Source organism: Amblyomma mixtum, chromosome 2, assembly GCF_055824585.1.
Source record: "Amblyomma mixtum isolate Tamu chromosome 2, ASM5582458v1, whole genome shotgun sequence".
NCBI lineage: Eukaryota > Metazoa > Arthropoda > Arachnida > Ixodida > Ixodidae > Amblyomma > Amblyomma mixtum.
In genome coordinates, this window is record NC_143013.1 from 242112259 (window position 1) to 242172434 (window position 60176).

General features: G+C 46.1%; 2 protein-coding genes, 8 non-coding genes and 2 pseudogenes across 10 annotated transcripts; 3 read left to right on the forward strand and 9 right to left on the reverse strand.

The window, feature by feature from the left end:
• Positions 1–3787: 3787 nt before the first annotated feature.
• TRNAY-GUA (transfer RNA tyrosine (anticodon GUA)) lies at positions 3788–3878 on the reverse strand. Its single transcript is given in 2 exon segments — positions 3788–3823; positions 3842–3878. It is a non-coding gene; the product is annotated as a tRNA-Tyr (tRNA).
• Positions 3879–17316: 13438 nt separating this feature from the next.
• Positions 17317–17389, reverse strand: TRNAK-CUU (transfer RNA lysine (anticodon CUU)). Its single transcript has one exon. It is a non-coding gene; the product is annotated as a tRNA-Lys (tRNA).
• A 2443-nt stretch (positions 17390–19832) lies between these two features.
• LOC149363172 (uncharacterized) lies at positions 19833–21182 on the reverse strand. The gene has a single exon (XM_089569902.1). The coding sequence runs from the start codon at positions 21165–21167 to the stop codon at positions 19833–19835; it is 1335 nt and encodes a 444-aa protein (XP_089426028.1). The 5' UTR covers positions 21168–21182.
• Positions 21183–23430: 2248 nt separating this feature from the next.
• On the reverse strand, positions 23431–24627 carry LOC149363173 (uncharacterized). Its single transcript, XM_089568443.1, has one exon. It carries the CDS (start codon positions 24625–24627, stop codon positions 23431–23433), a length of 1197 nt encoding a protein of 398 aa, XP_089424569.1.
• Positions 24628–29760: 5133 nt separating this feature from the next.
• TRNAK-CUU (transfer RNA lysine (anticodon CUU)) lies at positions 29761–29833 on the reverse strand. Its single transcript has one exon. It is a non-coding gene; the product is annotated as a tRNA-Lys (tRNA).
• Positions 29834–31694: 1861 nt separating this feature from the next.
• Positions 31695–31785, reverse strand: TRNAY-GUA (transfer RNA tyrosine (anticodon GUA)). The gene is given in 2 exon segments: positions 31695–31730; positions 31749–31785. It is a non-coding gene; the product is annotated as a tRNA-Tyr (tRNA).
• Positions 31786–39694: 7909 nt separating this feature from the next.
• Positions 39695–40956, reverse strand: LOC149363176 (uncharacterized; annotated as a pseudogene).
• A 3944-nt stretch (positions 40957–44900) lies between these two features.
• LOC149363177 (uncharacterized) lies at positions 44901–46017 on the forward strand (annotated as a pseudogene).
• A 16-nt stretch (positions 46018–46033) lies between these two features.
• TRNAY-GUA (transfer RNA tyrosine (anticodon GUA)) lies at positions 46034–46124 on the forward strand. Its single transcript is given in 2 exon segments — positions 46034–46070; positions 46089–46124. It is a non-coding gene; the product is annotated as a tRNA-Tyr (tRNA).
• Positions 46125–52687: 6563 nt separating this feature from the next.
• On the reverse strand, positions 52688–52760 carry TRNAK-CUU (transfer RNA lysine (anticodon CUU)). The gene has a single exon. It is a non-coding gene; the product is annotated as a tRNA-Lys (tRNA).
• A 5187-nt stretch (positions 52761–57947) lies between these two features.
• Positions 57948–58038, reverse strand: TRNAY-GUA (transfer RNA tyrosine (anticodon GUA)). Its single transcript is given in 2 exon segments — positions 57948–57983; positions 58002–58038. It is a non-coding gene; the product is annotated as a tRNA-Tyr (tRNA).
• Positions 58039–59135: 1097 nt separating this feature from the next.
• Positions 59136–59226, forward strand: TRNAY-GUA (transfer RNA tyrosine (anticodon GUA)). The gene is given in 2 exon segments: positions 59136–59172; positions 59191–59226. It is a non-coding gene; the product is annotated as a tRNA-Tyr (tRNA).
• The last annotated feature ends 950 nt before the right edge of the window (positions 59227–60176 follow it).

The window sequence follows — 60176 nt, forward strand, 5'->3', positions numbered from 1 at the left end:
CAGACCTGTTGGGCTTAATGGGATCTTTTTCACCTTTGTCATTGTATATCAGGCTAATTCTACTCTGTCGCCAGCTTGCTGGGATTGCTTTAGTTTTTTATATGTCGCTTGAAGCAGCAAACAAAGTCTTTCTTGTATCTTTTCCCAGCATTAGAGTTATCCTGATTGGTACGTTGTCCCAACCAATTGCTCTATGCAAAGGCACCCTATTCTCTGCTTTTTATCGATTTAATTGGTCTATGTCGACGTCACAAAAAAAAACCTTGTGGTAGCAGCCAATGTAACTGAAAACATTTATTCCAGTGACTCTTTCAGTCACTGGAATTCATTCTAGAAACTGGCAAATTTATTCCAGTGACTCCAGTAGCAGCCTGTTACGCAGGGCCCACTGGTGTCTACGACGCCTCACACCGATCCTTACAATCGTGTCATGACGTCACTACTCTGTCATATATCCACCGCTCCCCATTGGTTCATGACCAGCATTCTACGCCCGCCTATGGAACACGTTCACGCCATTGGTTTAATGTAGGGGTGCGCGATTATTCGAAATTTTCGAATATAATTCGATTAACATTTTTTCAGTATTCGTATTCGATTCGAAAACCAAGTATTCGTGTTGTGTCGAATATTCGATCCGACGCGAATATTCCTTTTTATCCGAATATTCGACTGTGAGCACAGGCGTTCATTTCAGTCCGCAAGTCCTATCGACATAGACATAATAACATGGCGGCGCTAAGAGCGTTGCGTAACTATAGTGCCTAGAATATTGCAGTATTCTAGGCACTATAGCGTAACGTTAGGCCATGCCGTAGCTGACTGTGCTGGTGAGCTCCTTTGTGGCTATACCTGCCAATGCGCGTCCGACTCTGATTCGTGCCACGGCGAACCAAGGCTGTGGAAAGCCATCCGCAAAGCTGCTTCATCCCAGCAACGCGCTTTTGTCCTTATCGCATGCTAGCCTTAACCAATGCTGTGTACTAGTCATTTTCTGTGATATTTCCACTCCTCTAAGAATAATGTTCTAGACTTTGATACTTTTGTGCAGCCACAGACGCCTTTTGTGTAATTTTACTCATTGATAGTTGAAATGTGATGTTCTTGGATGCTCAAATAAATGTTATTCTAGTGGTTAAATGCGTCTGTCCTTCATTATTCGATATTCGATTCGATATTTGGAGCTAAGTATTCGTGTTCGATTCGTATTCGAAATATATGATATTCGCACACCCCCAGTTTAAAGGTATGTCTTCGTTACGATGTAGGGATCTGTGCGCATGCTCGTTGGTAGGCAGGGCATATGCTGTTCATATCTGCGGCGTAAAAATGTTGCTCCTGCAGCCCAGCTGCTTGGCATTCTTTCGGGCAAAGAAGTACGATAAATGTTTTTCACCAGCACCACCTCCCTGTGTCTTTATTAAGGATCAGCACACCGGCAATACTATCACAAGGGGCGGACGTATTTTTGTCCTGTGAACGAAATATAAATAAAAAAAACTTATGTACGATATGAAGGAATCATCCTATTTATTTATCTACAATATACTGCGGGCCCTAAGACGAGCCCTATAGCAGGAAGGGCAAGAATAACAACTATTATTATAACTTAAGAAAAGTAGTAAACAGAATACGATTATTCGGTCATTGGTAAGAATAATAGAATAAGTAAAAAAATACATTAATCGCAAGCAGCAATGAATAAGGAATGAAAAGAAAGAAAAATTTCTTGAATCAAATCCATAGAAATGTCACAGCAGCCAGATGACACAGGGTAGGCAAACTTCAGTTAACCCAATCAGGTCGATGCTGCTTGTTAGGCGAGTTCTGCGTTTTAATTGATGTTACGGCAGTATGATAAGAATTTCCGACGTGTAATATCAAAATAATAAAAGTAGTCTTGTCTTCGATAACAGAACTTGGACGTCGTTCAGTACAGGTGAAATTTCCTGTACGGAGGCAAAATTTCCACTTGTAAACAATAGCTGCCCTGGACACAGCTTTACACGAAGAGAAATACTCACAAGCCAAAAAAAAGCAACGCCCAACGTGGGGCTCGAACCCACGACCCTGAGATTAAGAGTCATGCTCTACCGACTGAGCTAGCCGGGCGATGGGCGCAACGGCAGAAAAGCATGTATTAACGCCTGCATTGCCTGGTCGATCAGGCTACAACCCTTTTGGAGTCTTGCCAAGGCGTGGCAGAGTTCATTGGCCGATGTTTTAGCGGCCGCCACAGAGCAGCGGTACTATGCTGCAGCCTCGCCGAGCAAATGTGTGCAGCACCTGGAGCTGTGCCAGCGGAAACCAGAAAGGGAGATACAGAACAGCAGAGAACGAAGGAAAATAACAAGTCTTCTTGGTGGCTCGATGAGGCAACTGACGTGGCGCTCGTGCGCAGACCGACATCTCGTCCACACTTCGCGCTGATTTCGATTAGGATTGCGTTAATACAGACGTCAGCGCCACGGAATATGACCTCAGGGATGACTGTACCGTCAATTTGCATATAGTCTTCTCTGACATGAAGGATACAATCTACAGCGTATCCGCGACCTTTGATTCAAACCTTTATCGCTAATCTTTCTGAATGGTTGTACGAAATTAATTATTCACGTTATTCAGGGTAAGGGAGCCCGGATGAAAGAACACCTCAGCGTATCGGTCTAGTTTTCAAGGCGTAGGACGAGGCTCGGGGGAATGATTCTTGCTGCGTTCGAAAGGCGCTGTTCAAACATGTCGTCCTCTGTGTAATGCCGCTGTTCAGTGAACAAATGCTTCATTCATTCATTCATTCATTCATTCATTCATTCATTCATTCATTCATTCATTCATTCATTCATTCATTCATTCATTCATTCATTCACTCATTCATTCATTCATTCAAAACAAACGCGCCATCTCGCAATCATGATGATGATATCGGCAAATTTTACCCGCGGTGCACGTCCCTTCTTCAGATGCTGCTGCTAAACGTTGTACTTAATTAGAAATTTCCTATAGTGTTGCCCATGATTTCGTCGCCCAGTTTCCGTCAAGCGCAGAAAGCTTTGCCTCAGGCAGTGCCTTTGCTTTGACAAACTGACTGATTTCCCATAACCCACTTCCCTTTAATCATGCATTTACGTCCCCGTTACCCATGCAGAAAGTATCTTCTTGGGAAAGAAAACCTGCGACTGCTGCTAGGAGGCGCAACACAACGCTCTTACTTTCATGGGGAAAGGGCTGCGGTAAGAGAGCCCCAACAGCAGTCGGTAATTTGAAAACGACCATTTCAGAAGACATAATTGATTTAGGGTACAATGTTACATTTAACATTTTTTTTTAGTTTACGAACATTTGCACGTGTGGTGAACGCGATGCTACAGATTAGCTTTTAGTGATTTCTACGTTCACAAACGCTTGAGGTTATAGCGTACCGCTGCCTTCTGGCGCTACCGTGGCTCATGTTCTGCGCGTAAGATTTGTGGAAATCTCTAGCTTGCGGCAACCTCAGCACTGCTCGGTTACCGCGCTGGGAACGACCTACGCATGCGCGTGGAACACGCGAGCAACAAGCTTCAGGCGGTAAAGCTCTAAAAGACAAAGCTCGGTATTGAAGCTCAATATCCAGCTTCGCCGTTTAGAATGACAACTTAGTCAATGTTTCTCAAGTTGAATTTCGTGATCTAACACTAACGTAAAACACTTTAATAAACGTTCTGATAGGACGACCGTAATAACTGCTGGAGGGAATCTGCGCTTGTTCACTGGGCGAGAATACTCTTAGAGTTAGGAAAAAAATTCCTCCGTCGAGCCGGATTCGAACCAGCGACCTATGGATGTCCATAGCACGAAACCTCTACAGTCCACCGCTCTACCAACTGAGCTATCGACGGGGACGGAGGCGAAGCCGGCTTCCTTTTCTCAAGTGCGCCGTGTGTAGCACTCGCAGGAAAAGCCATCGCGGCAGCGCATCGTTTTACTTTCGACGGGACAGTGGCCTCGAGCTGCTTGCGCCACTATTCACTTTCCTCGCTTTCTGCACCGAGTGTTTTTGTTTTGCCTCGTTTTGTTTTACCGCAAACTGGAATGTTTTCGAGAACAGTAAATGCACCGCAAGTTCTTCACTCTCACTAGAAACCTGAACCGGCCAATGAAGGAAGTGATAAAGGAGCGAGTGTAGAAGAAAATAGAGGCATCGTGTTTGTAATTCCCGATTAACTTCGAACGCTCGGTTTTCTTCAATAATCGCTTTTATTTCGCAGTTTGGCTCCGTCTTATATGCGGCCATTGCGACGAGCATTCCTTTCTCTGTGCCCATACACGATCGCTTTATCCGTCCAATTAGGCGATTTTCATGAAAAGGATATAGCAGCGCCTCCTCTAATTTGATACCAGTAATAGGAGGGGGCAAGTGAGCCCGCTTCCCATTGCAGTCTTCGACTCTGTCCAGCTCACTAGCCTTTGTGCCTGCCCCGTGTGTACAATTAGAAGGAGCTAGGGTACCCAGTAGCTATCGACATACCACAAGAAGTGGGTGAATAAATTCCTTCGTGCCTTATACTTCGCGAGGCAGCGCTCTGTAAACGATCATGACGTAGCCACCACTGGCTTAAGCTGACACCTTGCGGTGGTAAGGAGCTGAGCAGGAGCATCCTGAACGGTCACACACCGAAACAATTGATTCAACTTGCACTTAATGTCTATAGAAAGTGCGGTGAGGACACACGTTTTACATGTGATGAAAAGTGTAGAAAGAGTATCGGCATAGAAATGTGTTTTTTATGGATTTTTTTTACTCCAAAGCGACTCCTTTTGAAGTATCAAAGAGAGAGTACCAAGCAGACAAATAAAAATAAGTTCCGAAATAGTCACTGTAAACTTTATATGCCGTGTGGCGTAGCTCAAAGCATTTCATTTATTTCGCAGCAGGCAACATGGGACAACACTCGCTGTTTAGTGTTTTTATTTAAAGATGTGACATCATAACCTCTGGCATTGTTTTCTGCACTTTATGCGGCTGTTTCTGTAGCTTCTCTGCTGCTTTCTCTGCTCGTATCTTTCCTTAGCAGCCTTGGCCCACTCGTTCGTGAATTGTCATCAGGTTCTGCAGCAGTGTGCTATAAAGCGACTTTGTGCGCATATTGCTGCTGCTACTTGTTCATCTCCTCTCGGCACAACCCGAATGCGCTGTTGAACCTTGACGACTAAAATGGCGCAGTAACTGACCTCACCATAGTCTGATGGAACTCTAGAACGAAGCACGCACGTCACGGAATTCCGTGACGTGTGCGCACGCCACGGAATTGATTCCCAACTTTGGAATTAATCGAAAAACGGCAACTAAAACGATGTTCCAGTGTGCGTTTATTGTTTCAAAAGAAGCTAAAGTAGATGTGTGCTTTGTCTTTCACCTCAGATGTCCGAAAATAACCTTTTTTTTTTGTTTCATTTGACCCATTATATGAAAAACAAGAAAAAATAGAAGGCATAGTCTTTCTTCCAGCCTGATCTGCACAGGGGTGCAGTTTTATTTTTTTTTTTCAGCACAGCTTTACTCGATGAAAGGAAGAAAAAATACTGTTTCACGTAAAGAAAATCACAACACTGTGAACAGTCGCTGCAAAGCAATGATTCTATAACCACATACAACTCAGGAACAAAGCGGCAAATGCCCCTCCAATGAAGCTCTCCAGCGAATTGCTCCGACGTCAGCTGCCACACACCCGCTAGCGTGAATCGCGGAGGGCTGACAGTTGATAGGGGATTATGAACGGATTAAACGGATTGACTGCGGCGTCAATGAAGTCGGTAGACACCACTGGCTGAAGGGCCTCCGAATTTGACAATTCGCTCTTGGGTTTTTTCTCTCTACAATACAGTTCAAAGAGCGGAAATTGGAAGTGAAATAAACCAGAATGATCCGGGTTCAGTAGATGCTAAGAAAACGGGTCTTAAATATTCTTGAAACTTTGTCCTCTGCAATTAATCTTAGGCAGTGCACAGTTTGGTCGAGACGTCCGACTTCACGCGAACTCCCTTCTAGTTACCTCACGTAGCCTTCGAGAAAACTTCTTGTTATTTTCCGATGTTCCCTAATTCCTGCTTCGCGTTTTAACCCTGACTCTGCTCCAGGTGCGTCGGGCATTAGGCTCTACGAGGGTAGTGCCTAACGGCTACCCTCTGGTAGCCCGCAGAATTGGACAAATAAACTCTGCCACAACTTCGCAAGACTACGAAAGGGGTTGCCGCATAGCCTGCGGGCAATGGAAGGAGTTAATAGAGAATTTTAGTATAGCGTACGTAAACATACGCAAAGGCATAGCGAACGCTATAAAATAATGTCACTCAACTGTGACTTCTTTTTTTCTGGGGGGGGGTTTAAGGGGCTCTAATAAATTTTCGATACGCCTAGGATGTTAAAAGAGGCCACTTCACGAATATCCTACAGCAAGAATGTTTTCATGTGGTTGGTAGAAGCGGGTTATCAGTAGTAAAAATTTGAATTTCAGGGTCTTCGTGCTTTTCCCTCCCCTTTCTTCATTTCTGCACGCTGAGGGTGTTGTGAAAGGTCGGCGCTCCTCCGCCGGCCCCACCTCCGGGGGCGGAGCTTCCTGAACCGCCGGAGCTACGCGGCTTATTGGCCGCGGCCATGGCACCTGCCTGACGTCTGAAAGAACCTAACCAAGAGTACCAAGAGCCACCTCTCAACTTGCATACGCAGGTGCGAGCTACGGAGGAGGGTGCAAGCTTGACAATGTCGACGGAAAGGGCTGGCCAGAGATGGGTTCTCTGCTGTGTGTAGGGTAAAGTGTTCATGACAACGCAATGCAGTGGTTGAGAGTGCTTATGTACTGTCCTCATAATGTGTTTCAGATCCCCTTTAATTGTAGGGCCATGGGTTTGAGTTCAGTGCTGGGTGCATTGTTTTTTTTTTCACACTTCTCCCGCATTCTTGTTCTTTTTTTTTCCTTGTGTAAAGAGGCATTCAAAGAAGCAATGCGCCGTTGTTGACATTCGCTGCAAAGCCTTACCATCGTAGACCCTTAAATGAACCTGCATCTGTAACAGCACCGCGAGACATGCATGCTTTGTCAACAAACATCGGCTAACTACTTATAGCATTATATTTTTCTGTCTGTGTGTTTCTCACGTGTAAAAGTAAACTGAATGATATCCCAGAAACGGCATGACTGATTTTTCTGTGTGTGTAGGTGTGCGATGATTATCTGTTCTGCCTAAAACCAAAAACGTCCCGTTTGTCAAAAAGGCTGCCCGAATATCTAAGGCACTACTTCGCTCAGTGGCGGATAGGAGGCGAGCAGCACAAAGATTATTTCATCGATTCCAGGGACTGTTACGTTTACCGGATGTTTCAAGTAAGCTCGCCACTAATTTTTAAAAATACGCTTTTTTAGGCATACAGAAGACTTTCGCGTCTCAATAATAGTGCTGGTGGAGAACAGAAACCATATCAATCATGTTAACTAGCAAGCTGGTTAAATAAATTTGGTAGGTCGCTTTCTCAATTATTAAACTGCTGTGTTTAATTGCAAATACTGATTTGTAGCTGGCAGTTAGTAATAGTTGTGTCAGCTTTTAGAATCTAGAACGTGCGTATAACCCTGGCAGTGTCCCTTAACAAATTCTGTTCACCTCGCACGCACATATCCAAATTGCGCGTCTTTGTCGTGCACGCTGCACCGCCCTCTAGTATATGTCATCTGTCATGTGACCATTCATGTGACCAGCGCTCTCGTCTGCTTTGGAGCATTGAGTAGCAGCGGGCGCCGTATCGCGATAGGGTAGAAAGCGTACCGTGGGCGGGACAGACAAGACCACATGACATGAACGCCATGGAGTGTCGTGTACTGGTGGGCGCTGCAACGCGTGCGCGCTAAAGAGGTGCGACTACAGAGCCTGGGGTATTCGCGAATTTGAAACTATAGATACTGATACGGATATTACTAATGGCCAGCTACAAATCCTCATTTTATTTCCCATGCACTCGTGCAAAACGCATAATTGAGTAGAGACGATCGCGGATAGAAAATAAAATAACAAAATAGGAGAAACTAAAGCGAATAAAGAGCCTCACAAGTCAAAGATACACGAAAAAAGAAAGAAGCCTCCCCAGTGTAGAACGTAAGGAGTGTAAGCTGCAGCACAAGTTGCCGAGGCCATTGTCCTGTCAAGGCCAAGTGGTTAGTCGAGCACGGCTACTTCTGAACAAAGGACAGCACACAGCGCACTTGTGGAAAAGAAACCGGTTTCGCCACCATCCCCGTCGATAGCTCAGTCGGAACTCGCTCTCTCCAGTAATGGGCACTGGATTTGTAGGCATGAAGTGGAACGCCAACTGTTGAGCGTTATGCTCAGACGTTTGTACCGCATCGCCTCTCAATTTTTGGTCGAGCCCAGGCTTGCAACACCTTTCTGGCAACAAGAATTTATTACGTACTCCAGGTCCTTCACTGCGCCAGACATTACATACAGCGTTTCCATCGTATATTTGCGACGTTTATTTGGTCCTCCAAATTTGAGCCCATGCGGCGTGATAACCTTTTCAGGCCTGTTTGTGCAGGAGGCCTGGGCCTAGAGCACCTGTATGTGAGACAGTTGGTTGCCCGTTTCTTCTTTTTTCGTGCTTGTTCCCTTCCGATTATTAGAGCATTCTTGCAGGTTAACTTCATGACTCTACTTCCGAACTTAGTAGTTTCTTCCAATTTTACTGAACGACCCCGTTTACTAGGCTTTATGCAGGAAGTTTATGCCTCCGTGCGTTTTTTGACAGTTCGGTTTTCAAATGAGTACTTATATTCTGTTTCGCGCAAAAATCTGTACAGGGATTTGATATCCATGCTCTTCCCGCCCCCACTGTATCGTTCCGTCTACGTTGGGCTCATGGGTCATGATGTTTTAAAGCGAGTGCGTAAAATGCCAATTTCTCCTTGCACCAAAACATTTTTCTATAAATTACACACTGAAACTCTACCTGTCAAGACGTGGCTAGATAGGAAAAACATTTTTGTGTCTTCTGTAAACTGTCGCTTGTGCAATGTGCCTGAAACAATTGAACATTGTTTTATAGACTGCAAAGACGCGATTTTGTTTTGGGATGTGTTGCAAAGGACGCTACAGAAAGATTTCCTCCTAAATTCCTACAGTGTGCGCTACCTTGTTGTTTCCCAACCTGACTCGAATCCTTATGATATGATTCTTCTGATTGGCCTTCATAGTCTTTGCAAAACGCGCATGCAAGATCGCAACGTTGAACCTGTTGTTTCGCCCAGAATTCACTTTAGCCGAATGTTGCTGCAGGTAACGGACATTTACAAAAAATCGGACTTTGTACCGGATTGGTTTCCTCTCCTGATGCGCTGTATATCTTTACCGGCCTTTTAGTTATAATATGTTACTATTATGTTTCTGCCACGTAGCGCCTACCTAGGTGCTCTGTAAATAGTTGTTTTTGTGTGTGTATATACACACACACATATGTATATATATGCTTTGTATACAAAACCATGTAAATAAATACCATGAAAGAAAAAAAAAAGATAGCTCAGTTGGTAGAGCGGTGGACTGTAGAGGTCTCTTGCTACGGACATCCATAGGTCGCTGGTTCGAATCCGGCTCGACGGAGTGTTTGTTTTTTTTTACTTTTTAGTACGTGCATACTCGCCCAGTGTCGTCAATCTGCTAGATTATTACTGTAAGCAATCGGAAGCAAGCTCAACATATGTGTAGAGGGTAACAATACACTCAGGAGGTCGCGAAGTTCTTTGACGCAAAGTAATAGCCAGCGCCTCTGCTGGGGCTTCTTTTTAACAAGCTTTGAAATGGTTTTGCGTAAGAAAAGATGGTGGTTTCTTTTTCAATTTAGTATAAAAAGACACAACACAACATAACATATTTTTGCTAACGAACACAATTAGCTTGTTATTAGTTGTTCATCCAATCATAATCGCCCGCCAGCTGAAGTCATCCGCTGCAGAAGACCACCGCTGTGTGCCGACACCGTCAGTGCCATGATTTTGGTTCTCGAGCAAATTAAATATTAAATACAGAAATACGCGTGTTATGACCGGTGGTAATAGCGTCGACATAACTCAACAGTTATAACAAGGAAGCAAAATAATGCATCAGATTAAGTTGCAGGGCCCCTTTAAGCAGTTTCAACCCGGCAAGCGCCGGTACTGGAAGTGTCGTAAAAAGATATGAACATCCAGTATTTATTCGCTTAAGGTCCCTTCATTGTAGAAATGCCGAAAAGTACGAAATATATTAAGAAAACGGTGATTGCAATATAATGAACATTTTCTTTAACAAATTTTCTAAATTTCTGAATGTCTTAGGACGATAAGACTGGGCACAAATGCGCAGACCAACGAAGTAAATAAAAGCGAAACTAAAATATGTTCCATCATCTATTAATGCAGCTTATTACGATCAAATGCATATCTGAGAGCTTATACTTGGGCACTGTTTTGATAAATATGTTCGAAAAGGCCGCATCACCGAGTATATCAGCAATTCATGTTTTCCAGCGAGCAGAAATAAAAGTTTACATCAGGGTGTCGAACCGGAACCGAACCTGAACCCGAAACAGGAACCGAACCCGAATTTTCACCCGGAACAGGAGCCGAACCGAACCCATATTTTTTTCGCCATCTTGGAACTGAACCCGAACCGGAACGATTCAAAGGAACCGCTCCGAACCGGTTCGGGACTCGGTTCAGCCCCACTTTCTTCCAACTAGGCACACATTTTTTTTTTTTTCAGACAAAAAGAGATAGCCTAGCGCGTAGGTTTACCCATCCGAAGCTGTATGCGCTAGAAAGTGCGGAAATGGCACCCAGTATAGGCGACAACAGAATTGAATGAGTTGTGGTGTCTGTAAAGAAACTTAATTGACGCTTCTGCAATGTATTGGCACCAATTATAAAGTATTTATTTATTTATTTATTTATTTATTTATTTATTTATTTATTTATTTATTTATTTATTTATTTATTTATTCGCATGGCCGGAGCATTACAGAGAGGAGTAGGTAGTAATAAGAAATATACAAGACCGATATTGGTACAGCAGAATTAGATTTTATAATCGCCAACAACATTCTTAAGTAACTCGGGAGTTTGTAAGGCATGCAATGTAAGCGGGAGGGTGGTTCCATTCCTTAGCTGTATTGGGGATGAATGTGAAAAAATGAAAGTTGTTGCGACTGCTTAACCCTTCAACCTTGAACTGATGGTCGCTGAGGGCAAAACTATATGAAGGCGGCAGATGTAGCGAGTCTCTGAGATGAGGGTTATAAAAGTAGATTTTGTGAAACAGATGTAAACATAAACATAAATAGATATAGACATAAACAGACATTGTACGTCAGGTTTGTATGAAATCTTCGGTTATTACTTCTCCCCCTTTACATGTTTGTGTATGGTCGTAATCAAATTGTTAGCACTGATCTAACTCAATAAAGGTCTATAGACACCAATTTTTCGCTTGCGTGTTTCCTTCTTTAACGATGCTTTCGACATTGGTGCTCATGAAGCACTCCGTGGTATTCGCCTACTACCAACAAATAAATTATATTTGAATTTCTTCTTGACGCTGTTCTGGTTTTATCAACAGAGCAATGGGTCTGACGTGTAGTGGAATTCAGGTTACATTAGGCACGAGAAAAACGGCAATATAACTGCATTAGTAATATGTAGTTTGTTGTAATACTAGCCTATAAAGCACTCTGGTTTAAGTGCAGTAGTGACTCAAAACAACGTGTCAGCGCTTATATCACAGTTTTCCTGCGCCTCACGTGACCTAAAGTTCAACTACACGTTATAGCATTGTTCGGTTGATGAAACCGAGACCGAAACAGCATGAGAAAATAAATTCTTTTCTGAATTATTCAGCCGCCGTAGGCGAATACTACACGGTGATACACGTATTCTATTATCTAGTGCATCATTTGAAAGAATAAAACACGCACAATAAAATTCGTTGTGCATAGTACTTTAAACACCTATTGAGAATAATTTCCCGTTCTTTGCGTCATTTACCGCAAATTTATGAAACGTTAGCACAACGACCCAACAACGTTGTGGTGATAGATTTTGAGGAAAGGAAATGGCGCAGTAGTAGTCTCACTTCTCGATGGACACCTCAATGGGAGTCAAAGAAGAAAGAGAGAATAGGGTGCCGTAGTGGAGAGCTCCGGCATAATTTGGACCAACTAGAGACCTTTAGCGTGCACTGACACCCCACAGCACACGGGCGCCTTTTGCGTTTCGCCTCCTTCGAAACGCCGCCAGGTTCTAACATGGGTAAATCGAATAAGTAGCCGAGTGCCCTAAAGTCTGAGCCACCGCAGTAGGTAGTGCAACATTTACTTTTTAAGCGCTCGTTGTCTCCGACAGCTGACGACACTGAGACTAGGGCGGCAGAAAGTTAGTCCCGACAATCCGCCTCACAGGTGGGCGATGGGGCGTGTGGGGCGACGGTGAAGGTTGTTGAAAGTGCATTTTTACCAGTCAGTGCCCGGATGTGCTCCCACTGGGGTGTGGTGTGCATCAAGGGTGGAGGCTGCACGCACGCACGCCTCCCCCCCCCCCCCCCCCCAAACACAGTGTGGTTATTTTTGGTAAAGAAGGCTATAATGTTAACGCAGTGAAAAAAACAACTAAAACAGTATTCATACTACGAGTTGGACTGTACTGGTGGCGGCGGAACAGAAAAGCTCCGTTTAGAGATGCCTTAGGCTACTCGGCCATGTCCTAGGCTTCTTGTTATCTTGGTTTCATGATATATTAGGAACTTTTCTGACCCTCCTTGTGCCTCGCTTGATCTCGTCGAATTCAAAGATATTGGTAGAAGTCCTTAAGCCACCAAGACTCCCTTACTCCGCCCGCACATAAAAATTCCGGAACCAGTCAGGAGGCTGAACTGGAACAGCATATTCCTCCAGCGGTAAATAGCACTGTTCTCTGAACAGTGGCTTCGTTGAACGCGGCAGTTTTGCGTGTTCATCCATCACGCGCGTTTTCCACACGCTATAGTGGTCCTTAAACACGAAGAGTTCGCACGGAATTCCGAAGTCTTTCATCGCAGACAGAAATGTTGTAGTGAAGTGTGCATGATTTCAATGTATTTTTAACAGACTGCTGAATTATGTGAAAAAAAAAACATAGCATCACGACAAAAAAAAATCATTTTGTGGCTCAATGATTTCTCGTTGCTCGCACAGGTAGCACTTCACTGACCACGGCGCAAACGCCTCCTTGGCGCGAAGGTACAGCCTAACGCGTAATGTTCAATGTTTGAAGAGTCAAAAAGGTTTTACCGGCCGTTTGAAACTACAGTCGAGCCCATTTATAACGAACCTGACGGTCACGCGGATTCCGTTCGTTATATCCGATGCTCGTAGTAAGTTGACTATCCGTATAACAGCCAAAAATACTAAGGCCGCTAAAAGTGGCGTTTACTTCTTATAGAACTGCGTTATGCGCGCCTGCTTGTGCAAAGCAGAGCCTGCAGCGGCTCTTTGCAGGCTATCTAGGGCAGTCATTTAATCCTTAGGGACTGTGTATAACTAATCGCGGTTGAAGTGTCCACGGCAGCTCGTGGCACGCCGGCCACATAAATAAAATTCCTGGCAGTACGGGAGGGCTCGTACTTGGTGTTCAACGACTTCGTCAGAGCATGCGCTTCTGCGATTTTGTGGCCCGCAGGAACTTAGTTATCCGAGGAAACATCTGGCCAGCTATGGGTCAACGAAGCGTTTTCACAAATCTACATGCGTCTGCTCACGTGTGTTTCGAGCTTCTTGTTCCGTTCCTGGGCTCATGCAGCGACGAAAGTAGCGCAGCGCTCGTGGCACAGAGTACATCAGTTGCAGCGCCCGCTCTATGACGCTGCCTGCACTTGGTAGCAGTGCAAAAGATGAAGCCGACTGGGAAGGCAATGCATACCACGTGACCAGTATGTCTAATAAGGCTTTCGAAATTCTCAAATCACTGCTGTTAGTTGATCCATGACCATGGTCAGTAGCTTCGCTTTCGGCGATGTCCCTTTACCACGCGCACCGCCCTTCTTCCGCCTGGGATGATTTGGCCAGCCAGCGAACACGCAGGAAATGATTGCCCTCGTAGGCCATCGACGCGGGCTTGGCCGGCGGTTACTTAGTGCTTCAATAGAGTTATACCCAAGGAGGTTATACCATACCGTTACCGTGTTTACGCTACCGTTTACAGTGTTTCCAGACGCCGGACTTCCCGGTTAGCGCTGCGCTCTGCAGTGCCCCCTTTTATTGCATTTTTGGGTCGACATTCATTCCTGCGCGGTGTCGTGAAGGTTGACGGGTGCTCTCTCCTATCCACGCTTACTGGAAGCACAACCTCTACAACTCCGGGGGTAGTTTACAGCGCCTCCTCGTTCGCTATAACGGAGTGGTGCGGCCAAAGTTGTTCGCTGTGTCTGCGACGAATTGCCAATGCCCTTATGCATATTTTAACGCTAGCACCGTACCCGTTCGTAATAAGCAAGCGTATATCTGCGGCCGTTATAAGTGGGCTCGACTACATCCGCTGAATTCGCTTTAATACACAGGTATAAAAAGGCTAGGTAAGGCTGCAGATATATGGGTAGAGGAATCAATGACCGATCACAACCTTAGTTATTTCCCTTGTGGAGAGGTCGTACAGGTATTCTAAGGAAAAACGAATAGTGAGAAAACCGAATGTATTAGCATAACTTCTCTCACGACCATGTCCAGAAAAGACAGACGAGCACATAGTCCCCTATTTAGCACAGCGGCCAGAAAGGGGTTGTTTTGTAGTTTTGAAAACAAATCCCCTGAAACAAGTTGGTGGACGAATAGTGCACGGCTGATTCACCAGACTCTTTCAAGGGCCCAAAAAACCTGTAGACGCACAGGCTCTCTTTGATAGCGCCCCAGAAAAAGTTACAAAAATTCTATGTAGCGCAAGCATACGTTCTTCCAAGCAGAATGGTGCATTTACAAGAATGATGCATCGCAACATCCCAATGAAGATGTTACCAATTTGCATCCGTGCAGAAAAGAAGCGTTCTCAATCCATCCAAGAGTTTTTTTTTTTTTTATCAAACTCTTTTTATCAGAACAAAAGACGTCTACGTCATCATAATAAGCTAAACTTGTAATTTGTCTCTGTACTTGTGAGAAGCCACAGTTAGCTGTGTTTTTGAAGATACTGAGCCATAGGGGCTCGGATATATAACACGAGTCACAAAAGGCGATATCGAAGAGGCGATTGAATTAAAATATGTTTGGTAAGCTCTGGATAGGGAGAGCCAGTGCTCCCAAAAGGCTCTCGTTGAGTAGTGGATGAGCGGTTGAAGGGTTCTCGCATATTCCCGTAACATGTAGGAAAGGATGGGGGAGAGGTGACTGGCAAGTCGGTTTGGGGGTGACAGAAAGGTGTCTGTATACAGGTGCCGATACATGACAGCTTCGTTTCTCAATAGTGCGCGGGAGCGCAGAGGCCGCCTGCGGGGGTCATGTCGGCACCCGCGCAAGTGCACTGCGCACAAGAAATTCCTGACTGACTCCAGCTTCAGGATGACCGATCACTCGCGCGACGGAGTCTCCGAAAGTGCTCAAGCTGGTGGGTTTTGTAGATGCAAAATCTACTGGCTTTTCGCCTTATACCTAATGAGACGGATTATACCGTACACAGCCGATACACATTAATTTCGATTTCATTGCATTTCGCGGCTCTTGCCGTAATACGTCTTTTTGCCACGGACAAAAAACAAAGTGGGTAAAATGAGAACATATCGCATTACACAAATTTTTGCATTTTCATTTTATATATTGATGCGCCAGAAAAAAACTAAACAGCATAAAAAGGTTGATTAAAACCTATCTGCGTTCTAAATTTTTTTTTGTCCTGAACCCGTTTGAACCCATTTGAACCGGTTCAGTATGGTCCGAACCGGTTCGAACCGGAACGGAATGTCGCTCTGGAGCCGCACCCGGAACTGAACCCGAAAGGTGTGAACCCGAACCTGAACCGAACCCAAAAAAATTCCGGTTCGACACCCTGGTTGGGAGGAGGTTTATTTTTGGGATGTATTGCAGCGAACCCTAAAGAAAGAATTACCACTAGATACGTATGGCATCCGGTACTTATCTGTAGAAAATGAGGATGGGGTACCGCTTTACTTAACAATGCTGATAGGCCTCCACTGCATATGGCGCTCCAGAATGGCAGGCTACCATTGTGACAAGCACTCAAGGCCTGCTAGAACTTACTTTCGGGAAAGCATGGACTGTTTTCTGGCCATCCAGAAAGAGACTAGAGCAGCTGTGCAATTTGCGTGAATTTTAATCTGACGAAGCCAGATTCATGCTGGCTGACCACGACAGCGCCGTGTGTATATACCGTCTTTGTCAAAAGTAACCAGGTTGCATGGTTTGCTTCTAGCTTGTATAGTGGAGCCCTTATCACTTTCCTAAAAATCAAAAGTTGTTGGAAGGTAAGAAGACCCCCAGTCCTTACCTTTAATGACAATTTCAACTTCAGGAAAGCTGTAAGGGCTCCACTGTACAAGCTAGAAGCAAACCATGCAGCCTGGTTACTTTTGACAAAAATTCTACATAGCGTTTAGTGTGTTTTGTTGACTGTTTGTTTTGTTGAATGTTATGTGTCAAACCCAGGCAATAAAAAAAAAAAAACGTGCAGGCTAGAAGAGCTGTGCCCCTCTGTTCATACGCATTTCGATTTATTAAAGAATTGTTTTAAGGATTAAGAAATAGATAACACAGATGACGAAGCTACGGAAGATGGAAGGCATGAGCAACGCGGCCACGGACTTTTTTTTTTATAACAATTCAGTGCAGGTAATATATGCAGGCATTCAATGATTATCTCGCCAAACCTTAAGTCGAACATTAAGTGTCCGCTACAATTTTTCTCTAATTTCTGTGAATTTTCCACCTAGACGCTTAACAACAAATTTTATGGTGCAATCAACACGACACGAAAGAAAAATACTACATTCCCCTAAGTATTGCTTGGTGCCAGGTACTGTTGGCTTCTTTCATTCACTGTTGGCTTCTTTCAAAAATTAATCGGGCAGTTTCTCTTACAGTCCTTAGTATACTTTGGCTCTTCGATTGTTTTATTACTGCAACAGGCAAAAAAAAAACGCACAAATTCAAAATGTCACCTTTGCTAAAGAAACATTCGAGTTGAAAGCAGTTAGATTTTACAGCTAGCGCCACTTTCAGCAACGGCCAATTATTTTCTTTGACAGGACTTTAAAAAATCAACGAAGAAAGCAAAAAAAAAACGCCCAACGTGGGGCTCGAACCCACGACCCTGAGATTAAGAGTCTCATGCTCTACCGACTGAGCTAGCCGGGCGACGAGCGAGGCGGCAGAGTAGCATCACTTGCCGGCACGGTCAGGCGGCAATTCCTTTGGAGCTTTTCCAAGGTCTGAGAAAGTTCATAGGCCGATGTTGTAGCGGTCGCCACAGAGCATCGGTACTATAATGCAGCCTCGTCGAGCAGATGCGTGCAGCACCTGGAGCTGTGCCAGCGGAAACCAGAAAGGCAGGTGCGGAACAGCAGAGAACGAAGGAGAATAACAAGTCTTCTTGGTGGCTCGATGAGGAAAGTAAACTGGCTCTCGCGTGCAGTCCGACGTCTCGTGCGCACATGGCGCTGATTTAGATTAGAATCGTAGGAGTGCTGCCTCGACTGGATCAAAGGAGCAGCGCAACCACGTCCACGTTAGCACCCTGTAAGATGAGCTCAGGGAAAAGTGGGCCTGCAATTTGCGCACAATATTTGGCTTAGATAAATTATTACTGTGGCGGATGAAGAAACAGACGATCGCGATTGACCACAAAGTTCTTTAGCATGGAAGCCTCGAGCGACAAGGATACAATTTTCTACGTATAACAGCGAGCTAAGTGCTTTAAACCATAAATCCTTTCGAAAGGTTACGAAAGAAATTAATCGTGGCTAACGGAGCCCTGATGCAGAAACATCTTTGCGCATCTAGTTTTCAAGGCATAGGATAAGGCTTGATGTAAATAAAGATTCTTGAGCTGTTCTAAAAGCGTTGTTCATATATGTCATCCTTCGTTGAAGGCCAGTGTTATGTTAACAAATGCTTCGTTCATTCTCACACTTATGAATGTAGGTTACCATGACTTCCTTTCTCAGGTTCCGCGGTGGCTCAGTGGTTATCGCACTCGGCAGTTGACCTGAAAGACGCGGGCTTGATTCTGGCGGCGGCAGTCGCATTTCGACTCCATACAAATGCGAGCAGCGCATGGAGTGTGCGATGTCAGGGCATGTTAAAGACCCCAAGATGGTCGAAATTATCTCCAGCCCTCCACTACGGCGTCACAGATAACCTGAGTCGCTTTGGGATGTTTAACCCCACAAACCAAACCAAAAAACCAAGATTGTTTTTCTTGAATTCACCCAAGAACCCAGCCAGCCACGCATTATTTTTCGTTTCTGCTGCAACATCGAAGCACTGGGAGCTTGCTAACAAAAATATTACGGCTTCTCGCGGTGACGGTGACGACATCGTCGAATTTCACCAGCGGCGCGTCCTTCGTTCAGATCCTCCTGCTAGACGTTGTAGTGAAGGAAAATTTCCTGCAGTGTTGCCCATCATTTTGTCTCTCAGTTTACTTCGAGCGCAGAGAGCTTCGCTTGAGGCAGTATTTTTGCTTCGACAAACTGGCTTCTTAATCGTGCATTTATGTACACGGCCGCCATGCAGACAGTCGCTTCAAAAAACTGTAAACCTCTGAGTGCTGCTAGGCGGCGCCGCACAACGCTCTTACTTTCATGGGAAAAGGGCAGTGTCAAGGGAGCCGCAACAGCAGTCCGCCATAACTGACTAAGGTGACAGAGTTACATTGCGCCCTTCTTATTTTACGATCATTTGAACGTGCGGTGAAGACCATGCTACAGATTCGTTTTTCGTGACTTCTACATTACAGACCGCTTCAGATAAGCTTTATTACGCCCCTCTGCCTTCAGGTGCTAACGTGACCGTGTTTGTGGAAACCTTTTGATTTGTGGAAACCTTTAGCTTGCGGCTGCCTCGGTACTGACCAGTTACCGGGCCGGGAACTAATGTGCGCAACCAGTTTTAGTCGGTATAGCTTTAAGAGGCAACGCTCGGGGAAACTCAGTATTCATCTTCGCTTTTTAGGATGTCGACAACTTCGCCGTTTTGTTCCGAAAGCTGAATTTCGCATCGTAACACTAGCGTAAAACACTTTATACTAGGATACAACTTTAAGAAACAGCTGTTGCTAACACTGGGCCGCGGTTCGCTCCGTCCTGTATTTCTCCGCTGGCCAACCGCACTGTAAACTCAATCAGCTTTTAATGTTTGACTGTATTAAACAATCCGCGTATCAAAATTGTAGAGCTCATAATTTTTTGCTTGCGATAAGCTTCTTTTTTACGTAGCAAGAAATGTTTAAGCAGCCGACTACTTTTTCGTCGTGGAGGAATTCTGTGCACGGAGCTTCACTGAGTCTGAAGTTGTATCCGACTATGATAAAAGTTTAGATTGGACGAATATTGTAACTGCTGAAGGTAATCAACGTTGTTCACTTCGCAAGAATAATCGGAATGCCAGGGAAAAAAATTTCCTCCGTCGAGCCGGATTCGAACCAGCGACCTATGGATGTCTATAGTGCGCAATCTCCTACAGTCCACCGCTCTACCAACTGAGCTATTTTTTTTTCTTTATTTCCGGCTTGGCGAAAAACAAGATCACTGTACATGAAATGTTAAAATACGTCCTCCGACATTTGGTGGAGCGTTCATTAAAAGTGTTTCAAGTTTGCAAGTTCATCCATGATACCAATCCATTGTGGGGGGTCATTTTGGGACTTGAGTGCATCTCTGACATATAAAATGCTCTCAATAAAGTACTGTCTCGCTGGGCGAGTATCAATGTCTGCATTCCGGACTGCCATACGCACTTTCCACAGACTGTGCAGGCCCAGCAGCACGACCATATCTAGGGGTATACTACCAAGATCTCGGACGGGTAGAAACCGGATGCCGCGAGGTGACAACGGGAGGTCTTTTTTTAAGGTTCTTTGAAGGATGTCCCACAAGAATACGGCATCCCAACACTCGAGGAAGATGTGTTCTGTTGTCTCTGGCTTTCTGCACAATAAACAGTTTGTAGACCACGGAACAAAGATTCCCTTTGCTTCAAGCCAGGGTTTTACCGGCAGTGTATTGCTGTGGAGCTGGAAGAAGAATGTTTTGGCTGATGAGCGAATTGGCATCTTTTTAACTCTTTTTAGGACGTCTCCTCCTGGGCCTGCACTGTATATGGTACGATACAAAGGCACGGGCATCATTAAATCACACATATCTTTGTACAAGTGCTTCTTAGTGACAGTACACAAAAATTCTAAAGAAAAACGAGCTTTCAACATCTGGAAAGCAGCAACCACCTCAAACAGGAAACCGCGGACACACGTGCTTCGTACGTCACTCGTCGACACAACGAAATTTGGAAGGAGTTCACGTAGCCTAACTTGTATGACGCTTCTTAAGAAAGGATCACTTTGGTCCCGCCGAAACATAAATCTGGAGACGACCTGCCTCAAAAACAAATGGGCTAGCCCCACACCTCCCTCTCTCACCGACCGGAACAAATTGGTCCGACTCGTTCGCTCCCATGTAGAGCCCCACACAAAAACGGCGAGAACTCTGTGCAGTTTCTGAACATTTACACGCTTCATGCACATAACTTGAAGCACATACCAGATTTTCGCCACTATAAACAAATTGCATACTGTGGCCCGAGCAAACACTGACAGCTCACGTCCTCCCCAGTTTAGTGTTCTCTCTCGCGCTTTGTCAGTTTCGCAGTTCCAATATTCAGTAGCGTCCTTGTAATGCTCAAGGGGTACCCCTAAATAGTTTCCCAGTGATTCAGTCCATTGCATGTTTTGGAATGATAAAGGTTTGGACTCCCAGCTCCCGTGCCAAAAACCCAAGCATTTACCCCAATTCACAGTGCTCCCTGACATTCTACAAAATTTGTTTACAATGCTCCCTGTTTCGTTGATGCTGTCTCTGTCTGCGCAAAACACTGCTATATCATCAGCGTAAGCTAAGAGTTTAACTTCAGTCGCCATTAGACGGAAACCCCTCACTTGTTCATTATGAATAACCTTCAAACAAAACGGTTCTAGGTATATCGCAAACAACAGAGGAGACAGTGGGCATCCTTGCCTCACGGATGTCAACACCTGAAAGGGTGTTGTGACGCACTTGTTGACAATAAGGCTCGTGAAACTCTCGGCATATGCCATCTTAACGCCTTCCATTATCACTGAACCTACATTAACGTGTTCTAATATGCTGAAGAGAATTTCGCGTACGACGCGATCAAAGGCCTTTTGCAAATCGATCTGCATCATGGCGACACGTTCCCCCCAAGCATCACAACACTCCATGGCGCTTCTGGCCACATGTATGTTTGTAAAAATTGATCTTCCTTTAATTCCGCATGTCTGGTGGGGCCCAACTATTTCTTTCATCACCCTCTGGAGTCTTCTCGCCAAAGCCTTCGTGAAAAGTTTAAAATCGACGTTTGTCAGGCTGATGGGGCGATACGATGTCACTGAAAGCTGTTTCACGGGATCGTTAGTTTTAGGAATAAGCACAACGTGCGTTCTCCGAAAAGACAGGGGCAGTCGCTTTTCGTCATAAGCCTGCTTCAGTACTCTGTGCAGTGCAGCTGCTAGTTCATCCTTGAAAGACTTATAAAACACCGCGCCTATGCCGTCTGGTCCAGGTGTTTTGCCAGGGCAGAGTTCACCAATTGCTGTCCTTATCTCTTCCACCGTTATTGGCTCTTCTAGCGCAGACATCACATCCTGATCTAACTTCGGCATGAGGCTTAGAAATTCGTGTTCAAATCCGTCGTCTACACTTCTCTTCCGACCGAGTAAATCACGATAGTAATCTACAAAAGCTTGCCGGATTAAATCGGGATCGGTGGTCACAGAATCCCCGTGCCTTATCTGTTTGATTTCATTCTTTGCTGCGTATCTCTTTTCGTCTGATAGGGATCGCTTCGTTGGTGCCTCTCCTAAAAGCAGTCTGTCGGCACGTGCCCGCACAACGGCTCCCATGTACTTTTCTTGGGCGATAACTTCTAATTTATTTTTGAGTTCTTTGATTTCATCCGTATACCTGCCCGGATGTGCACTTTCCAAACTCAGGGCAAACTTTAGGTCGCACTGCAAATCTTTTTCTTTTTTCCTTTGACTGTGCCTTAGGAGGCTACTTCTTTCAATGGCTTTAATCCTAATTTGTTCTTTAAACTGTTCCCACATCTCGATTGATCTTTCTGGCCGAGCTTCTAGTAGAAACTGAATACTTTGCTTTACTTGGTTTAGAAAAACTTCGTCTTGTAGCAGTTTAGCATTCAATTTCCATAACTCCCAGTTGAACAGCGACTTCGTTTGCTTTAATCCTATTGTGGCGATTACTATACTGTGATCGCTGAAAGATACATGTTTCACTTCATAGCGCGTGCACACTGGCAAAAGATCAGTGGAAACATACAGTCTATCGAGTCTCGCATGGCTTGTTTGCTGGAAGTGCGTGAACTCTGGTATATCACCACTGGATAAAGCGTATCCAATGTCCTCCAAGTCATTTTCAAGCATCAGTTCGCTCAATAAATGCGCACTCTTGTCTCGAACAGCTTGACTACCAACTCTGTCTTCGGCTCTGCATACGCAGTTGAAGTCTCCAAGAAAAATAACGTATCTGTCACATTTCAGGTAAGGCCCTACGTTTGCAAAGAACAATCTACGTTCTTCCTCCCTATTTGGCGCATAAACGCAGATACTTCGCCACTCAACGTTTGACAAATAAAAATCACAGACAATAAATCTACCATTTTCACACACAGTCAATGCTTCAAATTGGACAGCCAAGGATTTGCGAACAAATAACGCACAGCCTCCCGTAGACCCAACAGCATGGCACACACACACGTCGTATCTTTCTCTAAAAGGCTCGACCATGCGGTTCGTCTGCTCTTCACTTTCAACCTTGGTCTCTTGCACTGCAATTAAATCTAGGTTGTTTTCAAAAAAAGCACGTCTCACTTGATACTGCTTACGCCTCGCAGACAGCCCTCGCACGTTCAAAGTGGCTACACGCAGTGCTGTGATGGTATTTGCTGCCATTTTCGCTACGAGTGAAACGAGCCGCATGGTCTTACCTTGAGCTCTTCGGCAAATAGAGACGTCCGATGTGCCGCAACACCGCTCCAATGGTCTAGTGGTTGGCGCCTCGGCAACTGCTTAGGTGTCTCGGCCCCGTCACCGACGCCACAGGCACCTCTTAGTTCCACGCTGGTAAGGAAAACACTTTCCCCCGTCATGACGGGGGCGTTGTTCCCGCAGGTCTCCGTTCCGGTGGGATGGTTGGCTTTGGCTTGAAGCTTGGGCGCCGAGTTAGGACAGTCTTTGCGGGCGGTTCCTCATTCTCGGTGTTCTCTGAACTGCCTGTCAAGTTGTGGTCGTCCTCACGAGTACGCTTCGCCGCACCGCCGCTGCACACATCCTCACTCGCGTCCATGGGGGCTGTGTCTTCCTTGGCAACGGCCTCCAAACCATCGCCCAAAGAATTCTCTCGTGCGCTAGAGTCCGGTGCCGGAGCATGCTCATGCTGCACGGTGGGTGGGGCCTGAACGCTGTTCTCGCGGTCTTCAGGCACGTGCTCAGAAGGAAGAGGCGTGCTGGCCGCCGCATCCGCTTCTTTGAGACCCCGTTGGGCCCCTGACGCCTCTTCGGCCTCTACTTCGTCCATTAAATGTTCTACAAAACCATCACCTTTGCCAGACTCCGCCGCACTTGCGTACGTTTTCACACACTGCCCCTCGTTATGTCCGAAGCGGCGGCATAGGCTACAGCGCGGAACTTTGCAATCCCGTCGAATGTGCCCGGTCGACTTGCACCGCAAGCAGAGCGGCGGCCTTCCCGGCACAACAATAAGTGCGGGCTCACCTGAAATTCTCAGCTGGTGTGGAATGTCGTCAGTCTTGACTCCGGCTTTCAGTTTCAAGGTGACGGCACGCGTTGTGGTTCCTTTGTCCACCACACCTTGAGCCCGCCACCTTTCCTTCGTCACGTTCGTCACCTTTCCGTACGGAGACAGGGCCTCGTGCACATCCTCGTCCGCGACGCCGTACAGCACCCAGTGAATCTTTATCCGCAGGTCTTGGTTATTCGGATCCACGAGGATACACGGGCCGTTTTTCACTTTAACATCTCTGGCAGTCAAAAGCTTCTTCGTCGCGTCGGCGCTCTTCATTGTGACAGCCCACACATGATTCATCTGGTACGCCCCCAAAGCCAGCACTTCGGGGAGCAAACCTAGACGAACCAGCGCATCCCGGAAATCTTCGACACGGTAAGGCCTGTTCTTCGGATCAGCGTGCATAAAGATGGTATTCAAAACAATTTTTCCTGTTGGTAGCGTTGGCAAGATGACCTGGTAATCTTCATCCGACGAAGCAAAAAACCTGTTTCCGCGGCCAGCAGCGGCCGCTGACACCGCTCCTTCGGAGCTCATGATAGCACGTCCGTCACGCTCGGTGGCCGGAAATGGAATCCCAACGTCATCCCACCTAAGGATGACAGCTTCCTTATTACTATCATTTCCACGTGAACTTTTGGCTGTGAGTTCGCTTTATTTTTTCCGTGTACGATTTTGTACTGTGTAAGTATCCGGAAATAAAGAAAAAAAACTGAGCTATCGACGGGAACGGTGGAGTTCCCGGCTTCTTTTCCTCAAGTGCGCCGTGTGTATCACTTGCAGTAAAAGCCATCGCGGCAGCGTACCGCTTTACTTTTGACGGGACAATGGTCTCAAGCTGCTTGCGCCGTTATTCACTTCCCTCGCTTTTTGCACTGAGTGTTTTTGTTTTGCATCGTTTTGTTTTACTGCGAATGTGAATGTTTTTGAGGAAAGGAAATGCACCGCAAGTGCTTCACTCTCACTGGACACCTGAACCAGCCAATGAAGGAATTGATACAGCAGAGGGTAGAAGAAAATAGTAGCATCGTGTTTGTGGTTCCCGATTAACTTCGACCGTTCGGGGCTCTTCAATAATCGCTTTTATTTCGCAGTTTGGCTCCGTTTTAAGATCTGAAGCCATCGCGACCAGCATTCGTTTCTCTGTGCAATTATACGGTCGCTTATCCGTCCGATTAGGCGATTTTCACGAACTCAATATAGCAGCGCATCCTATAATTTGATACCAGTAATATGAGGGCGTAAGAGAGCCCCCTTCCTATGACTCTGTCCAGCTCACTAGCCTTTGTGCCTGCCTCGTGCGTACAATCAGATGGAGCTATGGTACCCCTTATCTACCGGCATACCATAAGAAGTGGGCGAATAGATTCTTTTGTACCTTATACTTCGTGAGTCAGCGCTTTGGAAACGATCATGACGTAGCCGCCACTGGCCTAAGCTGGCACCTCGCGGTGGTAAGGAGCTGAGCAGAAGCATCCTGAATGTTCCCACCGCGAATCAATTGATCCAACTTGCACTTAAAGTCTGTAGAAGTGCGGTGAGGACACACGCTTTACATGCGATAAAAGGTGTCACAAGAGTATCCAGATAGAAATGTGTTTATTAGACATTTTTGTTTTACTCCAAAGCGACTGCTTATGAAGTATCAAAGAGAGAGTAACAAGCAGAGAAATAAAAATAAGTTCCGACACGATCATTGTAAACTTTCTGTATCGTGTGGCATAGCTCAAAGCATTTCAATTATTTCGCACCGAGCAACATGAGACAACACTCGATGTTTATTGTTTTTATTGAATAATGTAACATCATAACCTCTTCACTTGCTCCGTGCACTTCATTCAGCCATTTCTCCAGCTTCTCTGCTGCTTTCTCTGCTCACTTCTTTCCTCAGCGTCCTTGGAGGCGCGATCTTCGGTACGCTCGTTCGTGAATTGTCATCAGGTGCTGCAGCAGTGTGCTATAAAGCGACCTTATGCGCACATTGCTACTGCTACTCATTAATTCACCTCCTCTCGGCACAACCCGAATGCGCTGTTGAAGCCTGACAACTAAAATTGCGCATTAAATAACCTCACTAAAGTCTGATACAACTCAAGAATGAAGCGGCAAATTCCCCAGGGGATTAAGTACGGATTAATCGCGGCGTCAGGAAAATCAGTTACGCCATAGCAGGACGTCCTTTGAGGGCCATTCGCCGCTAGTCTCGAGATTCTTGCGGTGGCATCGTGCACTGATGGTTGGAAGGCCTCGCACTGGATAAGAATACTATGTTATATCGATTCTCTTTCTTGCACACAGCAATGGCAGATGTCATCCATGGTGCGAAGTTTTTGCCGGTAACACTTCGTCCTCAAGCACCCAGCTTTAGCCTCGAAAAGTAAACCCCTCGATCTCTTTGGAATTAAAAAAAAATTCCCTTAATGTTAGCTTTAGCCGTCCTACAGAGCCCCAGCGTTGGCTTGTACATCACTTTGTTTTGCGAGTATTTCCTCAGCACCAGACCTTACGGTCCAAAGTCTTTGTCTTCAAGCTTTTTTCTCCCCTTTCACATTTTTATTTATTAGCAAGCAGTCTATTCTTCTCTTGCATGTAGTATCGATAATGTATCTGTAAAGCACCTCAAATTTCTCGCCATCCATCACTCCCCATTCATTTTCCTAAACCTTTCTCCTCACTGCACCCTACTTTCTGTCTCACGACCTTCGAACGTTGGCCACCTCTTATCAGCTTGAACTGCTCCATTAATATTGTTTCCATCAGCTTCCGAGGCAAGCTACCGACTGTCATCTGCTTTATTTCAAGTGCAGAAGTGGTGGTAGATCCCAAGCAACCACAGGGTTTGCAAACTTCAAGCCCAGCACTATCGCTCCTTTCAAGATTCTCCTCATAACTTCATATCCGTTATATCCCCAAATCACGTTATTCTTTAGGATAGCGAAGTTTTTTTTTTTTTTTGCTTTCCTCAACAGTTCTTCCTTTTTTTCCCGCACGTAGTATCTACCGTCATTTATCCATATCCCAGGATACTCGTACGCGCTATGACTTTTTTCAAGTTTTGTAGCGTGATTGTTCCGGGCTCAACATTAAAAACCATGATCTTCGATTTTCCTGCGCTAAATCTCAGTCCAAGGACTTCCGCTATTTTCCCGCAAAGCTCTGTCATTGCCCGAGCCGTCTGCAAGAAGAACGATATTATCGGCGTACATCAGTCTCGGTACGCGACTTGTCGTCAGTTGTCTCCTTCGCCACCATGACAAAATAAACCCTGATCCGCTCATTTCCAACTTCCGTTCAATCTCTCTGATGCAGGCCATAAATAGTCTTAACCGCAATTCTCGCAGCACTTTTCATTCATTGCCAAATTACTCCCACGTTGTTATCCTTTTACACTTAATTCATTCAACACATTGTTTCACAACGCATATCTTCTCTTTCCAAGCTCTCTGTAATAAGGTCTGGTTTACACTGCCGTAAGCCTCCTTGATGTCTAAAAACGACATCCACGGTGATTGTTTTTCCCTTTCTGCAATTTCAGTACATTGGATGACTGCGACCAAGTTGTTCTCTAAGATACGACGTTGTATGGAGCCGTTTTCCAGCTCTTCCAACACCTCTGCATCTTCAGTCTGACCTTGCGGCTGATCCTTGATAGCTTGCATTTATAACCGATACAATACCGATGTCACCATTGCAGACCTGTTGGGTTTAATGGGATCTTTTTCACCTTTGCCATTGTATATCAAGCTCATTCTACTCTCTCGCCAGCTTGCTGGGATTCCTTTAGTTTCCTATATGTCGCTTAAAGCAGCATACAAAGTCTTTCTTGTATCTTTTCCGAGCATTAGAATTAACCTCTTTGGTATGTTCTCCCAACCAATTGCTCTATGCAAAGGCACCTATTCTTTGCTTTTTCCCGATTTAATTGGTCTATGTCAACGTCAAAAAAAAGCCCTTGTGGTAGCAGCTAGTGTGACCGCAAAAATGTGTTCCAGTGACTCTTCCAGTCACTGGCAAATTTATTCCAGTGACTCCAGTAGCAGCCTGTTACCCAGGGACCCCTGGTGTCCACGACGTCTCACACCTATCCTTATACTCGTGTCATGACATCACTACTCTGTCATATGTCCACCTCTCCCCATTGGTTCATGACCAGCACTTCTACGCCCGCCTATGGAACACGTTCACGCCATTGGTTTAAAGTAGGGGTGTGCGATTATTCGAAATTTTCGAATATAATTCGAATAACATATTTTTAGTATTCGTATTCGATTCGAAAACCAAGTATTCATGTTGTGTCGAATATTCAGTCGGACGCGAATATTCCTTTTTATCCGGATATTCGACTGTGAGCACAGGCGTTCATTTCAGTCCGCAAGTCCTATCGACATAGACATAGTACATGGCGGCGCCCAGAGCGTTGCGTAACGTTAGGCCATGCCGTAGCTGACTGTGCTGGTGAGCTCCTTTGTGGCTATACCTGCCAATGCGCGTCTACTCTGATTCTTGCCAAGGCGAACCAAGGCTGTGGAAAGCCATCCGCGAAGCTGCTGCATCCCAGCAACGCGCTTTTGTGCTTATGGCATGCTAGGCTTAATCAATGCTGTGTACTAGTCATTTTCTGTGATATTTCCACTCCTGTAAGAATAATGTTCTAGACTTTGATACTTTTTGTGCAGCCACACACGCCTTTTGCGTACTTTTACTCATTGATAGTTGAAATGTGATGTTCTTGGATGCTCAAATAAATGTTTTGTAGTGGTTAAATGCGTCTGTCCTTCATTATTCGATATTCGATTCGATATTCGGAGCTAAGTATTCGTATTCGATTCGTATTCGAAAAATATGATATTCGCACACCCCTAGTTTAAAGGTATGTCTTCGTTACGATGTAGGGATCTGTGCGTATGCTCGTTGGTAGGCAGGGCATATGCTGTTCATATCTGCGGCGTAAAAATGTTGCTCCTGCAGCCCAGCTGCTTGGCATTCTTTCGGGCAAAGAAGTACGATAAATGTTTTTCACCAGCACCACCTCCCTGTGTCTTTATTAAGGATCAGCACACCGGCAATACTATCACAAGGGGCGGACGTATTTTTGTCCTGTGAACGAAATATAAATAAAAAATAACTTATGTACGATATGAAGGAATCATCCTATTTATTTATCTACAATATACTGCGGTCCCTAAGACGAGCCCTATAGCAGGAAGGGCAAGAATAACAACTATTATTATAACTTAAGAAAAGTAGTAAACAGAATAAGATTATTCGGTCATTGGTAAGAATAATAGAATAAGTAAAAAAATACATTAATCGCAAGCAGCAATGAATAAGGAATGAAAAGAAAGAAAAATTTCTTGAATCAAATCCATAGAAATGTCACAGCAGCCAGATGACACAGGGTAGGCAAACTTCAGTTAACCCAATCAGGTCGATGCTACTTGTTAGGCGAGTTCTGCGTTTTAATTGATGTTACGGCAGTATGATAAGAATTTCCCACGTGTAATATCAAAATAATAAAAGTAGTCCTGTCTTCGATAACAGAACTTGGACGTCGTTCAGTACTGGTGAAATTTCCTGTACGGAGGCAAAATTTCCACTTGTAAAAGATAGCTTACCTGGACACGGCTTTACACGAAGAGAAATACTTTCACAAGCCAAAAAAGGAAGCGACGCCCAACGTGGGGCTCGAACCCACGACCCTGAGATTAAGAGTCTCATGCTCTACCGACTGAGCTAGCCGGGCTTTTTTTTTTTTTTCTTTCATGGTATTTATTTACATGGTTTTGTATACAAAGCATATATATACATATGTGTGTGTGCATATACACACACAAAAACAACTATTTACAGAGCACCTAGGTAGGCGCTAGGTGGCAGAAACATAATAGTAACATATTATAACTAAAAGGCCGGTAAAGATATACAGCGCATCAGGAGCCGGGCGATGGACGCAACTGCAGAAAAGCATGTATTAACGCCTGCATTGCCTGGTCGATCAGGCTGCAACCCTTTTGGAGTCTTGCCAAGGCGTGGCAGAGTTCATTGGCCGATGTTTTAGCGGCCGTCACAGAGCAGCGGTACTATGCTGCAGCCTCGCCGACCAAATGTGTGCAGCACCTGGAGCTGTGCCAGCGGAAACCAGAAAGGCAGATACAGAACAGCAGAGAACGAAGGAAAATAACAAGTCTTCTTGGTGGCTCGATGAGGCAACTGACGTGGCGCTCGTGCGCAGACCGACATCTCGTCCACACTTCGCGCTGATTTCGATTAGGATTGCGTTAATACAGACGTCAGCGCCACGGAATATGACCTCAGGGATGACTGTACCGTCAATTTGGATATAGTCTTCTCTGACATGAAGGATACAATCTACAGCGTATCCGCGACCTTTGATTCAAACCTCTATCGCTAATCTTTCTGAATGGTTGTACGAAATTAATTATTCACGTTATTCAGGGTAAGGGAGCCCGGATAAAAGAACACCTCAGCGTATCGGTCTAGTTTTCAAGACGTAGGACGAGGCTCGGGGGAATGATTCTTGCTGCGTTCGAAAGGCGCTGTTCAAACATGTCGTCCTCTGTGTAATGCCGCTGTTCAGTGAACAAATGCTTCATTCATTCATTCATTCATTCATTCATTCATTCATTCATTCATTCATTCATTCATTCATTCATTCATTCATTCATTCATTCATTCATTCATTCAAAATAAACGCGCCATCTCGCAATCATGATGATGATATCGGCAAATTTTACCCGCGGTGCACGTCCCTTCTTCAGATGCTGCTGCTAAACGTTGTACTTAATTAGAAATTTCCTATAGTGTTGCCCATGATTTCGTCGCCCAGTTTCCGTCAAGCGCAGAAAGCTTTGCCTCAGGCGGTGCCTTTGCTTTGACAAACTGACTGATTTCCCATAACCCTCTTCCCTTTAATCATGCATTTACGTCCCCGTTACCCATGCAGAAAGTATCTTCTTGGGAAAGAAAACCTGCGACTGCTGCTAGGAGGCGCAACACAACGCTCTTACTTTCATGGGGAAAGGGCTGCGGTAAGAGAGCCCCAACAGCAGTCGGTAATTTGAAAACGACCATTGCAGAAGACATAATTGATTTAGGGTACAACGTTACATTTAACATTTTTTTAGTTTACGATCATTTGTACGTGTGGTGAACGCCATGCTACAGATTAGCTTTCAGTGATTTCTACGTTCACAAACGCTTGAGGTTATAGCGTACCGCTGCCTTCTGGCGCTACCGTGGCTCATGTTCTGCGCGTAAGATTTGTGGAAATCTCTAGCTTGCGGCAACCTCAGCACTGCTCGGTTACCGCGCTGGGAACGACCTACGCATGCGCGTGGAACACGCGACCAACAAGCTTCAGGCGGTAAAGCTCTAAAAGACAAAGCTCGTTACTGAAGCTCAATATCCAGCTTCGCCGTTTAGAATTACAACTTAGTCAATGTTTCTCAAGTAGAATTTCGTGATCTAACACTAACGTAAAACACTTTAATAAACGTTCTGATAGGACGACCGTAATAACTGCAGGAGGGAATCTGCGCTTGTTCACTGGGCGAGAATACTCTTAGAGTTAGGAAAAAAATTCCTCCGTCGAGCCGGATTCGAACCAGCGACCTATGGATGTCCATAGCACGAAACCTCTACAGTCCACCGCTCTACCAACTGAGCTATCGACGGGGACGGAGGCGAAACCGGCTTCCTTTTCTCAAGTGCGCCGTGTGTAGCACTCCCAGGAAAAGCCATCGCGGCAGCGTATCGTTTTACTTTCGACGGGACAGTGGCCTCGAGTGCTTGCGCCACTATTCACTTTCCTCGCTTTCTGCACCGAGTGTTTTTGTTTTGTCTCGTTTTGTTTTACCGCAAATTTGGATGTTTTCGAGAACAGTAAATGCACCGCAAGTTCTTCACTCTCACTGGAAACCTGAACCGGCCAATGAAGGAAGTGATAAAGGAGCGAGTGTAGAAGAAAATAGAGGCATCGTGCTTGTAATTCCCGATTAACTTCGAACGCTCGGTTTTCTTCAATAATCGCTTTTATTTCGCAGTTTGGCTCCGTCTTATATGCGGCCATCGCGACGAGCATTCCTTTCTCTGTGCCCATACACGATCGCTTTATCCGTCCAATTAGGCGATTTTCATGAAAAGGATATAGCAGCGCCTCCTCTAATTTGATACCAGTAATAGGAGGGAGCAAGTGAGCCCGCTTCCCATTGCAGTCTTCGACTCTGTCCAGCTCACTAGCCTTTGTGCCTGCCCCGTGTGTACAATTAGAAGGAGCTAGGGTACCCAGTAGCTATCGACATACCACAAGAAGTGGGCGAATAAATTCCTTCATGCCTTATACTTCGCGAGGCAGCGCTCTGTAAACGATCATGACGTAGCCACCACTGGCTTAAGCTGACACCTTGCGGTGGTAAGGAGCTGAGCAGGAGCATCCTGAACGGTCACACACCGAAACAATTGATTCAACTTGCACTTAATGTCTATAGAAAGTGCGGTGAGGACACACGTTTTACATGTGATGAAAAGTGTAGAAAGAGTATCGGCATAGAAATGTGTTTTTTATGGATTTTTTTTTACTCCAAAGCGACTCCTTTTGAAGTATCGAAGAGAGAGTACCAAGCAGACAAATAAAAATAAGTTCCGAAATAGTCACTGTAAACTTTATATGCCGTGGGGCGTAGCTCAAAGCATTTCATTTATTTCGCAGCAGGCAACATGGGACAACACTCGCTGTTTAGTGTTTTTATTTAAAAATGTGACATCATAACCTCTGGCATTGTTTTCTGCACTTTATTCGGCTGTTTCTGTAGCTTATCTCCTGCTTTCTCTGCTCACTTCTTTCCTTAGCAGCCTTGGCCCGCTCGTTCGTGAATTGTCATCAGGTTCTGCAGCAGTGTGCTATAAAGCGACTTTGTGCGCATATTGCTGCTGCTACTTGTTCATCTCCTCTCGGCACAACCCGAATGCGCTGTTGAACCTTGACGACTAAAATGGCGCAGTAACTGACCTCACCATAGTCTGATGGAACTCTAGAACGAAGCACGCACGTCACGGAAATCCGTGACGTGTGCGCACGCCACGGAATTGATTCCCAACTTTGGAATTAATCGAAAAACGGCAACTAAAACGATGTTCCAGTGTGCGTTTATTGTTTCAAAAGAAGCTAAAGTAGATGTGTGCTTTGTCTTTTACCTCAGATGTCCGAAAATAACCTTTTTTTGTTTCATTTGACCCATTATATGAAAAACAAGAAAAAATAGAAGGCATAGTCTTTCTTCCAGCTTGATCTGCACAGGGGTGCAGTTTTATTTTTTTTTTTCAGCACAGCTTTACTCGATGAAATGAAGAAAAAATACTGTTTCACGTGAAGAAAATCACAACACTGTGAACAGTCGCTGCAAAGCATTGATTCTATAACCACATACAACTCAGGAACAAAGCGGCAAATGCCCCTCCAATGAAGCTCTCCAGCGAATTGCTCCGACGTCAGCTGCCACACACCCGCTAGCGTGAATCGCGGAGGGCTGACAGTTGATAGGGGATTATGAACGGATTAAACGGATTGACCGCGGCGTCAATGAAGTCGGTAGACACCACTGGTGAAGGGCCTCCTATAGGGGCATTTGACAATTCGCTCTTGGGTTGTTTCTCTCTACAGTACAGTTCAAAGAGCGGAAATTGGAAGTGAAATAAACCAGAATGATCCGGGTTCAGTAGATGCTAAGAAAACGGGTCTTAAATATTGTTGAAACTTTGTCCTCTGCAATTAATCTTAGGCAGTGCACAGTTTGGTCGAGACGTCCGACTTAACGCGAACTCCCTTCTAGTTACCTCACGTAGCCTTCGAGAAAACTTCTTGTTATTTTCCGATGTTCCCTAATTCCTGCTTCGCGTTTTAACCCTCACACTGCTCCAGGTGCGTCGGGCATTAGACTCTACGAGGGTAGTGCCTAACGGCTACCCTCTGGTAGCCCGCAGAATTGGAGAAATAATTTCTGCCACAACTTCGCAAGACTACGAAAGGGGTTGCCGCATAGCCTGCGGGCAATGGAAGGAGTTAATAGAGAATTTTAGTATAGCGTACGTAGACATACGCAAAGGCATAGCGAACGCTATAAAATAATGTCACTCAACTGTGACTTTTTTTTTTTCTGGGGGGGTTTTAAGGGGCTCTAATAAATTTTCGATACGCCTAGGATGTTAAAAGAGCCACTTCACGAATATCCTACAGCAAGAATGTTTTCATGTGGTTGGTAGAAGCGGGTTATCTGTAGTCGAAATTTGAATTTCAGGGTCTTCGTGCTTTTCCCTCTCCTTTCTTCATTTTTGCACGCTGAGGGTGTTGTGAAAGGTCGGCGCTCCTCCGCCGGCTCCACCTCCGGGGGCGGAGCTTCCTGAACCGCCGGAGCTACGCGGCTTATTGGCCGCGGCCGTGGCACCTGCCTGACGTCTGAAAGAACCTAACCAAGAGTACAGAGGCCAAGAGCCACCTCTCAACTTGCATTCGCAGGTGCGAGCTACGGAGGAGGGTGCAAGCTTGACAATGTCGACGGAAAGGGCTGGCCAGAGATGGGTTCTCTGCTGTGTGTAGGGTAAAGTGTTCATGACAACGCAATGCAGTGGTTGAGAGTGCTTGTGTACTGTCCTCATAATGTGTTTCAGATCCCCTTTAATTGTAGGGCCATGGGTTTGAATTCAGTGCTGGGTGCATTGTTTTTTTTTCACACTTCTCCCGCATTCTTGTTCTTTTTTTTTTCCTTGTGTAAAGAGGCATTCAAAGAAGCAATGCGCCGTTGTTGACATCCGCTGCAAAGCCTTACCATCGTAGACCCTTAAATGAACCTGCATCTGTAACAGCACAGCGAGACATGCATGCTTTGTCAACTAACAACGGCTAACTACTTATAGCATTATATTTTTCTGCCTGTGTGTTTCTCACGTGTAAAAGTAAACTGAATGATATCCCAGAAACGGCATGACTGATTTTTCTGTGTGTGTAGGTGTGCGATGATTATCTGTTCTGCCTAAAACCAAACACGTCCCGTTTGTCAAAAAGGCTGCCCGAATATCTAAGGCACTACTTCGCTCAGTGGCGGATAGGAGGCGAGCAGCAGAAAGATTCTTTCATCGATTCCAGGGACTGTTACGTTTACCGGATGTTTCAAGTAAGCTCGCCACTAATTTTTAAAAATACGCTTTTTTAGGCATACAGAAGACTTTCGCGTCTCGATAATAGTGCTGGTGGAGAGCAGAAACCATATCAATCATGTTAACTAGCAGGCTGGTTAAATAAATTTGGTAGGTCGCTTTCTCAATTATTAAACTGCTGCATTTAATTGCAAATACTGATTTGTAGCTGGCAGTTAGTAGTAGTTGTGTCAGCTTTTAGAATCTAGAACGTGCGTATAACCCTGGCAGTGTCCCTTAACAAATTCTGTTCACCTCGCACGCACATATCCAAATTGCGCGTCTTTGTCGTGCACGCTGCACCGCCCTCCAGTATATGTCATCTGTCATGTGACCAGTCATGTGACCAGCGCTCTCGTCTGCTTTGGAGCATTGAGTAGCAGCGGGCGCCGTATCGCGATAGGGTAGAAAGCGTACCGTGGGCGGGACAGACAAGACCACATGACATGAACGCCATGGAGTGTCGTGTACTGGTGGGCGCTGCAACACGCGCACTAAAGAGGTGCGACTACAGAGCCGGGGGTATTCGCGAATTTGAAACTATAGATACTGATACGGATATTACTAATGGCCAGCTACAAATCCTCATTTTATTTCCCATGCACTCGTGCAAAACGCATAATTGAGTAGAGACGATCGCGGATAGAAAATAAAATAACAAAATAGGAGAAACTAAAGCGAATAAAGAGCCTCACAAGTCAAAGATACACGAAAAAGAAAGAAGCCTCCCCAGTGTAGAACGTAAGGATTGTAAGCTGCAGCACAAGTTGCCGAGGCCATTGTCCTTTTTTTTTTATTGCCTGCTCAGACACATACATCACAAGAAAACAAGAGAAGTATACACACACTTAATGGTACGTGGCGTCGGTATGGGCTAAAATCGTCAACCAAACCTTGGCTGACGTAAGGCGCTAAAAGCGTTTCATATGTACAAGCGGCTCAATTCTCGGTACCCATTCAGGCACTTGTTTCAAAGTTTTGTAGGTTTCCAAGAATCTGCCTACAGACTCGCGAAAGTACTCCTGCGCCGGCCTTGCATCGATGTCAGCATGTCGGGCCGCCATGCAGGCCTTCCAAATACAGTGCAATCCCATGAGCATTACTGCGTCAAACGGTACACCTTCTTCATTTTCCACTGCTAGGAAACTAATCCCACGGGGGTCAAGGGGCAGATCTTTTTTGAGTGTTCTTTGAAGAATGTCCCAAAAGAACAATCCTCCCCAGCAGTCCAAAAAGACATGCTCGATAGTTTCTGGCTTTCTACATATAAAGCAATGATCACCCCATGGAACATACAATCCTTTCTCTGCCATCCAAGTTTTTACCTCCAACGTTCCGGTGTGCAGCCTGAAGAAAAAGGACTTGGCTCCCGGAGCTTCACACGCTTTAAAACATCGCTGCCTGGATGGGTGCTGTACATAGTTCGATACAGTGGCACAGGAAAAACCAGGTTTGTAAGGTACTTGTATAGCTGTATGCGTTTTACTTTTGCAAGATATTGGTAGGCAAAACGTGCGCTGAGGAAGTTACAGGAAACCGCAACCTCCTTCAGGAATCCAAAAACACCTCCTGGTATACACTCGGTAGATACCACAAAATCCGGTAAAAGCCTGCTCAATCTGGTCTGTACTACAGTACGCAAAAACGGGTCCTTCACATCTCGAAGGAAACAAAAACGGTTGACCACTTGCCTCAGGAATAAATGCGACAAGCCCAGGCCTCCTTGACTAACTCTCCGGAAGAGGTTGGTACGGCTTGTCCTCTCCCATACCGACCCCCACACAAAGATGGCCAATACATGGTGCAACTATTGTACATTGGCGCGTGAGCAGTGCAATACACTCAGCACATACCACAGTTTGGTAACAAAAAAGACATTGCACACAGTGCTGCGCGCAAACATAGACAAGTCCCCTCCTTTAACCTTCTCCGTTCTTTCACGCACTTCTGCAACTTGGCTCCGCCAGTAGGGCTCACTGTCGCGGTAAAACTCTAAAGGAGCACCTAGGTACCTCGCTGGTGTATCAGCCCATTGCATGTTGGCGAAAGTGCCTGGTTTCGTCGCCCAAGAACCGTGCCAGAATCCAAGGCACTTGCCCCAGTTAACAGCGCTGCCGCTGGCATCACAGAAACGCTTAACAATTTCCACCGTTTTCAAGATGCTCTCATTGTCAACGCAGAAAACCGCCACATCATCCGCGTATGCCAACAGTTTCACTTCGGTTAGCTGTAATTTAAAGCCTTTTACGTAGCTGGTGTCTATTATACTAAGGCAGAAGGGTTCGATATATAACGCAAAAAGTAATGGTGAGAGGGGGCAACCCTGTCGCACGGATCGTTGCACCTCGATCGGTGCTCCTACCGATTTGTTGATTACTAGGCGCGTTGTGCATCCCCTGTAAGCCATTGCGACACCCTCTGTGATAACTGCTCCCACGTTGACGTGTTGCAAAAGTGTAAACAAGATTTCATGTGGTACACGATCGAACGCTTTCTCCAAATCGAGCTGGAGCATTGCGACGTTCATGTTTAGTGCATCGCAGCACTCTAGCACGCATCTCGCCGTGTGAATGTTAGTGAATATTGACCGATCCCTTATACCTCAAGTCTGGTGTGGTCCAACAATCTCTTTTATAACCGTTTGAAGTCTTTTAGCCAGTACTTTCATATAGATCTTGTAGTCGACGTTCGTTAAGCTGATTGGACGATAGGACTTTACTTGCCTTAAAGCGATTCGATCCTCTGTTTTGGGGATGAGAACTGTATGCGTGGCCAGGAAAGAAGGCGGTAGGCGCTTCCGCTCATATGCGTCTTCTAAAAGGTGGGCTATTATAGGGGCTAATTCATTCTTGAAAGTCTTGTAGAATTCGGCGCCTAATCCATCTGGTCCTGGTGACCTCCCTCGTTTTAAGTCATCGATAGCCAACTCTATTTCAGCGACAGTAATCGGGCGCTCTAACACCTCTTTTGAGTTGTCATTAATCCTAGGCATTAAAGCCAGGAATTCTGTCCTGAAGATTTCTAAGTCTACCGCTCTAAGCGCAAATAGACCTTTGTAAAACAGGGTGAAAGCGTTTTCGATGTCGTTCTGTTCGTTCAAAATAATGCCGTCTTGTTCAACCTCGGAAATCACATTCTTGCGGGCCCATTTTCTTTCCCTTGCCAGTGCTCTTTTAGTTGGTGCCTCACCGGTTATCTCTTTATCGGCTCTGGCTCGTACAAGCGCACCGCGGTATCGGTCGATATCAAACTGTTCGAGCTTATGTTTGAGCGAACAGATGTCAGCCTTGAACGTGCCTGGAGCTGAGTTTTCTTGATTTATTAGCATTTGCAGGCTCTTTCGTAAGTTCGTCTCATACTTATCATTCTCGTACTTTATAGCGCTAGCTCGTTCCAACGCTTTCATTTCAGTTTTTTGCTTGAAAGTCTCCCATTGTTCGCAAACCACTGTGGCTGTATCATCCTTAATTTCTTCAAGCATACTTGACACTTGTTCCTTGAAACCGTCGTCATCTAAATTCTTCGCGTTAAACTTCCGTAACTCCCATGTGAATTTATTTTTATTTTCTTTCTTGTTCTTAATATCAAACCAGACAAGACAGTGGTCGCTGAATGACACAGACTGCACATGGTACTCTCGGCAAAGCGCTGTCAATTCGGCCGAAACGTACATTCTATCAAGCCGGGCGTGACTGGCTCCTTGGAAATGCGTAAAGCGAACGCAGTGGTCGTCTTCCAAGCATTCCGCTACGTCTTCGAGCCCAAATTCATCGATTAAGCTTCGAAGTTCTGCCGTGCTGGCGTCTCTGTACGGTGTATCGTTCGCTTTATCTCGCGCCGCTAAAACAGAATTAAAGTCTCCCATCAGTACTAGTTTCCGATCGACATCGCAATAATTTTTGAGTCCCTCGAACATCTGTCGTCTTTCCTCGAGTACATTAGGAGCATACAAGCATATCACCCGCCACAGCACTGAACCAAAACTAAAATCGCAAAAAACCATACGTCCTGCAATGTCCGACCGTACGGCCTGCACCTCAAGCCCCAAATGTTGGCGCACAAAAAGAACACAGCCTGCGGATCTCCCCACCGCATGGCTCACACACGCGTAGTAATGTGACATGAAAGGCAGCACCATACTCTCGGTCTCAACATCTCCTTCAATTTTCGTCTCTTGTACGGCAATAATATCTAAATCTTTTTCCGTTGACAACCTATATAACTGCCGTTGCCTTCTCTTCGCACATAGCCCTCGGACATTGATTGTGGCGAATCGCAAAGCTCTATCTGGGAGCGCCATTGTAGTATGGAAGGAGACCAAGAGGATGGTGCTTACCGTTGACAAGAAGCATCCTCAGAGCCAGAACAAGCGCTCGTCCAGTCACAAAACTTACAACTACGAGGCCGCCGGCGGCGGCGGATGCGTCGGCGGCGTCGGCGGCGGCGTCGTCGCCCTCGTCGTCGTCCTCCGGTCTGGAGGGATGTTCGGCCGAGGTCGCAACGTCGACCGACGCACGGGAGCTGCTTTTGACGGTGGCTCTCCGTTGACAGGCGGGCCAGAAGATGTGTCATCTTCCTCGACGACTTCGTGCGAGCGTTTAGTCGCCGCGGCGGCGGTGCCCTCGTTTGATGTGTCCATGTTCTGCTCCCCCTCGCTGGCGCTTCCCACCGATGTCGCGTTTATCTTCTCTTCCTGAACCAACCTCGCCGTCGATGGGTCTTCTGTTCTCGCAGGTGTGCCATTTTCTTCGAGGTTCGGAGTGCCTTGGCGTACTGATTCGCCCGAGGCTTGCTCAGCCGGCTCATTTCCAGCCGTAGCTTTGTCTTCTGACTCCGCCTTGGCTGCTGCTTCAGCATCAGCTTCATCCATTAGGAGCTCCGAGTTATCGTCACTCCTCGCGGGCCCTGCGACGCTGGCGTAGGTACGCGGCGCACTCGGTCTCGTCGTGGCCAAAGCGACGACATAGCACACAGCGCGGTACCTTGCAGTCACGACGTATGTGGCCTGTGCTCTGGCATCGCAAGCAGAGGGGTGCCCTGCCCGGCACCACGACAAGGGCCAGCTCACCAGCGATCCTAAGCTGATGCGGTATATCTTCCGGCTTCATACCGGCCTTGAGCTTCAAAGTCACGGTCCGGGTCGTCGAGCTCTTGTCAGACACACCATTCACCCTCCAACGCTCCTTGACCACATCTGTCGCTTTCCTGTACACTAGCAAAGCCGCCCGCACGTCGTCGTCGGGGACGGTGGGCAGCAGCCAGTGCAGTTTCAACCGTAGGTCCTGGTGAGACGGGTCGATGAGAACGCAGCGATGGTTCTTCACTTGCACTTCGTTGTTGGCGAGCAGTCTTTGCACACCTGCGTCACACTTGAAGGTAACTGCCCACACGTGATTCATTTGATACGCCCCCAAGGCCGTAACCTCGGGGAGCAGATTCAAATTCACCAGCGTATCCCTGAAGTCTTCTACTCGGTAGGGCCGTGCTCTCACGTCCGCATGCATAAAAACGGTATTCAAAACCAAACGCCCTGAAGGCAGACTAGGCAAAACAACACGATACTCATCATCCGATGCAGAAGAAAACCTGTTACCGCGGCCGGACACGGCCGCTGATACCGCTCCAACGGAGCCCATTTCACACGCGTCCGTTCGCTATCGCGGCCGGAAGTGGAATCCCCGAGGCCATTGTCCTGTCAAGGCCAAGTGGTTAGTCGAGCACGGCTACTTCTAAACAAAGGACAGCACACAGCGCACTTGAGGAAAAGAAACCGGTTTCGCCACCATCCCCGTCGATAGCTCAGGGATTCCATTTCCGGACGCCGAGGCGAACGGACGTGTGTGTCATGGGCTCCGTAGGAGCGGCTTCAGCGGCCCAGCAGGGCCGCGGTAACAGGATTTCTGGCTCCGATGACCGGGATTATCAAGTGCTTTTGCCTCAGCTACCTGGGCGAGTTGTTTTAAACACTCTTTTTTTGCATGCCGATGTGCGTGAAAGGCCATATCGTGTGGAAGACTTCCGTGACACACTGGCTAGCCTAGGCCTGCTGTCTGAAGTTATCGCCCTGGGGGCGTATCAGATGAGTCATGTATGGGCTGTAACCTTCAAAAACGGAGACGGCGTGCAAAAGCTTTTGGCTTTGAAGGAATTGATTGTGAAGGAAAGGCGGTGCGTTGTGATAGACCCTAACAACCAAGCCTTGCGTATCAAGCTTCACTGGATGCTTCACAACGTACTGGACGATGACATACGTGCGGCGCTCTTGCCTTACGGAAGAGTGACGGACGTCTCCCGTGAACGGTGGCGAGCTCAAGGTGTGCAAGACAAAGCGTCCTCGACGCGCTTGGTGGCCTTAAATTTGAAGACGGGCGTGACGGTGGACGACTTGCCACATCAGATCCGTGTTGCAGGTGAACTGGCGCTTGTGGTGGTGCCCGGCAGGGCCCCGCTATGCTTGCGCTGTCGCAGTACCGGCCACATTCGACGTGACTGCCGCGTGCCACGCTGCGCACTATGCCACCGATACGGCCACGGAGAAGAGCAGTGCGAGAAGACGTATGCCTCTGTCACGCAGAAAGCTACGAGGGAATTAGACGTCAACGACCTGTTGATGGATGAAGCCGAAGTTGAGGAATCTTTGAAAAGAGCAGAGGAGAAGAGTGGCGAGGACGCGAAGTCTCCAGAACAGAAGTCCGGAGATGACCACAAGGCCCAGGCCAGTGATTCTGAGTCTCCCACTACTTCTAAACCGGAGCATGCTACATCGAACGCGTCTGCGGGTGCAAGCTCTCTAAGCTCGCACGGCGGAACAATTCCAACAGACGATGCTGAGGCAATGGACGCGAGCGAGAAAGGCATAAGTGTGGTGGTGAAGAGAACTCATGATGAGCTAGCTACCCAGGATGGACAACCAAACGAGCCGAATAACGATGAACCCCCGCCAAAGACCCCGGGGGTGCGACGGGCGACGCTACGCCCGAAACCGAACATCCCGCCGGATAGAAAGTCGGCGGTGACGCCCACTTAGCGGACAAGCTTGGTGCCGTCGAAGGTGCCGGACTTCTGATTCGAAATGGAAGAGACAACGGAAACTTCGAGCAACACATTCGAGGTACGGTTGAAGATTTCACTGGACTTGGTTATGCTGTGTCATTTTGTAATTTTTCACCTTAGAATTGATAGAACAGTGTCAGTGATGTTTCTAATGACACCATTCGTATCTTTCTGCTTGATTTACTTGATTCAAAATGGCGAATAACTTAAATTCTTCCCTACGCATAGCGACAATTAATGTCAGAGGCTTGGCTGCAAGACGACGCCAATACCAGCTTAGCCGCCTTTGCATGGAGAACGAGCTAGATCTAATCGCGGTACAAGAAACAAAGGTGGAAGAACAAGAGCAGACTGATCGTATGGTGTCACCATTCACAACGTGTTTTAATGTCTGTGTATGCCATGCAGTAGGAAGATCTGCCGGCTGTGCTGTATTGATACGCAAAAGTGTGGGGATTATTGAGGAAATGATTACTGTGTCTGAAAATGGTCGCCTCATCGTCTTGGACTTTTCGTTGACGGGGGAAAAGTGGCGTTTGGTTTGTGTCTATGCCCCCAACAATGTCAATGAGAGATGTATTTTCTTTGAACAACTTAATCAGTATCTGCCTTGTGAAAGAAATGTTATTCTGCTGGGAGACTTTAATTGTGTTTGCTTTTCGGAGGATAGATCGAAAGTGGCCTACGTACATGATCGAAGCGCCGACTTACTTAGGTCCTTGGTGGATGACTATAACTTGGAGGATGTAGGTCACACTATAACAAGCGGCGGGCGGCCACAATTCACTCACGCCCAGCAGGGTAGTCAAGCAAGGCTTGACAGAGTTTACGTGTCCCTAGCTCTAATCCCCCACTGCAATAGCTACAATGTTATACCTGTTTCATTCTCTGATCACAGCCTCGTAAGTTTCGTCATTGGCAATAAGCAAAAGCAGCCACGATTTAACTGGCACCTGTGGAAGTTGAATGCTAAACTGCTCAATGATGAACCCTTTGTTAAAGGAGTTGAAGGAAAATTAGGGCGGCTAGTGAATGATGAGCCCGAAAATTACTCGGCTGCCTGGGAACAACTTAAAAATGAAGTAAAGATGGCAGCGATTGAAAGAGCAAGCATCAAGCGTCGAAATGAGATGAAGAATGAGAAAGCTCTGCAGCGCCAGCTAGAATACTTGTTAAACGCTGTGAGTTTGGAGCCTGAAAAAGTGGCAGACGAAATAAGAATAACCAAAAGTGAACTTGAGGTGATAGACAATGAAAGATATAAGGCAGCTATGATTCGTGCACGAGGTGAACGATTATGGCTTGGGGAAGCACCGAATAAACGCACTCTTACTGACGAGAAAAGGTATGCATCAAAAAATGAAATCAAACAGATCCGCTATAAGAACGAGGTGACGGGTGAGCAGAAAAAGATAGAGCAGGCGTTCGTGGAATATTATCGCGAGTTGTTTAGCAACGTTACTCGTGTCAGCGAGACTTTCATCACAGAATTCATGACTGGTATGCCAAAGATAGCAGATGACGTCAGGGACAGTCTTGAGGAAGAGATAAGTGTCCGCGAAATCGAGGCCGCTATCGGCGAACTGCCGGCAGGAAAGTCCCCTGGACCAGATGGCTTAGGAGCCACATTTTACAAAGCGTTCGCCCATCAACTAGCATATGTGTTGCATCGCGTTATCAATGAGGCGTATAAAACAAGGCGGGTGCCACCGTCCTTCAGAGCTGCTCATATCGTCTTGATTCCTAAGACGGATGATCGTGACAAGCTGCTGTCAGTAGGTTCATACAGGCCTATCAGCCTTACGAACACCGATTACAAAGTGTTTATGAAAGTGCTCGCGAAGCGGCTGCAAGGTGTGATCAAGCACTTAGTTGGGCCGCATCAAACATGCGGCATCAAAGGTCGAACAATCTTCACGAACACTCACGTAGCCAGAAATGTGTTAGAATGCTGCGACGACATGGACGGCCAAGTTGCCATGTTGCAACTCGATTTGGCGAAAGCTTTTGACAGGGTGTCACACGAGGTCCTTTTCTGCATATTGAAGCATGCAAATGTAGGCAGCACAATTTTAGAAGGTGTAATGATGGCCTATCGCGATTGTTGTACCCAGCTCATAATAAATAAGTCACTAACGGAAAGGGTTCCAGTGCAATCTTCAGTAAGACAGGGATGTCCACTGTCTCCTCTCCTATTTGCTATATATGTCGAACCCTTTTGTTTAGCAGTAAATCATAAAACAGCAATACGAGGTTTCAGAATGCATTCTACTGAGGTAAAACTGTTGGCGTATGCTGATGACATAGCCGTATTCTGTCAAGATCGCGAGAGTGTGTTGGAAGTGGTCAACCTCGCTAAGGCTTTCTGTAAGCTGACGGGCTCAGAGATAAACTGAGAAAAAAGTGTTGGTATATGGCACGGTAACTGGGACATCAAGCCAGAAAGGTTTGCTTGTACGACATGGACAGGCACACCTACGACGTATCTTGGTGTGCCATTCGAGCACTATCAGGAACCCGCAAGGTACTGGAGTGATGCAACGGAGAGAATGAAGGAAAAGACGGGAAACTGGCAGGGTCGCGGCCTTTCAATGTTTGCACGTGCCTCTGCTTGCAATTTGTTCTTGACAGCCAAAGTTTGGTATGTGTTGCAAGTGCTGTGTATGACCCGCGCAAATGTGCAGAAAATGCATCGGGTTTTTGCTGTGTTCATATGGGGCTCAACTTGGGAGAGGGTGAGTCGTACCAACCTTTTCCGCTCAGTCCGCGATGGAGGCCTGGGTCTTTCTCATTTGTTTATTAGGCAGATTGTGTCACGTTTCTTTTATCTGCGCGATCAAAGCGACAGTTTCTTGCGCACAGTCATACAAGTTCGACTTGCGAAAGCGCTTCCTGAATTTATTGTGACTACAAGTGATATAAGATGTCGCCGTGTGACTGGTTACTTCCATGAAATTGTTGTTTCCCTCCGCATGTTGCATTCAAGGTTTTCAATGGATTACCTCTGCTCTGTTACAAAAAAGCAACTGTATGCAGACTTAATAGAAAATCTACTGCCGACACCAATGTACAGGTCTGTTTACTGTGGGGGCCCAGGAAAGGACGTTTTAAAACGGGTTAGAAAAATGCCCGTAAGACCTTAAGTCAAATCCTTTTTCTTTAAGCTGCACACGAACACACTACCCGTAAAAGCATGGCTAGATCAGAAAGGGATATTTGTACCCTGGACAATTAACTGCTTACTCTGCAAAAAACCAGAAACTATTGAACACGTTTTTATTGACTGTTGGGACCCTATATTCCATTGGGACATACTGCAGCGAACTCTAAAGAAACAACTTCCAATAACGCCATACGGGATCCGGTTTCTCCCAGTCAAGTGTGATGAAGGCATTCCCTTTGATATGTTCATGCTACTGGGCCTCCACAGTCTGTGGCAAACCAGAATGGCAGTCCGCCATGCAGATGCTAATGTTCGGTCTGTACGCGAAAATTTCATTCAGCATATGGTCTACATGAGAGAAGTCTATCAGGCGTTACCCGAACCCCCTGAGTGGATTAATGTATTTGATGGAATGGTGTGTCTGAAGAAATTTTGACTGTATTCCGCCAACCGAAGTCAGGCTGGTGTGTTTTGTCTGTATATTGAGTGTCATGATACCGGTAATAAAGAAAAAAAAAAAAGTCGATAGCTCAGTTGGTAGAGCGGTGGACTGTAGAGGTCTCTTGCTACGGACATCCATAGGTCGCTGGTTCGAATCCGGCTCGACGGAGTGTTTGTTTTTTTTTACTTTTAGTACGTGCATACTCGCCCAGTGTCGTCAATCTGCTAGATTATTACTGTAAGCAATCGGAAGCAAGCTCAACATATGTGTAGAGGGTAACAATACACTCAGGAGGTCGCGAAGTTCTTTGACGCAAAGTAATAGCCAGCGCCTCTGCTGGGGCTTTTTTTTTAACAAGCTTTGAAATGGTTTTGCGTAAGAAAAGATGGTAGTTTTTTTTTTCAATATAGTATAAAAAGACACAACACAGCATAACATATTTTTGCTAACGAACACAATTAGCTTGTTATTAGTTGTTCATCCAATCATAATCGCCCGCCAGCTGAAGTCATCCGCTGCAGAAGACCACCGCTGTGTGCCGACACCGTCAGTGCCATGATTTTGGTTCTCGAGCAAATTAAACATTAAATACAGAAATACGCGTGTTATGACCGGTGGTAATAGCGTCGACATAACTCAACAGTTATAACAAGGAAGCAAAATAATGCACTCAGATTAAGTTGCAGGGCCCCTTTAAGCAGTTTCAACCCGGCAAGCGCCGGTACTGGAAGTGTCGTAAAAAAGATATGAACATCCAGTATTTATTCGCTTAAGGTCCCTTCATTGTAGAAATGCCGAAAAGTACGAAATATATTAAGAAAACGGTGATTGCAATATAATGAACATTGTCTTTAACAAATTTTCTAAATTTCTGGATGTCTTAGGACGATAAGACTGAGCACAAATGCGCAGACCAACGAAGTAAATAAAAGCGAAACTAAAATATGTTCCATCATCTATTAATGCAGCTTATTACGATCAAATGCATATCTGAGCTTATACTTGGGCACTGTTTTGATAAATATGTTCGAAAAGGCCGCATCACCGAGTATATCAGCAATTCATGTTTTCCAGCGAGCAGAAATAAAAGTTTACATCAGGGTGTCGAACCGGAACCGAACCCGAATTTTCACCCGGAACCGGAGCCGAACCGAACCCATATTTTTTTCGCCATCTTGGAACTGAACCCGAACCGGAACGATTCAAAGGAACCGCTCCGAACCGGTTCGGGACTCGGTTCAGCCCCACTTTCTTCCAACTAGGCACACATTTTTTTTTTGTCAGACAAAAAGAGATAGCCTAGCGCGTAGGTTTACCCATCCGAAGCTGTCGGCGCTAGAAAGTGCGGAAATGGCACCCAGTATAGGCGACAACAGCATTGAATGAGTTGTGGTGTCTGTAAAGAAACCTAATTGACGCTTCTGCAATGTATTGGCACCAATTTTAAAGCATTTATTTATTTATTTATTTATTTATTTATTTATTTATTTATTTATTTATTTATTTATTTATTTATTTATTTATTTATTTATTCGCATGGCCGGAGCATTACAGAGAGGAGTAGGTAGTAATAAGAAATATACAAGACCAATATTGGTACAGCAGAATTAGATTATATAATCGCTAACAACATTCTTAAGTAACTCGGGAGTTTGTAACGCATGCAATGGAAGCGGGAGGGTGGTTCCATTCCTTAGCTGTATTGGGGAGGAATGTGAAAAAATGAAAGTTGTTGCGACTGCTTAACCCTTCAACCTTGAACTGATGGTCGCTGAGGGCAAAAATATATGAAGGCGGCAGATGTAGCGAGTCTCTGAGATGAGGGTTATAAAAGTAGATTTTGTGAAACAGATGTAAACATAAACATAAATAGATATAGACATAAACAGACATTGTACGTCAGGTTTGTATGAAATCTTCAGTTATTACTTCTCCCCCTTTACATGTTTGTGTATGGTCGTAATCAAATTGTTAGCACTGATCTAACTCAATAAAGGTCTATAGACACCAATTTTTCGCTTGCGTGTTTCCTTCTTTAACGATGCTTTCGACATTGGTGCTAATGAAGCACTCCGTGGTATTCGCCTACTACCAACAAATAAATTATATTTGAATTTGTTCTTGACGCTGTTCTGGTTTTATCAACAGAGCAATGGGTCTGACGTGTAGTGGAATTCAGGTTACATTAGGCACGAAAAAAAACGGCAATATAACTGCATTGGTAATATGTAGTTTGTTGTAATACTAGCCTATAAAGCACTCTGGTTTAAGTGCAGTAGTGACTCAAAACAACGTGTCAGCGCTTATATCACAGTTTTCCTGCGCCTCACGTGACCTAAAGTTCAACTACACGTTATAGCATCGTTCGGTTGATGAAACCGAGACCGAAACAGCATGAGAAAATAAATTCTTTTCTGAATTATTCAGCCGCCGTAGGCGAATACTACACGCTGATACACGTATTCTATTATCTAGTGCATCATTTGGAAGAATAAAACACGCACAATAAAATTCGTTGTGCATAGTACTTTAAACACCTATTGAGAATAATTTCCCGTTCTCTGCGTCATTTACCACAAATTTATGAAACGTTAGCACAACGACCCAACAACGTTGTGGTGATAGATTTTGAGGAAAGGAAATGGCGCAGTAGTAGTCTCACTTCTCGATGGACACCTCAATGGGAGTCAAAGAAGAAAGAGAGAATAGGGTGCCGTAGTGGAGAGCTCCGGCATAATTTGGACCAACTAGAGACCTTTAGCGTGCACTGACACCCCACAGCACACGGGCGCCTTTTGCGTTTCGCCTCCTTCGAAACGCCGCCAGGTTCTAACATGGGTAAATCGAATAAGTAGCCGAGTGCCCTAAAGTCTGAGCCACCGCAGTAGGTAGTGCAACATTTACTTTTTAAGCGCTCGTTCTCTCCGACAGCTGACGACACTGAGACTAGGGCGGCAGAAAGTTAGTCCCGACAATCCGCCTCACAGGTGGGCGATGGGGCGTGTGGGGCGACGGTGAAGGTTGTTGAAAGTGCATTTTTACCAGTCAGTACCCGGATGTGCTCCCACTGGGGTGTGGTGTGCATCAAGGGTGGAGGCTGCACGCACGCAAGCCTACCCCCCCCCCCCCCAAACACAGTGTAGCTATTTTAGGTAAAGGAGGCTATAATGTTAACGCAGTGAAAAAAACAACTAAAACAGTATTCATACTACGAGTTGGACTTGTACTATAGTGGCGGCGGAACAGAAAAGCTCCGTTTAGAGATGCCTTAGGCTACTCGGCCATGTCCTAGGCTTCTTGTTATCTTGGTTGCATGGTATATTAGGAACCTTTCTGACCCTCCTTGTGCCTCGCTTGATCTCGTCGAATTCAAAGATATTGGTAGAAGTCCTTAAGCCACCAAGACTCCCTTAATCCGCCCGCACATAAAAATTCCGGAACCGGTCAGGAGGCTGAACTGGCACAGCATATTCCTCCTGCGGTAAATAGCACTGTTCTCTGAACAGTGGCTTCGTTGAACGCGGCAGTTTTGCGTGTTCATCCATCACGCGCGTTTTCCACACGCTATAGTGGTCCTTAAACACGAAGAGTTCGCACGGAATTCCGAAGTCTTTCATCGCAGACAGAAATGTTGTAGTGAAGTGTGCATGATTTCAATGTATTTTTAACAGACTGCTGAATTATGTGGAAAAAAAAACATAGCATCACGACAAAAAAAAAATCATTTTGTGGCTCAATGATTTCTCGTTGCTCGCACAGGTAGCAGTTCAGTGACCACGGCGCAAACGCCTCCTTGGCGCGAAGGTACAGCCTAACGCGTAATGTTCATGTTTGAAGAGTGAAAACGGTTTTACCGGCCGTTTGAAACTACAGTCGAGCCCATTTATAACGAACCTGACGGTCACGCGGATTCCGTTCGTTATATCCGATGCTCGTAGTAAGTTGACTATCCGTATAACAGCCAACAATACTAAGGCCGCTAAAGGTGGCGTTTACTTCTTATAGAATTGCGTTATGCGCGCCTGCTTGTGCAAAGCAGAGCCTGCAGCGGCTCTTTGCAGGCTATCTAGGGCAGTCATTTAATCCTTAGGGACTGTGCATAACTAATCGCGGTTGAAGTGTCCACGGCAGCTCGTGGCACGCCGGCCACATAAATAAAATTCCTGGCAGTACGGGAGGGCTCGTACTTGGTGTCCAACGACTTCGTCAGAGCATGCGCTTCTGCGATTTTGTGGCCCGCAGGAACTTAGTTATCCGAGGAAACATCTGGCCAGCTATGGGTCAACGAAGCGTTTTCACAAATCTACATGCGTCTGCTCACGTGTGTTTCGAGCTTCTTGTTCCGTTCCTGGGCTCATGCAGCGACGAAAGTAGCGCAGCGCTCGTGGCACAGAGTACATCAGTTGCAGCGCCCGCTCTATGACGCTGCCTGCACTTGGTAGCAGTGCAAAAGATGAAGCCGACTGGGAAGGCAATGCATACCACGTGACCAGTATGTCTAATAAGGCTTTCAAAATTCTCAAATCACTGCTGTTAGTTGATCCATGACCATGGTCAGTAGCTTCGCTTTCGGCGATGTCCCTTTACCACGCGCACCGCCCTTGTCCCTTTACCACGCGCACCGCCCTTCTTCCGCCTGGGATGATTTGGCCAGCCAGCGAACACGCAGGAAATGATTGCCCTCGTAGGCCATCGACGCGGGCTTGGCCGGCGGTTACTTAGTGCTTCAATAGAGTTATACCCAAGGAGGTTATACCATACCGTTACCGTGTTTACGCTACCGATTACAGTGTTTCCAGACGCCGGACTTCCCGGTTAGCGCTGCGCTCTGCAGTGCCCCCTTTTATTGCATTTTTGGGTCGACATTCTTTCCTGGGCGGTGTCGTGAAGGTTGACGGGTGCTCTCTCATATCCGCGCTTACTGAAAGCCCAACCTCTACAACTCCGGGGGTAGTTTACAGCGCCTCCTCGTTCGCTATAACGGAGTGGTGCGGCCAAAGTTGTTCGCTGTGTCTGCGACGAATTGCCAATGCCCTTATGCATATTTTAACGCTAGCACCGTACCCGTTCGTAATAAGCAAGCGTATATCTGCGGCCGTTATAAGTGGGCTCGACTACATCCGCTGAATTCGCTTTAATACACAGGTATAAAAAGGCTAGGTAAGGCTGCAGATATATGGGTAGAGGAATCAATGACCGATCACAACCTTAGTTATTTCCCTTGTGGAGAGGTCGTACAGGTATTCTAAGTAAAAGCGAATAGTGAGAAAACCGAATGTATTAGCATAACTTCTCTCACGACCATGTCCAGAAAAGACAGACGAGCACATAGTCGCCTATTTAGCACAGCGGCCAGAAAGGGGTTGTTTTGTAGTTTTGAAAACAAATCCCCTGAAACAAGTTGGTGGACGAATACTGCACGGCTGATTCACCAGACTCTTTCAAGGGCCCAAAAAAACCTGTAGACGCACAGGCTCTCTTTGATAGCGCCCCAGAAAAAGTTACAAAAATTCTATGTAGTGCAAGCATACGTTCTTCCAAGCAGAATGGTGCATTTACAAGAATGATGCATCGCAACATCCCAATGAAGATGTTACCAATTTGCATCCGTGCAGAAAAGAAGCTTTCTCAATCCATCCAAGAGTGTTTTTTTTTTATCAAACTCTTTTTATCAGAACAAAAGACGTCTACGTCATCATAATAAGCTAAACTTGTAATTTGTCTCTGTACTTGTGAGAAGCCACAGTTAGCTGTGTTTTTGAAGATACTGAGCCATAGGGGCTCGGATATATAACACGAGTCACAAAAGGCGATATCGAAGAGGCGATTGAATTAAAATATGTTTGGTAAGCTCTGGATAGGGAGAGCCAGTGCTCCCAAAAGGCTCTCGTTGAGTAGTGGATGAGCGGTTGAAGGGTTCTCGCATATTCCCGTAACATGTAGGAAAGGATGGGGGGGAGGTGACTGGCAAGTCGGTTTGGGGGTGACAGAAAGGTGTCTGTATACAGGTGCCGATACATGACAGCTTCGTTTCTCAATAGTGCGCGGGAACGCAGAGGCCGCGTGCGGGGGTAATGTCGGCACCCGCGTAAGTGCACTGCGCACAAGAAATTCCTGACTGCCTCCAGCTTCAGGATGACCGATCACTCGCGCGACGGAGTCTCCGAAAGTGCTCAAGCTGGTGGGTTTTGTAGATGCAAAATCTACTGGCTTTTCGCCTTATACCTAATGAGACGGATTATACCGTACACAGCCAATATACATTAATTTCGATTTCATTGCATTTCGCGGCTCTTGCCGTAATACGTCTTTTTGCCACGGACAAAAAACAAAGTGGGTAAAATGAGAACATATCGCATTACACAAATTTTTGCATTTTTATTTTATATATTGATGCGCCAGAAAAAACTAAACAGCATAAAAAGGTTGATTAAAACCTATCCGCGTTCTAATTTTTTTTTTGTCCTGAACCCGTTTGAACCCATTTGAACCGGTTCAGTATGGTCCGAACCGGTTCGAACCGGAACGGAATGTCGCTCTGGAGCCGAACCCGGAACTGAACCCGAAAGGTGTGAACCCGAACCTGAACCGAACCCAAAAAAATTCCGGTTCGACACCCTGGTTTACATGTTTGCACTCCGTATCAAAGGAGCTACGAGGCGCATTGCAGGAAAAATATTACAGGTTAAAAAGAAAGTAGAATATCATTATTTAGAGGGGGAAAAAAGAAACGCCCAGCGTGGGGCTCGAACCCACGACCCTGAGATTAAGAGTCTCATGCTCTACCGACTGAGCTAGCCGGGCGACGTGACAGCAGGGAGTAGGACGTACTAGTGCACATTTCCCTCGACGATCAGGTGGTGATTGTTATGGCCTTTTATTCATGGTAGGGCAAACGGCTCCCGAGCATTTACCTCTCAGGACACGCGCGTTCAGAACTTGGAGCTCTGCCAACTGCTACGGGAAGCGGAGATACTGGCCGCATTTGTTTTTCCAGTCCCGGACTACTTGCTGGCAGGTCTCGGCTTCCGCTCGGACAGGAAAAGCGTCATGGTCACATGACCTACTTGCCATAGGCTGCTTTCGAACACTGCGCCAGAGTCGGGCTCCCCCTCGGTTACCGTACAAGGACGCTGTCATCTGCTAGCAAACGATGGAAGCCACGGCCACTACGACGCCGAAGCAACGCCGTGCGCTCGATCATGATACTGAGTCGATTTAAAGACTGTACTGTCAGCTTAGCGTAGGTGCATTACAGAACTCAGCTTCGGAGGTATGCTCGCCGCTACTGCTTGCGGCGAAGTTCGCACAAAGTAGCCCAACTCGTTGCGGAAAGGCGGATAGACGAAAGCCTCCGCAAAAATGTTGACAACAAGCTCTATAGCTGCTCCAGTATACGAGTGGTTCACCTGCGATGCTTTCAGGTAAGCGTACAGACAGCATGTGGCAAAACAAGCGAACAAGAACCTCTTGACGACACGAGCAAACAATACGCGCTCGCAGCTCCGAACGCGCGTCCGTGTGCGGTGGATTTCAAGAAAATAAACGAAGATGCAAGAACAAAAAGTCTTGCGATGGCTCAGAGAGGAGCTACGGAGCTCATGTGAACGTTTAACGCATGATATCGACCTCCAGGGACACGAAAAGCACTCAAAATGCACACGGAGTCTAACTTAATATGGCTGCCAGCGCGGCGCGCAGCTATCGCCTGCTGCCTTCTCAGCAGCCCCAAGCAGCCCGCGGACTGCCATAGGCTAAAAACGAACGCGTTGCTATGGCGATGCAAGCAGGTGGGTTGAGCTTTCGGGCTGCCCGAGAAAAACAAATACCGGACGCGAGTCCGCAAGTAGTCCCGGACAGTCCGGGACTGAAAAACAAATGCGCCCACTGATCAGCCAAGTAGAAAGCAAAAACAAGACTTCTATCAAGGCCAGCAAGGTGGCTGACTGTATACTATCGCGTGCAGCCTCGTCGACGTTGCACGCTTCGGTAAGGTTAAGGCGACCGACTGGTCGCTCAGGTTTCTCTCGACACACAGACCAGCGTAGCCGTGCCCAACGTAGCGCCACAGAACGTGCATGTCAGGCGAACTGTGTCCATATCCGCTTGCATTTCGTGGATTAATTATCGTTTTTTTTTCGGAATGGATTAAGAAATAAATAATCACAACGAATCACGCAGCTTCCTGATATACAAGGGTTGAGCAACATAAACAACAGACTCTTTGACATCAGCGTTGATACAACACGCCTTCGGATGTCTTTGCTGTAATAGCTATGCCGGAGAGATGCCCTAGTGGTTTAAAAACGGCACCGCTGGCTTCGTGCCCTATCGTAAATGAAAATCCCGCATTCGACTACTGTCCGAGCAGTACATTCGCGATGTGGCTCGAGCCGCAAAGGGCATCCATGTCGGGAAGTGAGCGTTTTGTAGTGTGCGCCAGATGCAGCGCACAGTCCAGACGCACATAAGAGTGGGCGCACCTTTTTGGCGGCGGTGAGAAACGTCCGCCGGCCTGAGGCAGGGGCTCCTGATTTTTTTATGTTTGGCAGAACCAGCTTACTCAAGATCTGTTTGCATGTCTGTCTGTGTTCGAACAGCCTTCGGCCACTAAGCCGACGTCTTCATGGATGGGTTTTTTTTACGGCCTCACTATGGCGCTTTTTCATGACAGTTTTTCGCGGCGTACTGGAAGCGTCGCGTGCAATGTATCTAGATGAATATTCCCCAAGATCTTGAAATAGGTTTGAATTAAGGACTTAAGTTTAGTTGGGTGTACACAGTAAGCGTGCGTACGCATCGCTGATCACTGTGTTGCGTTTGGTCTGCCATGCCACAGCGTCCCTCAGGCGCATGTGTAAATAATGACGCCATACAGTGACAAGACGTCAAAGGACATCAACGCTGTTTTGAAGAAATTTTTATCCGTAATTATCGATAACAAGGGTAAGCGCATTACGAGCCTCTTTTTGTTCCAAAGTGAAAAACTGTGCATACAGAAGAAAATGTAGCAGCTGGCTAAAACCTAGATAACTGTCTCGCCAAGTGTCTTTGCTACGAGGAAAACACGCTCCACACAGTTAGGCCTCAGAGCTTGAAAATCGCCGAATTATCTGAAAACAGGGGCTAGTTATCGCTTATACCTCTCCACGTGGGCGAAATTGAGCGAAATAAAAATGAACCGCTTCCCTTTAGAGAGAGCTAACAAGTTGAAAAATGCAGCGGCCACATGTATTTATTCTGAAGCGGGCGAGGAAGGCGCAGCCATCTTGTCAGCGCATCCCGTAGCGTGCGTACGTCCGCAAAACGCGGCGAAATGCGTAGCGGTCTGCGCATGCGCATTCGTTAACCGCAGAGTCGCTGCGTACACTAGCTCACTGAAGATGTATCCACACTGGGTATGGATACTTCTTCGAAAATCGGTTTTAGAAGAAAAAGTATGAGGCTCGATGTAACGATACCTGTGGCGCGCTACAAACCCGTTGAATGTGCTGCACTTAAGGAATCGCCGTCTGTTAAATACCTCGGAGTTACTATTACACACAATCTGAGTTGGGATTTTCATATTGATACAGTCTGCTCCAAAGCCTTTAAATCTATCTGGTTTAATAGACGCAAGCTTTCAAAAGCCCCCATACACGTGAAACTAGCAGCCTATAAAGCGTTGGTCCGGCCATGTCTGGAGTATGCCTCGTGTCTATGGGACCCTTATACAAAGAAAAGTATTTCCAAATTAGAAAGGGTTCAAAGAACCGCGGCCAGATTAATTTGCAATAAATATAAACGCACTGACAGCGTGACAGAAATGATTGATTATCTTGGTCTCGACACACTACGAGCGAGGCGTTCCGAATGCAGATTAAAATACTTGTATTTAATATATAACAATATAATAGACATCAACAATCATAATTTCATTACCCCTCACACACTACGCACAAACTCGAATTTTGATAACGGGAAAATGATTCGTGAATATAGCCCCCTAACGATACCTTTAAGTATTCATTTTTTCCAAAAACCATACGCGCTTGGAATAAATTACCTAGGAATATTGTCGACAGTCCCAGTGTGCAAGAGTTCGTTACAAACATGAAAGTGCTGGGGTGAAGTTGTACTTGTATTCTTGTACTGTTTCTTGTATTCGTGTATTCTTGTATTCTTGAGCCGCCGCGGTGGCTCAGCGGCTATGGTGCTCGGCTGCTGACCCAAAAGACGCGGGTTCGATCCCGGCCGCGGCGGCTAGAATTTCTTTGGAGGAGAAATTCTAGAGGCCCGTGTACTGTGCGATGTCAGGGCACGTTAAAGAACCCCAGGTGGTCGAAATTTCCGGAGCCCTTCACTACGGCGTCTCTCATAGCCTTAGTCGCTTTGGGACGTTAAACCCCACAAAACCACAAAACCAAACCTTGTATTCTTGTATTCTTGATTCTTGTATTTGTTTGTTTTTGTCCACTCCTGCTTGGAGTCAGGCGACTCTGCAGTATTCCCATATAAATAAATTAATAAATTCTGAACATGATGTAACCGTGTACAGTTTGAACTCAGATTGCTCATGAGTCAGAGTTCCGGTCGTTTTACGCGCATTCTGAGTCCTGCGCCGTGTTTAACTAACATTGTTATGAACCATCTAGCCCGAACAAAAGTATACTATGAGTTCATTAGTGCATGCTGCCGGGCTAGTCGGCTACATGATGTGAGGTTAGCGCCTGAACCAGACGAGAGACACAAGAAGATCCATAAGACTTTGAATGTCTGTGGCTGGTGAATGTCTAGTTTGTCTTTTTGTATCTCTCGTCTGGCTTTCGCGTTGACTTTCTCACATCATTGCATGTGTAGTTTAAAGTGTCGCCCTTCTTCAAGCCATTGTTCAAGTGACGAATGTCAGTCTACTGGAATGTACTTACTCTTTTATTTTTCTTGGGACGGATATATCTCGTGAAGATATGCTTCGTTGAATTCACGCAAACCTACGAGTGATGGATTTTTCGAACCGCATTAACAAAGTGATTTGACTCAACATAGTTGCTAGTTATCGGGGCTTATGTGTAACCTGTGTCTCAGAGGTTGTGTCGCACATTGCGATTATATTTCGCTGAAAAAGAGAGAAAAGAGAAGACCGAGAAGGAAACATAAGCATTCCATACTGGTCTCCCGGCGTTGGCACCAAGATGTCACCACTGTAAACCTCCCAGTCTGCATTCGCGCTCATGTCAGTGCATCCACTTAAGGGCCCCGATTAACCGCGCGGTCAAGCATTGCACTTTGCCGAGAGCTCCGTTCCCCGGCATACATGTCCCTCATGATCGAGACTAACCTGAAAAAGATTGTCTCTGGGCAGAAGGCGAACGTGGTAGTTTCAGGTTATGATGTACTGCAGGTATTGCAGTAAGAGGATGGAGTTTACTGCATGCGCTATGAATGTCGGCGATGATTTTGTCTCATGCGTAACGTTGGTCGTCGGGATCTCTAAGCGGCAACCTTCGCTTGAGCAAACTGTTAATCGCTAGCTCCCTTTCTTCACCCTTGCTTCTAACGATGTCCATCTGGCCTGAGAGTCGTGCACAAAGCCGCTCGACGCAAATGGACGCAACGATATATACGTTGATACGAGTTAGCATCAAGACAGCCTCAGCAGCAGTGCGCCACTTGAGTATGCTCGCGGCGGAAGCCATGTTTTTTTACATTACTGTCAACATTACACTGCATGCCTTTGTGACAACGTTTACGGGTGCGGAAGCCCATGCTTTAGCTGCGCTCTTCATGGCTGTTCAAAACGTTTAGTGAGATGATGGAGATTGCCTAGCATTGATAGACTGCTCAAGAATGCCTCGAAAATTTTAGGGAATAAAAAACGACCTCACTTTTCGTAGCGTATATACTAAGACGAGCATTGGCAAGACACTAGTAAGAATTGCTGGTGGTAATAATCTAGCATTGATACTACACTGAGCAAACATGCGCTTGAAGCTACAAAAAGAAAATTTCACCTCCGTCGAGCCGGATTCGAACCAGCGACCTATGGATGTCCATAGTACGAAACCTCTACAGTCCACCGCTCTACCAACTGAGCTATCGACGGGGATGCACACGAAACTGCTATCGTTTCCTAAAGAGCGCCGTATGCAGCCCTTGATTCAGGAGTCAGCGTTCTTGGCTGTTTACCCTGGAAACGACAATGGCCCCAGGTGGCTTGAGCTGCAATTAAGTCTCCCCGTGTTTTGCCCTAAGAACGTTCTTTTGTCGGTCACCTTTCTCTTAATTGTTAGTTTTTTTTAGCCGCTTTAGTTGGTCCTGCATTGTTATTTTATTCTCTTTGCATTCCTGCCATCACCCTTATTCATTTAATCATGCCTTTTACACAACCGCAAGATATACAAACTGATATCTTTAGCTGACCGTTAGTAACAACCGTGTTAGTGTCTAGAATTTGAAGTTCGTGATACCCCCCCCCCCCCCCCCCCCAGCACTGTGGTTCCACAAATTCTGGCCATATCGCGTGCCTTTCAAAAGTCGCGTGTCTTTGGCGAGCGCCGTACAACGCTCACCAGTACACGTCATTCCATGACGCACATAACACGTGGTCTTGTCTGTCCCGCCCATTAGCATAGCCATCCTACCTGCGCTGCGGTGTAAGCCACTGCTCGCTAATCGACGGTTGACGGGAGGAGAGAGAAGGTCACATGACACGCGTGGTATGGAGTGACGTGCACTGCGGGGCAGTGCGACGAGGGCGCAAAAGAAGAGCAATTTCAGAAAGACGTGCGACTTTTGAAACGCACGATAGGTGACCAATATTAGCTAAGCCACGGAGCCGAGATAGTCGCGAATTCGAAACTATAATTACTGATACGGCTATTGCTATAGGCCAGCTACAAATCCTCATTGTATTTCCCATGCACTCGTGCAAAACGCATAATTGAATGGAGGCGATCGCGGATAGGAAATAAAATAACAAAATAGGAAAAATTCAAGTGGATAAAGAACCTAAGAAGACAAAGATAGGCGAAAAAAGAAAGAAGCCTTCCCAGTGCAGAACGCAAACAGTGTAAATTGCAGCACAAGTCGGCCGAGGTCATTGTCCTGTCAAGGTTAAACGTTTAGTCGAGCACGGTGACTTCTGAACAAAGGACTGCACACAGCGCACATCGGGAAAAGAAACCGGCTTCGCCATCATCCCCGTCGATAGCTCAGTTGGTAGAGCGGTGGACTGTAGAGGTTTCTTGCTATGGACATCCATAGGTCGCTGGTTCAAATCCGGCTCGACGGAGTGTTTCTTTTCTGCTTTTTAGTTCATACTCGCCCAGTGTAGTTATGATTCCTGTATTATTACCGCCAGCAACCTGTCGCTAATTCATTCCGCGTGCTTGGCTTTGTCCCACTGAAACTTAATAGTCCCGCATTCAGCTACTGTGTGCATAAAAGCGTAATTTGCTGGTTTGGTTTATAGCACACAGGAGGTGGAACCAGCTAAGACGGACGCAGGGCAAGCAATAGGAGGCACACGCGCACGGCACCGCTGGGCTTGCAACACATTTATTCCGATGAAGAAAACAGCATTGTTTTCCCTACGAATGAGCACAGTCCGAACAAGGCGATGGAAGGATATTCGCGAGAATAAAAACTGAAAGATCGGTGATGTATGCCTGAATATTCTTTCTGTTTAAAAAAAGGAAGTCTCAAGAAGAAGAGTATCGTAGCTTAATTTATAAAAGCGACGATAAAGACAAACTACGGTTAGTTGATCACTACAGGCCTATCACGCTTTCTAATATAGACCGTAAGATTTTCGCAAAAGTTTGCAACGTATACTTTGAAATACCAGACATGTGGCTTGAAGGGCCCATCAATACGGCCCAACTTTATGTTGCGCGTATAATTTTTCAATGTTGCTGCGACCTTGCAAAGGCGTTTGATCGAGTACGCCACTCATTTCTTTACTCTCTTTCAGAGCGCGTCGATGTGGGTTCAGTTTTTTCCAAGGGAGTACGTCTCTGTTATACTGACTGCTCCACACGCTTCATCGTTAATGGCTGTCTTTCATCAACCGGTGCCCATTCTGTCTTCGGTGAAACAAGGTTGCCCATTGTCTCCGCTGTTCTTCGCTTTGTACTTAGAGCCGCTGCATATCAGTATTCTGAATTTTGGTGCCGTTCGTGGTTTTCGTATTTTAGGTACTGAGCTCAAAATATTACCTCATGCTGATGCTAACGAGTCTTT

Coding starts and splice junctions, on each gene's coding strand:
- LOC149363172 (XM_089569902.1), bottom strand. CDS start 21,167: ATGGCGACTGAAGTTAAACTCTTAGCTTACGCTGATGATATAGCAGTG.
- LOC149363173 (XM_089568443.1), bottom strand. CDS start 24,627: ATGAGCTCCGAAGGAGCGGTGTCAGCGGCCGCTGCTGGCCGCGGAAAC.